At 41.1% G+C, this 62288-nt stretch overlaps 5 protein-coding genes and 1 non-coding gene across 7 annotated transcripts in view; 1 reads left to right on the forward strand and 5 right to left on the reverse strand.

Moving 5' to 3' along the window:
* The window catches only part of LOC129091306 (caskin-2-like), a 24763-nt gene extending 20248 nt beyond the window's left edge, over nucleotides 1-4515 (reverse strand). The window contains 3 exon segments of the mRNA XM_054598881.1: nucleotides 1291-1424; nucleotides 3806-3901; nucleotides 4370-4515. Coding sequence (XP_054454856.1) covers nucleotides 1291-1424; nucleotides 3806-3901; nucleotides 4370-4513 — 374 coding nt within the window. The 5' untranslated portion in view covers nucleotides 4514-4515.
* Nucleotides 4516-37043: 32528 nt separating this feature from the next.
* wdr45b (WD repeat domain 45B) lies at nucleotides 37044-45662 on the reverse strand. The gene is made up of 10 exons (XM_054598750.1): nucleotides 45246-45662; nucleotides 43862-43936; nucleotides 42494-42595; nucleotides 41711-41798; nucleotides 41439-41533; nucleotides 41038-41228; nucleotides 40852-40937; nucleotides 40478-40579; nucleotides 40232-40353; nucleotides 37044-39187 (listed from the first exon to the last, which is right to left on the reverse strand). The coding sequence occupies exons 1-10, from the start codon at nucleotides 45310-45312 to the stop codon at nucleotides 39081-39083; spliced, it is 1035 nt and encodes a 344-aa protein (XP_054454725.1). The 5' UTR covers nucleotides 45313-45662; the 3' UTR covers nucleotides 37044-39080.
* A 249-nt stretch (nucleotides 45663-45911) lies between these two features.
* trnar-ccu (transfer RNA arginine (anticodon CCU)) lies at nucleotides 45912-45984 on the forward strand. Its single transcript has one exon. It is a non-coding gene; the product is annotated as a tRNA-Arg (tRNA).
* Nucleotides 45985-48029: 2045 nt separating this feature from the next.
* Nucleotides 48030-53863, reverse strand: LOC129091443 (zinc finger protein 135-like). Its single transcript, XM_054599059.1, has 7 exons — nucleotides 53677-53863; nucleotides 52271-52473; nucleotides 51471-51572; nucleotides 51244-51336; nucleotides 51039-51149; nucleotides 50679-50802; nucleotides 48030-50468 (listed from the first exon to the last, which is right to left on the reverse strand). Exons 1-7 carry the CDS (start codon nucleotides 53693-53695, stop codon nucleotides 48409-48411), a joined length of 2712 nt encoding a protein of 903 aa, XP_054455034.1. The 5' UTR covers nucleotides 53696-53863; the 3' UTR covers nucleotides 48030-48408.
* Nucleotides 53864-54625: 762 nt separating this feature from the next.
* On the reverse strand, nucleotides 54626-59669 carry LOC129091457 (zinc finger protein 16-like). 2 transcript variants are annotated; one of them, XM_054599085.1, is made up of 7 exons: nucleotides 59430-59669; nucleotides 58245-58447; nucleotides 57871-57972; nucleotides 57686-57781; nucleotides 57275-57385; nucleotides 57036-57159; nucleotides 54626-56767 (listed from the first exon to the last, which is right to left on the reverse strand). In XM_054599085.1, exons 1-7 carry the CDS (start codon nucleotides 59449-59451, stop codon nucleotides 54813-54815), a joined length of 2613 nt encoding a protein of 870 aa, XP_054455060.1. In that variant the 5' UTR covers nucleotides 59452-59669; the 3' UTR covers nucleotides 54626-54812. The 2 variants fall into 2 exon arrangements, with proteins under 2 accessions (XP_054455060.1, XP_054455059.1); XM_054599084.1 differs by having other exon boundaries at nucleotides 59424-59669.
* A 2138-nt stretch (nucleotides 59670-61807) lies between these two features.
* kdelr2b (KDEL endoplasmic reticulum protein retention receptor 2b) overlaps nucleotides 61808-62288 on the reverse strand; it is a 6561-nt gene continuing 6080 nt past the window's right edge. Inside the window, exon 5 of the mRNA XM_054598765.1 lies at nucleotides 61808-62288. This exon is cut by the window's right edge and continues 784 nt beyond it. The gene's annotated coding sequence lies outside the window, so the exon portion shown is untranslated.

Raw genomic sequence — 62288 nt, forward strand, 5'->3', positions numbered from 1 at the left:
ATGTCTACTTTTCATTTTGCCAGTTCAGGAGAAGGAGAGAGGAGGATGAAGAGGGTATTGCAAAAGAGATCTGATAATCATTAGCAGCATGTCTGAGAGGCAGGGTGGAGTTACTTGGCTAAGCACATACATATTTACACAGATATGCTGGCATAAAAAAAAACCAGAGTTACTCTTGGGTAACTGGAAAGTGTGAACTTTTTGAATGTGGAGATTGCTACTGGTTTTGTTTTTTGAAACTACCTTAAGGGAAATGTTTAGCACCTGCAGCTGTGTATTAAGGCCCCGCACACATATGGTATTCTGTGAAGTATCAGTGGAGTGCAGTGGAGTGATAATGTCAATAATAATGGTAATAGCAGTGGTAGTAATTGTACCGGTAGTAACACAATCTGTACTGTAGGATAGTAGCACCAATAGCAGAAGTTGTAGTACTGGGTAATGGCAATTGTGTTAGTAGTAGTAAAAATAGTTGTTGTTGTAGTAGAACTAGTGGTTGTTATTGTGGCAGTTGGTGGTATTTTAGTTGCAACAGTGGATATTGTGGCACCAACAGTAATAGTGGTAGCATTAGCAGTAGCAGAGGTTGTTGCAATGATAATGATATTAGTAGTAGCAGCAGGTTGCATCCTCCAGTTATATTTATCTTAGAACTTCAACCCTCTCAAAGTGTTTTTTCAGTTCATGAAAGTTAAGTGTAACATTTTGTCTTATAAAAAAGTTATATTCAGCTACAGTTGTACTTGTTGTGCTCCACCCTTTTCATGCAATTTTTACATTGCAAAAAGACAAGATGGCGACGGACAAAATGCTACTGTGTAAAAAAGCTTACGGCTTCAAAACCATAGTCCAAAAACCAATGGGGTAAGGTCATGGTGACTACGTCGTGGTAGCAGTAAAAAACGTAACTCCAGTTGTAGTAGTAATAGTAGTAGTAGCAATAGTCGTAGAAATAATAGCCATAGCCTATTGTTCGCAATAGTAGTGATACTGTTACCAAAAGTTACAGTGGTAGAAGTGGCAGTAGCAGTAGCAGAGGTTGTAGCAGTAGCAGCAGTAGCAGTGGTAGCAGTAGTGGAGGCAATAGTTGAAGTGGTAGTAGTAGCAATAGTGTTAATAGAGTTAGCAACAGCAGTAGCAGCTGTATTGGCTGCAGAAGTAGCAGTAACAGAAGCAGTAGCTGTGATTGAAGCAGACAGAAGCTGCTGGGAAGATGAGAGGGCAGATAAGGACCATGTGCTAGAGTTCTATTACAGCACATTTCAACACTGCTTCTTGCTGTGATCTTACTTGATTATGTCTTTGTGTCCATTCCTGGCTGCCAGGTGGAGGGGAGTGGTGGATGGAGAGTCCATGTTGTCGTGCCCTCCATCCCCTTCCAACAGCGCCGCCACCATGTTACTGCTCAGCAGCAACTGAGCCACCTAAGGATAAATCAGGGACACCAAAATGAAGCTAAAGTGTTAGTTGTGAGAACAGAGGAGTGGCAGAATCAGGGCAAGAATTACAGCATAATAAGTACTTAAATATATATACAACGCCATGAGGTTCTGTGATTAAAAATATATGGACTGAAATAATATATATGGTGACTTACAGTATATATAGGGCAAAGCTAGTACAGAGAGGCTTATCCACTACTCAGCAGCTGTCTAAAGATACCATAGCCTCCACACACACACACACACACACACACACACACACACACACACACACACACACAATCACTCACAAAGTCTGTGTGTCACAAAACAGCCCAAAGCCTTCTATTCTTTCACAGCTAAACTGCAGACTCAGTCCTGACGAGAGAACATTTAACAGGCATAGGAAGTGTGTGTGTGTGTGTGTGTGTGTGTGTGTGTGTGTGTGTGTGTGTGTGTGTGTGTGTGTGTGTGTGTGTGTGTGTGTGTGTGTGTGTGTGTGTGTGTCTAATTCTGAATTACAGGGCCAGCTGTACATCTCATATCCTGGCTCATCCACTGATGTGATAGAGGAACAGTAAAACACACGTTAACGTTACAGTGTGCGCGCGTCCAAAAAGAGCCACTGAAGCCTATTTTCCTTTCGCTCATACAAGCTTAATTTAGCTCTGGTTCACTTCATCTAAGCCATGGTCCATGTTTGACATAGACCAAGAAGGGCCAAATAGGGTGTTTTCACATGCAAATAATTGGATTAGAATGACATGACATGAATAAGGCAAATCACTACATGGAGTCTCTCAGTGTCTCAATGAAAAGATCGGCAAAGAAAATAACCAAATGGCATACTGACATCCCCCACCAGCACCATGGCACTGATGCTTTTGCAGGTCATTTCACCTTATTACAGACATATGCATTGGTATCGGTGTATATGCCAGCCAATAAGTAACAAGGAATTTACCCTTTGCTAAGCCCTGCCTCCCGCTGCTACTCCGTCAAGCTGTCAGAGCTACCAAGGAGCCCACACTGTCACTAACTGCACTCACTGAAGAAATATTATCTCATTTTTTTGAAAAACAGAAGTGTCTATAATATGCGTTCGAAGGATGCCGCTAATGTCTGCTCGATAGGTTTAACTACAATTTCTAAATATTTTGTAAAAGCACAGATTGTCCATTACACAATATAGTTGCGTTATTGATTTCAAGGTATTTGGTTAAAATATTGTCCAAAACTTTAGATTGTGATCAAACATACGCAAATTCAATTACATCGTCATCATCCACAGTTGTATTATGTGTTTAAGGCTCATGAGAGAACTTGCTAAACTAAGATGGCGACAATGGTAGACATTATACCTGCTAAACATCAACATGTCATTGTGAGCAGGCTAGCATGCTGTGGTTAGCATTTAGCTCGAAGCTCAAAGTACAGCCTCACACAGACGTTAGCGTGGCTGTTGACTCGTAGTCTTGTTTTAACTCTCAAATATCGTTATTGGCCTCCAGTATAAGTCAGGCTTTAGTGATTTTGCTGCCTTTTTTGTTGTAAATTTGACTTATCCTAAGCGAGGCTCCTAGGAACGAGCATGTCGTATTCTGACAGATTGTAAAGCCCCTTCAGGCAAATTTATGAAATTGGGCCATAATAAATTAATACTATCTCACCATGCATTCTTTTATGAAAACCAGTTTATGAGTGTGAAATAGTGTATAGAGAAAAAATAAGAAGAATCATTTCCAGATGGACCAAACGTTCTTAACCATCCAGCTCTGCTCTCACCCATGTGTGCTGAATGATGAATCCCACTCCGATCATGAATTTGAAGCGTTTTTATCATTAGCATAGGTAACGCCACCAGAACACTATATAAGGGCAGGTGTTGTGTTGTGTGCAAATACTTTGCACATGCCCAAAAATCAGATAGATGACACCAAAAATAGACTGTAAGAAGAAGAACTTCAGAAGTAGTGAAATGAGGTACTGTTAAATAATCTTAAACTAAGTAAACATGTGATTTTCCACATTGTCGGTGCTGGTGTTAAAGGCAAAAGAAAAAGCAAAGAGCACCATGAAAGCCATTCAGAAGCTGAACACACGCAATATCATCCATAGTATGAATTGGAATCAATTGAGCAATAGTATTTCTTAAACACATACATTTTATATTCTAATTTACATTTTTATGTTTTACCTGTGAAACTCCTTAACTCGTCCTCCACCCTTCATATATAATATAGTTTTGTTTTGTTATTGTCTTTCAAATGTAGCACATTTGGACTACAATCTAAATTTTGTTGTGCAACCCTGTTGAACAATAACAAATAAAAAACATTGCAACCTTTTATCTGTTGCAATACTACACACAAATGTTCTCATACCTTCAGTCTCCCAAACTCGCAGGCCAGATCTAGAGGAGTCTTCTTCCCCTTGTTCATCAGGCAGGGATTAGACTGGTGCTGCAGCAACATCTCAGACTGAGAGAGAAAGGGAGAAAGGATAACGTAAGGGATCCCACCTTATGTATTATGCACATGCACTCACATGTCAGTCACCCCAACACATTCTTTGTGTGTGTCTATGTTAATGTTTTGTCTTTGAACAGGAGAGCGGACCATACGATAGCTCTGCTCCAGCCTCTGTTTAGGATCGTCAGTATTGTGTTTGATGGTGTACCAAAGAGGTCAGGCCTCCATATGGGATATATGACAGCTTGAGGTGAGTGTGTGTATCTATCATTTAAGACATTCCAGGCACATACAGATGAGGCTGGAGGAAAGGAATGTGTGCGTTCACTGCCTTTAGACTCTTGTGGAAAAACCTGTGTCATGGCATTAATGGTATTACTGGTATTGTTGGTGGACAATGCAGGCTGAGACACAAAGGGGGTGGATTTCAGGGGACTGGTAATGCCTTCCAGCTCATGTACAGGTGTGTGAACTCACCACCTCGTAGTGTCCATACTGAGCAGAGAGATGTAACGGCATCTGTCCGTCATTGGAAGTGGAGTTGACTGAAGCTCCGGCTCTCAGCAACAATAACACAGAGTCTGCTTTGCCCTGCCACGCTGCGTAGTGGAGGGGGCGCATGCCTACAGAAGGAAACATGGGTGAGGATGGAGCCCATGAGATGGGAAGGAAAAGGCTGTGAGATGTGTAGTAAATAAGTAATCAAAGTAATGTCATCAGGTGTTTGGGAAATTATCAATTTGCGTTATGGGAATCAAGGACTCTTTGGAGCCATATTAGGGATTTAATGCCTTTATCTTGGCCACTGCAGCAATTATATTTTCAACATTCTTTTAAAAATCTCTTGCAAGTCATCCAACTTTATAAAAGTGTAATACTAAAACACTGGAGTACCCCATTAAGGTGTAAGGCTGGCAATTGTATATTCACACATCCCGCAAACACAGAGCAACATTTGCATTGATTTGAAATCAGTCCAATGTTCACTCTTTAAAGTTGTGGGATCAGAAAACCAAAACAATGAGCTGGAAGACGCTAAAACACTCTGCAGAGCTGAGTGACACATTTCACATGACACATAGTCATCCACTGCTGATGCAAAAAAGTATTGATTAGTGCAACAAGTCACAATAATACAGTATGTATGTGGTATTGAGGCAAAATAAACTGGCGTTTCTTTTTGTGGGAATGACAATTCACCCATCTTGAAACATGTCTTCTCATGATCGAGAAAATCATATTTGAAGCCAATGAGAGTGTCTTATACTTACATTCTCTTTACTGGCCATCAGGGGCTAAAAAGAAGTCTGATTGAATGGAAGTCTATGAGAAAATGACTCTACTTCTGTATTGATCTATTACCTCAGTAAACATTGTAAACATGAGTTAATGGTCTTAATCTTTATTTCCAAGTCTTCTTCAATACTGCATGATGTTCATTTAGTAGATGGTACTTTTTTAGTTAAATAGGCAATAAAGCAGGCAATGCTTTAGGGCTTGGCTAAACTTGTGATTGAAAGGTTGCTACCACTGCGTCTCTATTACCTTGGCGGCAGTGGTCTTCCTTTAAAGGTAGGTGACCTATCCCCATTGTTAGTCCTGGAAACCCCTTCTCCTTTGTTTGTGTTCCAAATTATTTAACTTGACTGTTTGATTTGATCTTCTCTTTTCATCAAACTTCAGTTCCTCAGTCTCCACAACAGCTAACATAAAATATTTTGAGATTATGGTACCATTAGATTTAGATGCATATTTTATTAAAATATATGATAATGATCAAGTTTGTTAGCTTGACATTAAAAGCCTTGTTTATTTTTAAGTAGGTACGCTAGGACGTCACTGAAAAATGCAAATTAGAATAGGGTACAAGTCATTACAGGGGGATGAGCAACTATACATTGGGATGCGCCATGGTCCTTTTTACATGCCTTGATGTGCAATAATCCTGTAGAAAAGCAGCCATTTCCTAACAATCACTCGACAGATTGCTGAGACCTGACTGGCGTACCATGATTTCAAATGGCGCGGCATCACGTGTGTTCCACTTAGCATGCAACCCTGGATTCCCAAACTGACAAACTGGAAGGAAGCGCCAAGAGTAAAATTCAACCTTCACAACAGTGAAACAAAACTATAGCTGACCTCAGAGGCGTCACACACGGTTATGAGCAGTACGCCCCTCTGGTCTCAGCATCCGAGCTGCCACTCCTGCACATATTCTACTACATTTGTTCCGCTTGGAGTCTGAAGATATTTGCTGTAGCACTGCTGTCACTGCGTGGCAGACTAACTTCAAAGTGAATCATATTTATTCATATGGGTCAAACTCATTTTCAGCTGAGAGTGTCAGAAAGCTGTTGAGGAAGTTTCAGGCTCAATTTAACCCCAACTGACTTCCCCAAACGTGGACATTTTTTTCATAAGTTGTAGGTTTGTCTGGTGACATCGGTTCAGCTGGTAAAGCTGCTCGGCTATAGTGTTACCGTTGATGTCCTTGATATCCACCGTGGCCTGGGCATCCAGCAGCAGAGACAGCAGCTCCGTAGTGCCTGTCAGAGCGGCATGGTGCAGCGCCGAAAAGCTATGGGTGAGAGAGAAGAAAGAGGAGGGGGGATATGGGAGAGCAAGGGGGAGAAGAGACAAGGAGATGAGAAGGCTTATAAATCATACTGATGACTTTACAGCAGGTGAGCCCCTTTCAAAACTCCAGACTGAGATAATGTGTGTGTATGCTCTCATCAAAACTTCAGACCGGGATGAGGGGAAGTGTGTGTGTGTGTGTGTGTGTGTGTGTGTGTGTGTGTGTGTGTGTGTGTGTGTGTGTGTGTGTGTGTGTGTGTGTGTGTGTGTGTGTGTGTGTGTGATATCCCATTACGAACTGCAGCCTCAGATAAGAATTTATGTGTGTTTTATGAGTCTCTATCCCCATTCATCCATCAACACTTCAGACTGAGAAGACAAGTGTGTCTGTGTTTACTTGAACATCTTTTCTTTTGAGGATCAGCTTTAGTTTAAGTTTTAGACTTTCAGAGTGAGGACATTTTTGGAAAGTTAGGACATTTTTTCTAGTCCTCACATCTTCAAAGGCCTGTTTGAGGGTTCAGACTTGTTTAGAGGATAAGGATAGAATAAGGCTTAGGTAAGGATAGGGGTTTGCCATTTACTTTTGATGGGTAAGGTTAAGGTAATGGGAAAGGGAATGAATTAAGCTGAGTGTGAGTGTCCTCGCAAAAGATAGTAGTAAAGGGTGTTGGGTGTGCAGTATACATCTAAACAGCTATAAGCTAAGATAAGATGTGTGTTCACATATATATATCCCACATCAAAACTGTGTGTTTGTGTGTCTGACTGTGTATGTGTATGTGTGCGTGTGTGTGCGTGCATGAATGTGTTAGAGTTCATCATAGCTTCCGAGATGAAATGTGTGCATCTGTGTCCGGGTGTCTGTCAGGTCGCAGTATATTCCACAGAGGGAGAAATTAAAGGCAGAAATTCTACGCGACGAGTTGTGTTTTTGCTTCGGGCGACAAACACACAGTGAATGTTCCAGAGGAGGCATCGACATGCGAGCAGAGCCCGAGCTGCAGCACACTCTATATCAACTACAGAGCGGAGGGCTTCCTGGTGATGTAGCACAGCCTCAGGCAGTCAGAGTGGAAGCCCTGGGCTCTTGGACACCAGTGGTAATATACAGCCTGGATACATTTGGAAAGAGAATTTACTGTAGCTTTGGCAAAATATGTCAATAGATATGTTAAAAGAAAAGGTAAACTGTGACGAAAACAAATGCAGTATATGCACATTGAGTTTTTTACCAAATCACACAAGGCCAAACAAATAGGTAGTGACATGCTTATTGACCAATCATCTCTCTTGAAAAATGTAGGTATCATTTCTACTAAATTAGTAGGAAAAATGTGACGTGAAATAAGTTCAAAGGGTCATGTTACAGGGTTTTAAATAGGATTTTGTGAGATGGTGGGTGGACCTACAAAACCTACAAAGAATATGTAAATGACAACACGGCTATTGTCACTCCATTTTCTTCCCACAGAAATACTAACTCTAGAATTAAGTTCAAAATGCTGGTTGAATTTAAAGAAAATACTGATTGTCGTCTGATACCGACGCATCAAGGAACCCTTAGCGTCTGTATGAGACCCACCAGGATTTCAACTAACTCCTATGTTTAAAACCATCCACCTCATTATAAGACGGACAGAGTAACTGACATAGTATAAGAAGAGCGAGAAGGAGTGCTTAGAGATTGAAAAGGTCAAACAAACACAGGACTTTCAACCAGGAGATCGCTGTTTCCATACTTTTGTTAAATTACTTCAAGTACTTTTGTTGCCTAAACCTAACCAAGTAGTAATGTTGTTGAAGTAAACCTGACTTGAGAGTCTATCTTGAAAAGAGATTGTATGAATGTAATGAACAGAAACTGTGCGTTTCCTGTGAACATGGACATTTTAAAAGAAAAGACACTATTCATGTATAGACTGTAAACTGACAGCGGTCCCTGACTGCAAAACAGAGAGGGATACCTACCCAGAGCATTGTAGTTTAAAGCATAGCGCCACTGACCAAGCTGCAGTAGTCGACGAGTTTTTAGTTAGAATGTGTTCTTAATCAGTTAAGGCACTTTGTGATACTCTGTGAGGTATGACAAGCTAGATATTATGACGTTTAGACGTCATTCTGTGCTGATATGGAATCAGAGGGATCTCCAGACCGTGAGGAGGCTTATCTTATCAGCTGCATTGTTTAGTCCTTCATACCCCTCAGCCGCGCAGACACACACGCTTGTTTGTTTATCCACCCATCTGCTCCTCTACCAGGCCATACCAGGTCCATATCCGGAGTCACTTACAGCCCCTTTCTACAGAGACACACATAGTCTCAATCTCTCTCTGGTGGTGGTGTTGACTCAATGACAAGCGACTGTTTGCTAACCTTCCCCTTCCCTTTTCATCCCCTCTGCACTGATCTCATATATCACAGGTAACCCCTTTCTCTGTGCCCCTCACAAACACACACTCATGGATTGGACATGTTTCATTTCAACACCCCTATTGTGTATCACCTCCCACGCATGTAGATGCAGGGTCGAGGGCCTCGGTCAACCCACACATCGCTTGTAGGCCAACATATGAACACACACAGCGTCTTGCAGATGGGGATTCATTGCATGTCTGATGGTCTGCTTTGCTAGAGAGAAAAAAATAATAATCTGGATGGATAAGCACAAAGACTAAAACCTTTTTTGCCTTTTAAAAACGGCCCAATTTTAATACCACATTATTTTGTGTGGGTACAGGCTATGTTAAAATCTTCTAATCACCACAGCGCTGCCACCAGAAAGTGCTGTGACATCCTCCAAGGGACACACGCAATGAAGCAGATGAACGTCTGCACTTTGTCAGTTGTATGTTGTAGTGTAGTTTTGTGGGCTTACATTTATTTATTTTTAATCTGGGTAATGTGAAATTAAAAAAATGCAGTCCTTATTGACAAGCTTGGCCATTTAAAAATGGCGTTTTTTGCAGGATTTCCGATTTAGCCCTAGTGCCAATTCTCTCCGACCAATCAGGAGACTGCCTTGTCTTAAATTGGAATGTTGACCGAGGTGGTTCTCATAAAAGAACCAGGTGCCAGGTATTATCCACAACCTTTGCTAATGGAAAAGTAAAAACTTCCCACTCTTTTGAGCGTTCTTCTTTCCATCCGCGTTTTCCTTTCCATCTACCATGGCTTCAGTCCAAAACAAACCGAAACATGATACAGCGTCAGATTGCATTGTTGTCATTGTGCATGTGCATCTGTCAGAGAACATAGATAGGTCACTGGGACAAGCGACTCCAAGAAATGACGATGCTGACTTATCCCCTGCACATCAGGCTTTAGCCACTGTCTTGAGCATTATATGAGTTTGTAGCCATTCCCACACGGTCAACTAAAACTATCCTATTACTATTTACTAGTACAATTTATTTTTTAAAACGTTAACTATGCCCTTCTGGACGTTTTTTTAAATTGAACTGAATATTCAAACAGAATCAAGAATCAATCTTTTCTGTACTCAAACAGGTTTTGACAGATGAGTCGTCATATATTAAAAGGCACATTCTAGCTTCTAACTAAACCAACTCAATTACTGTAATTTTCTACGTTTCTAAGAATGAGATAATAACTATGACGGAACACGTGTGGGATGTGGTTGTGAGTCACACGATGGTGAAGAGTGAAGATAAACAGGAGGCACAGGCAGTTTGGGCTTTTTTTTTTTTTCTTTTCAATATGCACGTCAATCAAGACACAGTGGCTCCTCCATTGCATACTTCAGACTCACCTTCACGCTTATCTCACCCGCTGACTAACACACACACAAGCACGTACACACACGTCTCTTACCCATCTGAGTCCTGGTAGTTGATGTTGAGTCTCTTGGCGGAGCCCAGCAACTCTGGAACAACACAGAGGCAGAGGGAGGGAATGGAAAAAGAGCATTAGTGTTTGGTGAAATATTTGTTTTTTTCATCAGAGCTCTCCAGAAATCCCTCCATCCCTGCTGGACCCAGTGTGTGTTTTCATTGTTAATTTCTTTTGTTTTTTTCTCCTGCACTTCTTCCCCTCATCGCTCCGTTCCTTCAAACAACCTGACATTCCCGACATGATGGGGAATTTCCTTCAACTCCTGCCGCTTCACCCTTCCCCTCTCTCTCTCTCTCTCTCTGTCAGTGCATCCGACACCATCGCGGCAGCCAAATGATTCATAAACAAAGTGATTCTGCCTCGCGGAAATATAATTCCACCTCATTTACACTGCTATTTTATCAGCTCTATTGAACTGACAGCGACAAACATTAAACAAAAGCATGCCAGGATTAAATAATACATATTTTTCCTTTTTCAGCAGCAGCACACGGTCGCAAAAATAGAATGAATCAGTTAGCAAGACTGAACAAGTTTATTCTCTTTTTACACTCACCTTGGAACAGACAGACTGCTACTTGTCCCATGTCTTACTCATTCAGATCCTGTACTCCAAGAAAACATTCTCTAGTCTATCATATAGTCACTTCCATTAGTCCTGCTTTCCGCATGTGTTAACCAAAAACACAAAAAATGTGATAGAGATTCAAATTCAATATTTTCTATTATTCAAAAATACTTTTAGACTGTTCACAATGTCTCAAATTGAATACCAGTTGCCTAAACTAATTGACAAACTGGTCCCGGCAGTTACATAATGGAAATATGTTCCTTAGTATCCTAAATAGCCGCCTAGCTTGTCAATGCACGCATTTAGTATCAAATGTTTTTTATCTAAGGTAGAAAGTCTAAAAGTCTAACTTCTACTAACTCTTCTACATTCATAGTCCTCTTTTTTCATCATCTGGCACCCATCAAATCCGTCCATCATCCCAAAGCTCAGCTCAACCCTTCAAGCCTCATTCTTAAAAGATATCTAACTAGATTTCCAGATTTCAAATGTCATAGATCCATCTCCAGCCTCTAATGAGGGATGGAAACTGTTCTCACAGAGCTAAAACTCCCTGGACGTCCTACAGCAGAGATCTACTGCAAAGGCCCTACTGTCCACATAGACCCACACAGGAACCAGACTGCCAAGGCCTCTGAATACTGAGCCATTCATTGCACTCAATCTCCCTCACTGTTTTCTCCCACTTAGGTGTGGAAAATCACGTGTGTGCGTGTGTGTGTGTGTGTGTGTGGGACTGAGAGAGACAGGAAGAGAAAGAAAAGTAGAGTTAATCAGAGGTGAAGGTTTCAGACTGGTACCACTAGTAGAGATTAGTGCTGAAACTGCTGGTCAATAGATCAATTAGTTGATTGAAAAGAACATTAATCATCTACCTTTTGAATGGTTGAATTCGTTGTTTAAGACATTTATGTTATCACTTAGAAATGTCAAACATTCTCCGGTATCATTGGAAGCTGAATCTCTGATTGTGAAACAGAACAAGCGGTTAAAGGCTATGGGGAATAATAATGGACATATCGCAATACATTCTGACATTTATTATAGACTAAACAAATAAGTGAATGAATAAAAACAAAAGAAGATAACTTGAAAAAAAATGATTGTCAGCTGCAGCCCCATTTGTGATAAAGATGTACTCTAATTGAAACGGGCATTGTTAAGCAAAACACAGATAAGACATCGGTATGCTTTAACCAAAGTGCTTATCTGATGGTTGAACAGCGTCTCACACACCTTTCTGAAAGTGGAATTACAGGGGCATGTGTCCAACCACAAGCCTGTTATATTTGTTGCACGATATATTGTGCCATAATTGCGATGAACAATATTATTGTCATTTAGAGACAATTTTAGGCCACTGACATAATGATAATATAATAGCATGATAATGCAGGTACATCCTTTAAAAGAGCGATGGGCTTTCCATTGTTAAGAATATTTAGACATTGGATTTGGAATGTCAAAGATATTAAAATATTATTGATAAATAAAACATAAATAAAATGAAAGCGAACACAGTCTCAAACAATAAAAAAATGATGGACTCGGAAAAATAAAAAAAGTGCGAGGTCATGTCCATAAATCATAGAAGAGGTTGATAGCATAAAAGACTGCTCCTGATTATTGGTCCATCTGACTTCTTTTTAGTTGCTGTAATCCATATCTCGGATATTCACATGATAAAGCAATGTTGTTTATAATCCAGCGATATGATGGCCTAAACTATGAAAATGATCCTTTAAGTAGAAATGTATGAACAAAACTTTTTTTTTTTTTTAAATGGATACATTATCAAAATGGGATGCTTAACAGCAGAAGCTGTAGCAAAGAAAGAATAAATGTTCCATATAAAACAAAATAATAAAAGAGAATATGAAGTCATTTGTGAATACATAGCATATAAATGGGTTCCCTCTGGAGTGCTGATTAAGTATGCAATTCTTTCTTTCTGGTTTATTGATGTTATATTTCAGCTCAGAAAAGACGTAAAGTGAAAAATATTCTGATTGCCAGTGCAGTTGGGTTTTCTGTGCATAAAAAATAAAAGTGAAAACATCAATAATGGCACTATCCCCAAATATACAGACTTTCTGCATTATTCAAGGAACTTCAGGGCTCCCACTCTTTGCTACAGATCATTTTGCTGGACTTTTCCAGGACATTTTCAGCAAATATCTTGCTGGTATGACGGAGAGGGTGCCCTCCTCACACTAATATGTTCCTCTCTGTGGAAGTCTGATTTAAAAGAAGTGCCGTCTAGGTCAAGAGCTCGTCTATGAAATGACCATTTTAATGCTTACAAATTATGACAAATTGATTCAAAGTTTGACTGACCCTCATCAGTCTATCACATCATACTTTAGCCCCTTAAACGTTTTGGGCTCCCACTCATTGTCTGGACCTCGGTTTCCTATTTATTATAATCCAACTTTCTCATCAATACCCAACGAACGTTCAAAGCCATTACTCCTCGCCAGAGTTGAATCACAAATCTTAAACCTTTGCAGGCCAAACAAGCTAGCAAGAACGTCAGCTTTAGCAACTGAACCAAACATGCTAACCGATTTAACATTATTCAAACATTTAAAACAAACTGGAAAGAACGATATCAAACCTGCACATGTTAAATGTGTTTTCATGGTTGACTGTTTTCCTAAGGTTTTGCCGGGACCCGTGGGAACCCTGATACGGACTGTCTACCATTTCTTCCGGAGCTTAGTGGATAAATAAGGCATTCTCACCTCCATGGTTAGGAGATCATTTCACGCTGGAGCCTCCCATATAATTAATGCATACATTCACCAGGAGGTTTTTGGAGGGAATTCTCTAGCAAACGGTAAAATGAATGTGCACAAACGGGGGTACAGGCATTGCTTTGTGTTCGATGTAATCATTCTGCAGCAGTCCGGGGAAGTTTACATGCAGGCCTATTGTGGAGCTGTTGCTGCTAAAGACTCATAAAAACCAGAGCCTGAAGGCACAAAAAGGGCACATTGATAATGAGACAGATAGAGGGGTTGGGCGTTGGGCCGCTTGCCAAAACGGGGTCTAAACTGTCCCGGCGCTGTGGAAAGAACAGGGCCTTTCAGGAGTTCTAGTTACAACACGAGCCGGCATTCCTCACATAGCACACCCACCATGCTATCCTACTCACTCGCCTCTCTGACAATGTATCTACAACACTGTCAGCTCCCTTTTCTCCCTCCTGCTTTCCATCCCCCTCCCTCCTCCCCCCTTCACATAACAGTAGTAGGGGACTCCTTCTGACAACAGGATCAATTAAAGCACCAGCGTGTTGACTCTCCGTGGTGTGTGTGTGTGTGTGTGTGTGTGTGTGTGTGTGTGTGTGTGTGTGTGTGTGTGTGTGTGTGTGTGTGTGTGTGTGTGTGTGTGTGTGTGAGCCCCTCACACCGAGGAGTTGGTGCAGACAGATGTGGAGTAAATCTCAAGCGTTGTGTTTTCTTTCAGAGACAGGGTCATTACAGACTCTCCTCCCTGCTGAAAGCTGATGTCCACAGGGGGGAGAGTTGCCAGTGTGGAAGCCCTCTATTGTTTTCTATGGTTATAATAAAACAAAGAAAAGAAAACCACGTGATGCATAAGCAACGGTCTGAACTACTGTGGCCACCCTCAACCCTGAAACTGCTCTCGGACCAGCTGAAACATCCAGGACAGAAGTAAAGGGATCCTGGTGCTTTGATGTGGAGAATGTAGTTCACTGAGGAGTGAAGGGAACGCTGAAAAGAGGAGGGGAATATACAGAGAAGGAGGAGGGAAAGGTAAAAGAAAAGGTAGAGCAGGTTGTCTTCAAATTGGAAGATCGTCGGTTCGATCCCCTGCTTCTTCATTCCACGTCGACAGCTTGTGCCGTCAACAACTTGTGCCATCAGTGCATCAATGTGTGTGAATGGGTGAAAGACATGTTGGTGTTAAAGCGCTTTGAGTGGACAGAAGGCTAGAAAGGCGCTATTCAAACACAAGTCCATTTACCATTCAGGTGAGACGAGGGGAATGTGATTTTGGAAGTCGGGTGTGTAAACAAACAGTCGCTGCACGATCAGACGAGTGTAGAGCCTAACCTCTTCAGAGTTAAAGAATACAGAGGAGGAGGAGGAGGAGGAGGAGGAGGAGAAGCTGGAAAATGTAAATAAAAAATAAAAGACAACAAAAAAAAAGCTGGCCCGCTTGTGTTCGTCTCCTTCAGCGTGACTGCAGCTGGCAGAGGCGTCTGTTGCTTTGGTTTAAGATGGCTGCGAAACTCATTTTAAAAAATGTCTTTGATCACAGTCCATGCATGTTAAAAAAAAAAACTGGAAGGAAAATGCATAGAAATCAGGGGGGTAAAATAACATTGCATTTCTCTCCTAAGGCACGTTACATAATTTCACATGTTGGCAGGAAATTAAATATGAAAATGAAATGAATGAAATTCAAGGATTTCCATCTATTAATTTTGGGTTCAGGCGAAACAATATCAGCCCAATAATGGCCACGACAAATGTAGGTCGTCGGGGACAAAAATTAGCGGGCACGCAACAATGGCTCATTTTATCCAGCGTTTATCAGAGGAGCACAGCTGACACGTCCAGCTGGGAGGTTGCAAACGTCCAAGCACAAAAAGGACGGGATGTCGAAATGTTTTGTTTTGTTTTGCTTGTTCTACGACAAATAGTTCCAGCAGGTTTTTACTTTCATTCATGCAGCCCACCCATCAGCTGGAACAGTGCAGTTGATCACGTTACAACTCCGTTCCGACCGAACACGTACGTTACACAACTCGTGAAAGACGGTAAGCTTCGGATAGATCGGCCTTCAACATGTAGCCTACCATTTCTCTCGGCCAAGTCAAGGCAGCATTTTTGACTTTACGATCACGTAATAAGATCGGATATACTTTAGATAAGTAAAATATTGCATACATCTTTCTGACATTTGCCCTTTTATTTTAATATCTGAAATGCCTTTTTTTTTAACAGCATATTTTTGCCACATTTTTCTGTCACGTCGTCTGGGAAATACAATTCATTCAAAAAAATTAAATAAAAAAAGACTATGGAAGCCTCAAGGTGAACTTCTTTATTTCAATGTTTTAGAAAATGACAGGAAAACCTTTCCACTGCTGTTTTGACAACAAAAAGAGTGAAAAAAAACAAAAAAACATTGCAAATAACAGCGGTTTCTTCTAGGTTTGGCTTTTTGGCATTGTGTTAAAGTTTTCCCCTCTATATTTGGAAAATATTCCTTGGAGGTATACCACAGGGAATTCAACCCTACTTGCACCCACACCGGCTTCTCATTAACAAACACATAAAAAGGACACTTGCTTCAGGAGTTGTGGGTTGGGAAGAACCCCCCCCCCCACACACACACACACACACACACACACCGCGGTGAATAGAAGGCGGTCGGCATACAAACGGTGCAACCACATTGGCCCGGGGCGAGAGCAAAATACAGGGGGAGCGAGTAGAGGGGGTAATTTAGGGTCATCATCTGTCTCTGGCGATAAATTGTTTGTGGTCAGGTAAGGACCTCATCAAGGGAACCACTTATCTGAGGAACACATCCATTTGACTGCAGTGATTACTGTGAGGGTAAACACAGTCCCTCAAACCAAACCACAGAGGCCAAGCGGGGACCTGGCTTCACTCCAGCTGTCCCACACAGTTCCTAATAAGGCTCCAAAAAACATGAATAGGAATGTTTTCTGCGTGCAACGCACTGTTGTCGTTGTTTATTGCAACCAGGGTTTATAGTAACACATTTTAATTGGATTTAAATTTAGGACAAAAGAAAAAGAAATGAGGGTTCATAATCCATGAAGGTGTCTGCAACCTTAAATTAACTGTAAAATCCCAGCTGACCGTGTCTACAGTTTGGCTGCAGCGGTGCCAGGCATCCTTGGCAGGTGGCGAGGTCCTGACTAAATCCCTATGGGAGTGTGCCTGTGTGTGAGGAGTGTAAAAAAACAAACTGGGTGTTAAAGCTAGGGTGGGTCATTTCTTTACTGTAATATTTGGCAAAACTGTCCTAATAGCCAGTCAGCTATATGTAGGTGAAGTGCTCTGAGAATATCTGCTCATAACTTTGCTCTCCCCTGCCTCTGTGGGCCGCACCCAAAAATTGCCACCGCTCATGTACACTTTGACCAATCAGAGCGAGGCTCCGATTCTCCGTTCTTATTGGCTGTGGGACTGTCCGGTCACCTTGGCAACGACGTTGGTGCGTCCCTGCGTGTTTCGTCTTCCTATCAATGTAACTGAATTCACATGAACGCGCATAACTGACGTTCGGTGGGAGGAGCTACAGCAGGTAGCGTGGCAGGGAGAGGCCAGAGAGCACGCGACGGAATCTCAACGGCTGTTTTCGCCCACCCTAGCTTTAAGTCTCGCTGAGTGGGAGCCATCATCCAGCTCTCTGCGGTGAGGAGGAGAGAGAGAGAGAAAGAGATTGCCTCTGTCAGCTTGAGCTGCTGCTGCTGCTGCTACGGCTTTCCCCCCAAAAAATGAGAAAACTCCAGTTTCAAAAATAACTCCAGCAAAGTGGTGAGACTTTCAGCAGAGAATGTGATACCGTGGTTATCTGGTGATGTGGCGATGTTTAAAAAGGTTGCATGCAAGAATTGAGTAAATGACGAGAAAGATTTACCTTTTTAAACCCTGGTTGGGCCTGAGCCTAATTGCCACGATAGCTTCAATTGATTTTGTCTTTTTTATGGCAAAGTCATCACAGTTGAAAGCTTGAAAATATCAATGCTTGAAATCAGGGGTTATTTGCAGCAACGCCGTGTTTTAAACAGTATTTCAGCAATTTAGCATTCCACTCCTATAACACTGTCAGAATCATAATAGTTTACAAAAAAAGATCAAAATCCAAGCAGCAGAACCAAAGATATCATCTTTTTTTATTTCAACCATTCTTCTTCCTTGTCAAAACCTGTCGCCAACATTACCCACAATGCAACAATTTTCATTTTCTTAACTTGCAGTCTTCAGACCGAACCCACACTGACTAAAGTGACATCACTAGAGGACATTTCGCAGATTTCGCACAGTGGAGCCACAAGAGGCTTCATACAACTTACATATGAAACTTACATATGAAACTTACATATATACACATACATATATACATATATACACATGTGTATATATATATATATATACACATATATATATATATATATATATATATATATATATATACATACATATATATATATACACATATATACACACATATATATATTTATACATATATACATATATCTATATACATATATATAGATGTATGTATACTATACTATACCATACATAGTGATTAGTTGACTCATATTGAAATTGTGATAATGATAATGATATGATTTGAGTTTTGCAGATCTGTACTAAACAAAGACGTTTTCTTAAGTCAGAAGAAAATTATATGTAAGCAGTATGCAAAAAAAATAAACCATTCTAAATTTACAGTAATATGGCCATATTACGGTCTAAAAATGTTTTTATTAATTGTGCAGCCCTGCTACCTGCATCACTTTAAAAAGTGATGCAGGTAGATCTGATATGATTTCAAAACTCTTTCCAAAGTTGTCTGTGAAGTCATGGGAAGTTAATTATGTCCTCGGTCAAGTCGGGGTTGAATTTGGACCTCATCAAAATGCCGCTGTCCGTCAAAGATGCTTAGAGGAGACATGTGATTGTCAGGTGTAATCACCTGTAATCCTTGTATGTCATAGACCCGCAGCCTGATATGTGATGAATGTTAATGTTGATGAGGTGAACTGAGGCGCGCACAGGCGTCAGAGACAAACAAGCCCTGAAGCAACATCAGCATCAGCCTTGAGTGAGGGGCAGCCCGGTGTGGTTCTCCAACAGCACTAACAGCTACTGTTTCACCACCGGTTCTACAGACAATGAGTATGTGTGGTGCATAAACTGTGAATGGAAACAGCTTGTTAGCATGCTTGTATTCATGTGTGTGTGTGTGTGTGTGTGTGTGGCGTAGGCAGTGCACATGTACTGTTAATGCAGCTGGAGTTTACTGGCAGAGTTTCCCAACACCACAAAGGTAAAGAAGGACAGCAAACAGTGCCCACCACACACCCAGGGGTGCACCAACGCACCACATTTGTAAAGTGACACAACTCTTCATCATTTTTGTTCCGATGCAGCGTCGTTTGCTAAGAGGAACAAACTGGGAACTGGGTCTTGAGAAAAAACCCTCACATCAAAACAGCTGCGGGCTGTATTATCCAATAAATTTGCTCCATTGTTAAAAAATGTAGAGAGTAATCTCCAGTGGTGCCTCTGGCAACTGGGTCAGATGCATTCAATATTCGCTGACAGTGAGCCAGTGTGGAAATGAAACAGATCATCTGTAGCGCTGTGCTGCATTGTGTGTATTGCTACATCTGTATACCTTCCACCTAAACAACAGGAGATTAGAGCACACCTGCAGGTTTCGTATTACGTAACGTGTCTCAACCCTGCACCTTGGGGACAAAACACTTTACATACTATTCAAATCATCTGTTGTTTACTCTGCTTACAGTACCTAGCTCACTGCAGAGCGCCTTGTTGATCTCATGCTCTGGGTTGGACCAGTTCATCACTTTAAAACATTGGCCAAGAGGAAAACTAATTTGTTGGTTATTAATATTCATCATACATGTGAGGTCGAGCGGTACGATGATATCAACTGTACAGTGAAGCATTGTAAATTTGCTGGCCATCATCACGGCAATATTGGATTTTAGCATGATTTTGATCTTGAAATTTGAAAAAAAAAGTCCAATGGAATTCAAGCAAAACATACTGTAAAATCTACCTTTATTGATCGCCTTGCTGCCCTGGTGTTTTGATAATTGAAACAACCAAAGGCCAAGTGGCCATGTCCTTAAAATGATGAGATTCTTATCCGACATTAGGTCTTTAAGGGTCTGTACATTAAAGGAATACTACAGCCACAATCACACAAATGAAAAGAATACAAAATAAAGTCACACTCAAGTTGGACTAGAATGTGAAGACTTGACCTGGTTCTAGTCGAGTCCTGAGGGTTTCATCCAAACCCTGCCTTGTTTCCATTTTAAAATAGTAAGAATTCAGTAGCAAAGCCTTGAGGCCGTTAGTGATTACGCTGCTGAGGTCGAAAAAACAACAATAAAATCTATTTCACAAAGGCTAATTTGCTCAGTGACCCCCTCCAGCTAGTTAGTTAACTGTTGTGATTATTGGACTTGTTCCGAACACCAGCATGAGGTCACGAACTCCTACATGGATGGAAAAGTCATTACATTTCTCATTTAGCCTAAGAGGCAATGATCAATTCGCTGGAAATGTGGACATTTGGGTAAATGAGACGCCAAAACATGCTACTTTAAAGTTTGTTTAGGACAAGGGCAAGGGCGAGAGCTAAAGATAATACACAAGGTCTGATCGAAAACTTTCACAACAATAGCTTGACAAACTTTTACTGATACGACATAGAACCCACCGAATGATGCCACCATTTCTCCATAACCTCTAAAACCTAAGGCCAAGTTGAGCCGCAACAGTTAATCAATAAGTCGATAAACAGAAAAGGAATCGGCAACTATTCTGATAATCGATTTATTGGTTAGGTTATATTACTGGCAGAAATGCCATACATTTGCTGATTCGGCTGCTGAAATATGATAATTTGCTGCTTTTTCAGGCCACATTTGATAGAAAATAAGCTATCTTTAGCTTTTGGACCTTTGGTTGGACAAAACAAGACATTTGATGATGTCGGTTTGGCTTACGTCTTCAGGAATTTGTTTAAACTGGGCAGGTTTTAATTGTTCTTTCATGTCAGCTACTATTGGCCATGTTTCATGCTCTACAGAGAAGGAGACAAGCATTCACACGTTAAGGGAAAATCCGACGCCAACAGCAAAACAGCTGATCAGTCATGTGAGTTAAATGTTTGCTATTTATTCCCCAAAGGGGTTTCCACATCACATTTAACGCATCAAACCCTTTTTGTGAATTAGCCTGCTAATACTATTATTGCCATAATAACAATTTTGGACAATACCACCCACAGAATAAACAGCACCAGAGAATATACGCGAGAGCAATCATAATAATGCAAAGAGAAAAAATTGTTTTGATAACAACTTATTTATAACTTATATCACTAGTTAAAGGTGAGACAGTTTTGATCCCTTGACTGTTTTCGACTTGTATGTTTCTTTAAAACCTGCTTTGGTTTGCGGGGAAGCCAGATGATGAAAACAAATTGCAAAAAAAGGTTGCACTGAGAACTTGAAAACATCGGTGAAGCAATCTCTGATTCATCTGAGACACTATTATCCAGACACTCATTACAATCTCATTCTTATGTGGTGTTCTAAGGCACAGTAGCATATTAAACAACTACAAAGCAAGGAAGATACGAACAGCCACCTCAGACGGTGATTACTATTTGCCTCCAATTCGGGGACGGGAAAGAATCAAATCTGTGCGATAACGTGGAAGATCAAAGCCACAACCGCAACCTCTCCTGCTGATTCTCATTACCGCTGCCAGATACTGATGCAGCCCAATTCCCATTCGGGAGAGACGTTCGTCACCCATACACACACAGTATGCACAATCATGTATATACACACACCCAATGAGACCTCCTTGTCAGACAATCACATTTTCCTTGTCTGTACAAGCACAAAAGCAAATCTACGAACTCAGAACACTCAGCCAAAAGGTATGCTTTTTTTTTCTTCCTCATCTCTTTTTTACAGATTTAAATCCAAACAGAGTTGCAGGGCGTGTAGAGGCAGAGTAAAAAAAACAGTGACACCATGCCTTGCACTCTGAATGCTACATTCATGCACCTGCCTAAATGACAGCCTGTTTTTTTAGTAACAGGAGGAAAGAAGCTCGGTGAGGATGAGCAGCAGACTCAAGAATGTGCAGCCTGGAGCTAGTAATAAAAGGCTAGTTATGCTAGATTAAATGACGCTGTCTGCTGCAACCACACACACACACACACACTACCACACCACTTAATTCCTTTGGTAAATTCCTAAGCAATCCTAGACAAGCTACCCCATCTGTCAAGGGAGGAAAGGGCTCAGGATTAATGTGTGTGTCTGTGTGTGTGTGTGTGTGTGTGTGTGTGTGTGTGTGTGTGTGTGTGTGTGTGTGTGTGTGTGTGTGTGTGTGTGTGTGTGTGTGTGCGCATATCTGATACAGTGCAAGAGTAGGTGAACTCAAAAGCAGTACACACACTGCTTGGCGGCTATCCAAATGTCTGGCTAATCAAGTAGAAGAGTGATTAGCCCAGTTAGCCGGTTGGCTAATGGGCTAACTACAACACCCTGCTGCTGCGGACACGAAACAAGACTCTAAATTAGGTAAGACAATGGTTGGAACGTAAATAGAAAACCATCAACTATTCATGTGTTTGTGCTTATGCCGTATCCATTGAGACAACACACAGGGTTTAAGACACAAAATCACACACACAAATACACATTTGCCCAAATACACCTCTTCCTGTATACTCTTAAGTCTAACAGACTTCTAATCTGACACTAGTCCAGATGGGTCGTCCCTAATTCAATGTACAGGGATGAAGGAAGCAAGAGGCCAAGATAATGGAGGGGAGGTGGGGGGAGTTGTTGAAGAAAAGGCAGTTCCTGACCTGCAAAAAGAAAAACCTCAACCAAATTTCTTAGGTTAAAAAGTTCTAAAAAGTTCAACACTGTAGATAATATGCTAGTATGTTCTAGTTTGTTCAGAGAGCGCAGGTTTTGGAGCAAATGTCTGTGCAAGTAAAATGGGACCAGACTGCTGAGCACAAATGTTCCCCTTAAACAAAAATAAATGATTAGATAAATTAGATAAATGTTTATTTGTGAACTTTAGAGGTGCTGCCGGGCAGGCTTCGGCAGGCTAGCGGTTTCCCCATTGTTATTTTGGTTAAGCTAGGCTAACTATATGATGACTCCAGCTCCACACGTAATGCATACACATTAGGGTTGATATTGATCTTCTTATTTCATTTTTAGAGAGAAGCTGAATAAAATGTATTCCCCAAAAAGTTCCACTAGTCCTTTTAGAGTTACGATGGATGATGGTCTGCAATAACAGTTTATATTTCTGGCCACTTGAGGGCAGAAGAAACAAGTTGTGAACATACTATTTACCTTTTATATTTGTATAGAGAACGTAAAAAAAACCTCCAGTAGTTACGGAGCAGTGCCTGTCTACTGTTTGGTGTCTAGCAATAGTGAACGCTGGCTTTTTTAGAGCTCTTTTGCCAAAAACAGTTCCATTGTTATTATTATAAAAAGATATCCATTATAGCTGCTTTAAAGACATTAAATATAATCTTTACTTTCTTAACAAGATGTAACTCCTGTTCAAACAGGTTGTCTTAAAGGTCATAACACAGTCAGAGAAGATTACCTAATGAAGATATTGCATTGTTAAAACCTTCAATCACAGTAGAATATTATTACCTGTAATTGTAATTTAATCATGACTTCACTTAAATAAAAAAAAAAAAAAAACGAACAACAAAGCACTGAAGTACTACAGGTAAGTGTGGTCAGAAATATATGAAGAATAGATATATGAATCTCACTGAACTCCAGTCAGTTAAAGTTACACAAACTAAAGTACAGAAATATCAAAATATTTATATCAAAAACGATAATCACAATTATTTTGATCAATATTGAGATCACAATTACTTATCACGATTATTCATATATTTTAGGGACAAAATATTTTATTGCACTTTTACATTTAAGTAAACAGAGCCCTACTTTCACTTCCTTATTGCGCTACATTCCTGCTAGTGTACAAATCTTTGGATCAAAATAAGACTTAAAATAAAGGTTCTTCTTCACCTGAATTCTGTGCATTTTGGTTTTGAAACACAGTCTATTATACTACTACTCTGACCTTTAGCCACAAAAGTGCCATTGGACAACAGGGATATTTCTACAAAACCAGGATGTTAATAGAGAGATTCCTACAGTGAACAGGAATAAGTTTGCTGAACAAACTTGGAAAGTATAACTTATTGTAGAAAGGCCATTAATGATTAATCAATTGAAAACACTACCAGTGTGGATTGTGAATTTCTGCTTTTGAAGTATGAAAAGAATTCTTGAGCAAGTTCCCAATATGATCCCCAATTTAAAGCAATGAGTTTCACTGGTGTTGGAGCTAATCTGAAGATTTCAGATCGCTCTTCTTTAGAGGAAAATCCCGCTGTCTCATTACAAAAAGGTTTCATAATGAATCTTAGCAAAGTTAATGTTCACATGGCAAAACATTACTTTACCCCAACGATTACCCTGATACTCGATTGGCAGAAAAAATTGTTTGGTCAACTGTTAAAGTAGTTTTTCAAGCACAAACGTCAAACATTCTCTGGGTCCAGCTTCTCAAATGTGAGGAACTACACATTTTCTCGGTTTTATGTGACTGTAAATTGAATATCTTTGGGTCAGACGAAACAAGAAATATGAATGTTGGATGGTTGGTCCAGCACTTTGCTCCAAGGAAGATGGATCCTACTGAATTTGGTAATCTCCTGCCATCATCAGGTCAACATTTCAGATCAATAATTTGGTTGACCAAATATCTGCAAAACTAACAACATTACCGTCAGCCCCTCCTGAGTGATATATGAAGGTTCAATGCTGTTCACTCGCTCTAGGAAGGCCATAGGGGTTCCAATTTGATATTGCATACTGATGATGGAAAATAATGGCTGTAATAAAAAAAAAAAACTAAAACTGGCAAAGGGATCACAACAGCCTTAAAGCGGTGGGGGCTTCCCCGTTTCCTTCACCTCCCTACTTCTGGTACACTCGCTCCAGCCACCCCCTCTTCGAGCTCCGCCTTCATATTAATCTCAACTACCCACCTATAAATATTTGAGCTTGCGTCTTGCCAATTGCCACGCTATCACACTGGCAAAATCTGTACTCAAAACCACTTCTGTGGGAATGCCCCGGTAGCTCAGCTCGTAGAGTTGGCACCCAATGTAGATATAGTCCTTAGCAGTGACCCGGATTGTTAAATCTTTTGTAGTTAATAATCTTTCTTCTAAATTTCTGTTGTAGTTCCCACTACAGTGGGACACAAATGGCATTTTGCCAAAAGGTGAAAACAGCCCCAGCGTCGTCACGGTTGGTAACCAAATCTAATTAGTACAATGCCTTACATAATTCATATTTATAGTCCTCCAAACTCTGTTTTACTTAGTTGATGTGAGAGTTTGCAATCCATTGTGCCTGAGATGGCCGCTCGTGTTGGTTGTTCAGCATCCAACACATCATTATGACAAATAATTCACTTGCATTCACCAATGACTCAGCCGATATTGTAACAGTGATGTGATGATGATGTGCTAATCACAACTGTTTTATGAATCGGTCAGCAGAATTTAGCATGGCTTTAGGCCGTTACCTGTGTGTTTGCTGAAAAAAAGTGCCAGGTCTTGTGAAGGTCTGAGTCATCAATCTATTATGTGCGGATCAAATAGCAGACACAATAGATGTTCAAATATGATCTTTCTCCTTTTGTCTTGGCTGTTTGTCCATCTGTCCGTTGAGAATACCTAAAGGCCTCGTATTTACCAAGACACAGGAGAGGGTTGGGCTGTGCGTCTAGATGAAAGCAAGCATGTGTTGCAACAAAGGACATTGTAATCATAAAGGCCTTTGAAGAACCTCTAGACTCTCATGGTCCCCCTTCAGGGAGGGGCGAGTGACACCCACTTCAGTCCACTCCTAGTCCTGAGTTTGAGAGAGGAGTAAACTTTGGGCTAGATGACTTTACATGTCAAGCTGTCACTCTAAACGTAACAAAATGAAAGGAGCCGGACTGAGACTGCAGTCTTCTGTGCAGGAGCTCTTTCCGTCTACAATGGGCCCACCTGATTTGTCAGCTTGCAACAGCTAAGCAAAAAAAAAGGGAGGCTGTGGTAAGTCCACTTAAATTGTCTGAGCACCCAACGTGATGTCAGCAGATGGCTGATCGGAGAAGAAACCTCCTATCTCAGCTCCCTGTCCATCAGCCAGCCTCAGCGTCACTGCTAAGCCTCTTGGGACACCGCCAAGCTTTACCGTTAGGTGGGGGGGAAGCGACAGTGGTCTTGATTTGGTCTGAGGGGGGCCCAGGTTGTCGGACTTGTCAAAAAACCCTGGATTTAAACAAATGATCTGTGTTTTACCAATTTGTGGTAGTAACTAAGGAGCCCCAGGAACTAAACTCAGGAACTTAAAGGCCCTTTTGAACAACCCGTTTGCACAACCACTTTGTTTGTATAAATTATCATTTTTAAGGTAGTTTACCGATAATGGATAAATATCAATGGCCTGGTATGACAAATTCCAGGAGCACCAGTTAAAAGCTTCCTCTTATTTCGTCCAACCGTCAAAAATGCAAAGACATTTACATTTCTACAATAGTAAATATTGAAAATCAGCAAAGCTATCATAACTTTTTATTCAGTTTTAAGACACATTTTGATGATACATTTTCTAGATCTTTGTCATTTTTAAATATATATAATTATTTGTATAAAGGATGTTAGGCATCGGATGTCTGGATCTTAAGTGATTGGCAAAAAAAGCAGGGGCCAGCGGCCGCTCGGCTCGCAGCCCCTCCGTTTTGTTTTGGAGAGGAGAAGACCACTGAGGACAATTTGGCTCCCACTACAGGTAGCTTCAGAACTAGTGCTTTGCTTAGTTGCAATTTTATTGCTGCACAAATGTGATTTTTGAATGGACGTTAGAGGAGTCATGCAGGGGGCTGGGAGGGAGGCTTGATCTTAAGATAAATTAGTTTTGTGAAAAGTTCATGTCAGGCACTGCAGTGCAGATTTGTGTGAAACTATTTACCAACAAACAGTACTATTACTTTAACACTTGAGTGTAAATCAGCAGATATTACCTCCTCTGAGACCCAACTGATGTACTCTCCCATCAGGTTAATTGATTACATAACATACTGCAATAAATGGAATTATCTTATCTGAGTATTACATTTACCCCAAATAAGAAGGAATCATACAGATTTAAAAAAAAAATGGTATATATACTTATCTTTCCCAGACAATAGACTTTCTGATATTCCTTAAAAAATGTTTTTTACTCAGAAATATATTGTTTCTAATCACATGACCATGACAGCATCTGTTACTATAGTATTCAACAGGTGATTGGACTTTGCCCCTGTTTGGTGGTGAGTAAACGATGGGTTATCATATAGGAAAATGAACATGGTAAGAGAAAAGCAGAACTACCAAGTGTGCACCTACTACACTGTTGTGATGAAAATTGGGGATTAGCTACCAACATAGTGTGTTGGTGCATGAGTGAATGTGTGTATGCGTGTCAAGAGTAAATGATGGGACCCCTCCGTCCCAGTAAATTGACAGGAACAGGAAGCAGCTTGCAGCACAAACTAAACACGTATTGGATGTTCACCATTTCCTCTGCTACGAATAAACACAGTATATCCATTTGCCCCGATGTTGTTGTACTATAAATGGAGTCCTGTTGTGTAATCCTAGACCCAGTGTGTCAGTGTTGTATTATGTCACTTTCTCACTTTGGAACGACCCGCAACATGAGCACAAAAACAGAGTCAGGCCCCTTCGGCTAAGTCCCTTACACCCTGCCGGACCAGCTGACCAGCTTGGTCCCTCCCTGACCCCCGAGTCCCCCCCATGCCACTCCCTCCAGCTATAGAGTTCAATCCATGTGCAGGTGCCTTCCTCTTCCATCTGCACCGAGCCCAGGGCCAAAAGCTTAGCCTGGAGGTTTGGGAATGTCCAGCGTGTCAGCCTGACACCACCATAACAGCTTAAAAAGCACCTGACCTCTCCTGAGGCTTTGCACTTGTGTGTAAGTTGTGTTTGTTTTCAGAATGTCACTCAAACTCACAAGGAGGTAAAAAACTAAACAATTGTGAATATAATAATGAGCATTGTGTCATTTGTGTTCCTAACATATCAAATCCCAAATATACTATATACCACTTGGGACTGTAATGGTCATTCTACCTAACTTTCCAATTGTGTTAAAACAAATAACATACTGAACATTTTGCTGTTCTTAGAGTCTTACCAATAGTCGTCATAAAGTGTTACATTTGTCCTGTTGGTGGCACATCACTAAAGAAACTAGAATTAATACAATTAAAAGGATTTGTCCCGAAGGAAGCATGAAAGTCTTCAGAAAACCTCCAATTAGACTTTAAAATATTTATATAATCTATAAAATAAAAATATATTGTTCTCAAAGTTTATATTTTGTTCAGAGAGTTGTGCAATAGGAGTGCTCAATGGGTTTATCCTCAGTGGAGAATTAATGTGTTCAGTATATTTCATAATTTTGAAATTTGATTGTTGGGTTAAATGAAAGTCATGGGAGCACCAAAAGCATCATAATGTTCCATGATATTAATGGTCCAAAGAAAATCAATTGTCAAGATAACACTGTTGCTCCTAGGCCATAGTGCAAAACAAAAACAGGGTCAAATTTATTTTTGTGAGTGTTTCAATCCAAACTGAAATATCTCATCAGCTAATGGATGGATGAACTTTTGTTCAGACATTCATGTTCCCCAGAGAGTGAAAATAATGACTTTTGTGACTTTCCGTTTAGCACCACCAGCAGGTCAAACACCTGAAGAAATTGTGACGTCACTTTTCTCATCAGCCTCAGAATTACCCTTTTTTTTTACATTAGTAAGTGTAAAAATAATTTGTATTCTATTGTGATTTTGAGTTTATGAGAAACCATTCAAGGGTCAGAGTTCATACGAACAAGTTAGTAAAATAAATAGCCGTACATACAACCCTATTTTTGGAAGTGGCTGGCATTAAAAACCTTTCAAAGCAGGTCACTACCTACCGACCAATCAATCAGCCCTTATTGACAAGGCCAATCTGTAAATGTGAGACAGGGGAGGTCACCTGCAGAGCCCTCACTGCCAGCTGCAGCATCTGCCGTGCTGCTGTCGGACACTGCAGGCTGGGACTGAAGTGACAAATGACTACACCACTGACGGAGTTCTGCGAGGGTCCTCGAGGATCAGCGGCGTTGAAAGCAGTGTGTGCGAGCGTGTGTGGGAGTCGGTATGATGGAGGGAGATTAAGAGGTACACATGCAAATAGCATCTCCTGTCCATTTGCACAACAATTCAACAACAATTCAACACTTTCTAGCACAGATTTCGCCAACATCTTTGTCTAATGCTGTTGGTGAGCAGGTGCAAAATAAAGTTGGAGCCATAAAGGCATTAAGTATACAACTTGCTGTGTTTGCCTGGTGAAGGTCCAACTTTTATTCAGCTCAAGGAAGTCACCCGAGCAAGTAAACTGTGGTCTTATTTGATAAACACCTTGCTTCATTTTGCACCGTTACACATATTTGTCTATGGTGTACAAAAATGACTTAATTGTAATGAATAAAGAATTAAGGCATAAATACATTTTGGGATTATTCTGGTAATTTTCTTGGGAAAATTAAGCCTTTTCTAGCGAGTGTTTATTATTAATTTTTGTTTCGCTTTTATTTCTCTATTTGTTCTTTCATTGGATTAAAATATGTGTTTTGTATATATTTAAACATTTAGCTGTATATTTAATTACTTTATTTTATCTACAGCTGGGTATTTGCATGACAACCGAGCTGCTCTTCCAAAACAGATGGGAGTGCCTTGCTCAAGGGCACCTCGATGGTAGCTTATAAAACAGCTGAGAACATTTCTCATCCACTTTCCCCCCCCGCCGCATTTTCCCAGCCAGTTGGGCTGCCATTGGTTTTCAGCAAAGAGAAGCACACAGCGGTACAAAAGCAGATAATATTACTTTTAAATATTCTCTGCCAAGCAGCGCTCGCTGTCTGTGTAGTGTGTAAAGTGTGTAACAGGCTTTTTCCTGACAGCCACAGCTTTGTTCCCAGAGCTTGTCACTGAGCAGCCAGCCATACTGATGAAAGCACAGAACAGATAACGCCACAAAGAGAGACTTCAACTTCACAGACCGCTTGGCCTTAACTTTTCCCCCAAGGCTTGGATAAGGCAGAACCCTGTCGCTTGCAACAATGTTAATGTAGAGAGCTCACTTGGCGCCCGACTTGGAATCTACGCCGATAAGGACATCTGCAAGCGGACGAAAAAACGCTGTAACCCACACAACAAGACACACGAGCCGCAGGGGTCTGCGTTTAGGAGATTAGCTTGTGTTGTGCCGCGGTTTGATTCCACTTAGTTCCAAATTGACCCTGACCTGACTGCTGGAGGGGAGGGTTGCGTGTCGACAGCTGAACCCGATCTTGTGGTTTTTTAAAAGAAAATGCCCTTGGTTAAGAAGTGCCATCCCCTACGGCGATAGCTCTGGCTCTGCTATCTACGTTCTGTTTCATCGTGGAAACAACTACACTCCCAGAGCACAGAACAAACACAAAATCACACAAAGCCATGCATCCCCTTGCCCTCTGCACGATCCATACTCACTGGTTTTGTTGCACTTGACTTTGGAGAGAAGTTTGTGAGCCAGCAGAAGATCTCCAGTCTTCACTGCCACCAGCAGATCCTGTTCTTTCCCCATAATTACAGGCCTAACCACAGACACACAGACTGCTCGCAGTTGACAGCCAAGGTTGCTTTTTTTTTTTTTTTTGTATTTTCAAACATTCGTCAGTGAGTTAGCAGGTAGGTGCTGAATCCCGGCCATGAGGCGACGATGGTGAATGGACAGGCTTAGCGGACGTCTAGAGTGAAGGAGCCTCAGGTGAACTGGTCCAGGAGATATTTTTTTCTCTCATCGTTGGAGTTTAGGTCCATTATCTCTGATTGGTGCCGGCTGTTTGATGGTGGTCTTGGATCTGGAGTCACAGCAGGGACTAGTGGAGATTTAGTTGCCTTTGGGAATGAGTGTATGTTCATAGTCCGTCTCTGTCAACCTGGAGGCAGCAGCCGTCCAACCAGCCATTACACCGTTAAAGGGAATTCTAGAAAAAGAGAGAGAAATCACTTTAAGTCTATGATAATGTAAAAGATGCATTCCATGAAAAGAGTAGACACTTCGTCCCTGTTTACACCTGGCATCAACATGTGTCTTAAGTAATCTGATTCGACTGATCAGCTCATATTTCCTTGCTCTATATGCATGTAAACAAGTACAGCATTTCTGTTTAAAAATACCAAATGTGTTGTTGTTGTTTTTAACCAGTGGGAAGCAGCAATGCACTTCATGTGACTAGTCTGCTGGACATAAAAAGAAATCAAAACAAAATCGGCCAAAGATGTTTGATGCACACGTAAATTATTTTGATGGGAGTTTTTTCAGATGTCGTGTACACAGCCAGGTACGTTCTAAAACACGAAAACATTTTCCACTTACAATGATTTAAAAAAAGCAGCAAAAAAAATGAAAGTCCTCACATTTGACAAAACTGGAACCAGCATTTTTAGTTAAATGACAAACAATTAATTGATTCATTTCCTGTAAATCGGCTTAATCGTTGCAGCGCTGCTTGTGCCAGCTTCCCCATTCAACAGCAAAAGTGCCAAGGTAAAGTGTGATGCCTTAGGCGGCTGTGGCTTAGTGGAGAGCAGGGTCGTCCTCCAATCAGAGGATCGGCGGTTCGATCCCTGGCTCCGGCAGTCCATGTCGATGTGTCCTTGGGCAAGACACTTAACCCTGAGTTGCTCCCGAAGGCTGTGCCATCGGTGTATGAATGGGTGTGAATGATTAGAGAGACCCTGATGGGCAGGTGGCACCTTGCATGGTAGCTCCTGTCATCAGTGTGTGAAAGGGTGAATGATTAGTAATGTAAAAGCGCTTTGAGTGGTCGGAAGACTAGAAAAGCGCTATACAAGTACAGTCCATTTACCATTTACCATTTAATAGCAATCAACAAAACAGTTTTTGATAGATGAATGCTATCAGGATTAGGCAGAAAAAAAAGAAAAGGATTAGACTGGAGTTTATCAGTTACTCTTCCCGTGCAGGAATAAGGTCACCCTCCATCAACAACATTCCCTGAACTTTAAGGAAGCCTTATTTTGGACAAAATCTCGTCTAGTGTTTTGCCAGCTTATGTTTTTTTGGAAAAACCTTCTGTAATTTTTCTTCCGTCGAAGAAAGGTGAGGAAAATCTGACCGCTGCTTTAAAAAAAAATAACAATTTTGAAATTTCAATCACTTGGGACAACAAGTGAAGAAGCAACAGTGAGAAGACACACAGTAAACAAGAACATTGTATTGAAGTGTAAAAAACAATTCCCCAGTTTCTACGATGAGGCAACATCAGACAGGCTTTGTCAGTGAGCCACACAGCCTCCAATTACAACATTAGAGTCCATTATGTGTGCAAGACCACAATTAGGAGTAGGAATTGGTTCTGAAGTATTTTTTTAATCTCCTTCACATCCCAACAGTAAATGATATCTTTCAGCAGCGGGCTCTGTCCTAGCTGTGTCTGGTGAACATTTTGCAAGTCAAAAACACAAGTGGACAATCTCGTCTTCCTGCCTATTTAGGGGTTGTTCAGAGAACTGTTCAGTTATTCCTCCGGACTACCAGGTGATCGTGCAGCAGTGTAGCCCAACAGCAGATGGCAATGCATGTCTTTGCACTGACACATGATCTAAAACTAGCCAGGCACCTTGCCAGGCAGTAAACGACTGCATAGCCCCTCGCTACCACGAGCCAGGATGTAAACAAGGAGTCCAAAATGGGCTTGTTAGCCTGAATGTCAATGCACAAAGCAGTAGTTAAACGGGGTTTCTGTGAAAGTGGTGACTTTTCCATGGAATCCTGATTGACAGATGTCACACGTGTAAGAAAAGCCCATGATAAATGCCACAGTCACACGTTGTGTTTCATAATAATAATCAATTAAGGGAAAAAATATTTAATAAGGAATCTCATTTATTGTCATTGACATTTTACTTCTTAAAGAAGGCATTTTAAGGTATACATTATTGGGTAAAAAAACTCCATAGTATTTCTTGGATCACAAATTTCAGACCAAATCCCATTCTTAACTCTGACAATTTGAATCCCATCCCCTCTTGCCAGCAAACGTACACATCAGTTATGACACGTTTAAAGACCTGTAAGAAACCATTACTGTTGGTCGTAAATTCGGCATACATCAAATCCACAACTCTGTGATAACACCTCAGTAACAACTCATGGTTACGAACTGGTTCATCAAATCTTCCACCAAAAAAAAAAAAAAAAAAGTGTGTAACAGTTGCTAAAAGTTGCAATATTCTTAAATAAGGTTCAGTTTGGTGTATTGCTTGTATGCCGAATTTACTATAAAACTCGAACGGTTCGTTAGAAGTTATCAAACATTAAAGTTACATTTCGACAGGGAGCTTAGAAGTAAAATAAGTAGTTTCCCCCTTATCAATTGGTAATAACTATGGATCACCAGTGAAATCCAGCCGGTCTCTCCCATCTCGTCTGTGGGACACATCCATCGTACATTCAGCCTCGTCTCAACTATCAAGGTGTTCCGACTCCCGGCGGCCACGCAAAGTCCAAAAACACAAAGTATTTCCATCTATAATACGGGTTATTTGTTTCAATTGAGGTCGGATCAGTCAGTTTTTTTTCCAGAATAAATACATTTGTAAAGAGAGGAGTGTTCTCACCTGTTGTAGACAGAGAACCGCAGGTGGTGGCGGTCAACACACGGATCCACTGTGGAGTCACTGAGGGGAGAGCGATGCACAGCACGACGGAGCAGCTGCGTCAAGTGAACGGCACCGTGTGTACCACTTCCGACAGGGACTTTCAAAGTAAAGAATATATTTATTCTAGTTGTCCAGTTGAATTATCTGTCTTTCTACTGGTTTGGAAATGCCCCAACGGGTGTTCAAAAGTTTTGTGTATTTTGCCTTAAATTGTTGAAACTCCTGTGCAGCCAGCAAGGATAAGAAGATAAGATAAGATAAGATAAGATAAGATAAGATAATCCTTTATTAGTCCCGCAGCGGGGAAATTTGCAGACTTACAACAGCGCAGAGTAAAGTGCACACAAGAGACATAGCAGAAGACAAGCTAAGAATAAAAAAAAAAATAATAATAATAAAATAAAAAATGATAAATAAAAACAAGTATTATAAATAAGCAATAAAAAAAAACAGTAGAAAAAACAACAATAACTGAAATACTATATTTACAGACAGAGAAAAAACTATTTCAACTACTTTTAACTTTTTTAACCATTATTGCACAGTGCAATGTGCAATGTATTGCACAGGTTTCTATTGTCATGTTATTATGTTATTATAACATGACAATAGGCCAAATTGCACGACTTCTGCTATTTCAGTATATTACCTTAACTCCAACTAACTTGACACAGTTTGTGACTGTTACATCTATACAGTTTGGTTGAGCCCAGAAGTTTTCATTATTACAGACCCTCCAATATTCACACAGTCCTTTTTAGCAGTAACTAAAAGGTACATTTTGTTATTAAACTGAATGTAACTGTCTGGCGGGTTACAGCAGGGACAATGACACCTGCTAATGTTTCATAAAGTATTTTAGCTTCTAGCCAACAATATATGGTAATTAAACTGTTGCTGTTTCCCTGCATCAGCCCATAGATGTATGAAAAAGAAGCCCCATCAAGGACCCCTGGAGATACTGAGGCAGACCCCGGGCGTAGTGTGGTTGTGTTGGGGCGCCATCTGCTGGTCAAACACTGGTATTGACATTGTGAAATAAAATAGCAAATACACTGAACATCCGGGAAAAGAATGATCCAAACTCAGAGTGCAGTTTTTCAAAACGGTTCTTTTGGGATTAGAATCATACAGATTTTCTAATCTTCTTTCTTATGATCCAGGCTCAGAGGGATTTAGCTAATTCTGACTCTTTTCTTGTCAAGATCATACTCGTATCATAATATGAAGACTTTTAGTCTATAAATAGACCTCTATCTCAACATGTTGTCAAGCAAAAACACAGAAATGAATAAAGATTAAAAAGAGTACGATAATGTGGTGTGTACATTTTATACATCCATCTCCGTGAGTATGACGTTAAACTCAACCCCTTATTATATCTTCTCAGTCGTTATGAGACTTCTCTTGTTGGCTCATTTAATGATATGCATGATTACTAATTTTAAAATATACTTCAAATGTACCAGTTTTAAACTTCTGCTCTCTGGTGTGATAAAAAAAAAAACCTGGTTTGTTTGGCCTCAAAGTGTAACGCCTGGGTTAAAAAAATCTCTAACATTCACATTCAACTCTCTTATATTTTTTTGTTTTGACAGTCTCCTTAAAAATCCAGTTTTTCAATATATAAGATTTCACAACACAACAACAGCTTCTGTTCTTTTCGCATACAATTCCCATCAGTGAGCTTTGGAATTCAAGTTTTATTGATTTTGCCAGTACAGCTATAGTGTTTTGCAATGGCCTTATTTTTTTGGTTTGTCTTATATTTCATTTCCATGTGATTTCTTTGGGTAGTGTAAAAACCACTGGTAAGCAAAGAGTGTCAAGCCGACATAGTAAGGTGCATTCAGGCTCAGCTGAAGCAGCATGTATTGAAGGTAACCACTGAGGAGCAGCAGTGCAGTGACAGGATCCCAAAACACACATCAAGACAAGCTCAGATGTAAAACAAGTTTTAATTCCTCTTCTAAAATAAGTAACTATCACCTATGGCTGTCTCCATACTGTATGATGCTCTTGACTCTGAGCAGATGACAGAACCAATCTCATACCGGCCCCAGCACACATTCCCAATGGAGGATCCCCACTTTATTACTGTAGTCATACCATATCTGCCATAATGTTACGTTTAATTTTTACTTTGTGTATCCAGTTAATTGCATGTCTGAAATCAGATGTCCATTAAAGTCAAATTGAAATTTTCCTCACTTTTTTGTAAAATGAAATATTTAAGCAGCTACAATATTAGAAGTTACAGTCTTTTTTTACATGAACAATGCATCAATTGATTATGAAAATAATATGGTGATGTAAAGGGTCCGCTCGTAGTGATGGGCCGAACGAGAATAATCCCCTGAACCTGCAGCTCCCCTATACCTTTTTCAGGTTTTTTGCTCTCCGGCTCACAAGTATTCAGTGAAAAAGCAACAGATGGAGGCTGGTTGGTGAACTTAGTGGAGCATTTAGCAGCTAAAGAGCCAGATATTTCCCTCAGGAGTTGGAGGAGACCAGAAGTGGAGCTAAAAAAAGGAGAGTGAATGCTTGACTTCCCATTAATGAGGTCAACACAAACACAACATCAAATTAATGCTAATATTGCTCCAAATATAACTCACTGTATTTTTCAAACCTTGGGAAAAGTGTCAACCTTGGGCCTTGCCTGCATGTTAAAAGGTTCACTGGCCACATGCTCCTAAAATTGGAGGTCAGCTTTTTACCTACCGGGTAAATACAATCTAGATTTGGAGTATAAATAGAAAATGTATAAATAGCCGACAGCAGGGCAAGAATAAGCTAAATTTGACCACACTGCCGAAACTAGTCAACGTTAGTGATTGTTTGTGCCACTTAACTAAACTAAAAACGTGGCTTCCTTTTTAAAAAAGGGGCAAATATTTCCAGCGAAACTAATTATACATGTACACGCTGAGCTGGAGTTACATCCAGGTAACTCATTAACTCACAGTGGGAGAAGTGCTAAACAAATACTATCAGCTTGCTAACCTGTTGGAAACAGCTGCGATATGCAATTACTTTAAAGTCCAACTAAAATCACAGTCGTATTTTTTGTTGTTGAAATGAATGTCCCTGTTTTTTTTAAATGAATGATTTTTTTTTTTTTTTTAGAAAAAGGAAAAAAAGACCCATCTTAAAACCCCCAAAATTTAAAATATACATTTCAAATTTCATTTCCTTTTGGTTTCTGATTTTACTTCTCAAATGAGAACAATTGGTTTTGTAGAGCTGATATGTTGCTGTCGCAGTCAAAAAAAAAAAAGCTATTTAAGATTAGTTGGACTTTAGGACCCTCTAAATGTGTTTATGGGGCCCTTTGAGTACGATACTGAATGACAACAGAGAGGCTACACTTGTCTTCCACAGTATAACAGGCACAAGACCGACCATAAAGTTTAACTGTAAAAGCAGATGTTACATTTTATTCACAAATTTAAATGCATGTTTTACAATCATTCCGAGTGCGTCAGACACAAGTTGGCTTTTTTAGTTTGTGCAGCATCATCACTGTGGTCTGAAACCGCCTAGTGCTGCGTTTGTTCAACAGAGCGACGCCTGCAGTTATACAATCTGATGCAGAAAGCAACACAAATAAAAATGTGTTTTTGCACCAAATCACCAACAATGCTGTCAATCAACGTGACAAATGAAAAAAAAAAAGAGAGGAATATTTCATTATACATTAACACAGTTCCATTGTGGTGGATCCACACTGAACAGATCTCCTGTTTATGGCCACAGGCTTCAACAAAGCACTTCAGAGTCCCTGATTAGCATTGGTTGATTTTATCAATGCCGTTAGGGGGCGTAGTGAAGCAGTTTAAGGAGATATACACTGACACAAGTTGGGACAAGTGTCGTCAGGATTTAAACAATTAGAAAGGTACAATATCGCTGTGACTGGAGAGCCACACTGGCCAACAAGTATATGAAGCAACCAATCACCAATCAGGAGACTTCTGATTTAATAATGTATCAACATTAAACATGAAGTTCAAAAACATTCAGATTTTCACAGTTGGATCAGTGCTTTTGAATGTCAGCCAATAGATAGAGTTTGAAGATTTAGGATGGAAACCGTTTATGTGATAACACTTTCACAATCTATTAAAGAAATAGTCCAACATTTTGGGAAATGAGCTCATTCGTGTTCTTGCAGAGAGTTGCATGGGAAGATTAATATCAATCTATGGTCTGCAGGAATACATTAAAGCTAGTGGGTTATCTTAGCATACAAACTGGAAACCTGGGTTAGCCTGGCTCTGGCCATTTAACACGCATCTCTTATTTATTTGTACAAAAAAAAAAAGAAATTGGTTGTCACTGCTCCCAGCCAACCAAAAAATAAAATAAAACTGCCATATAATCTGTGTATTACTACAACTTTACATTTCAGGATTTACCAAACAAGATATATTGTGCCAATAAGTAAGCTTAAGAGGTGCTTACAGACAGACAGGGTCAGACTAGCCGCTTCCACTCTTTATGCTAAGCTAACACAACCAACTTCACATTTAGCGTACAGAACTGTATCAATCCTCTCATCTAACTCTCAGCAAGAAAGTAAATGATAACATGCCAATAAGTTAAACTATTTCTTTAAGCTTTGTCGTTTAGGTAAAAACAAACAATCAACTTTCACAAGCTCTTAACAAAAAAGCAATTAGGGAAAACATATTGCACAATGTATGAAAAGAAAAAAAGGACGAGGGAAACAAAAATACATGTTAATTTTTTTCTGCTACTATTCGGTACAGTTCTATTGAATTAGAAGTTCAGTCGGGCGCGTTGTGTTTATACAGTGAATCTAAGAAAATCTAGCAATACTAAGGTGACGCTTCACAATGCAGGATCAGAGACCGGTTTCCTCATTCTGAATCTGCTTTGTGAACACCTAATGTGGTACATTGGTATATACACAAACACACATATGTATATATGACAACAATAATATGTGCACACATACAGATTCTCTACAGTCTCGAGGCACTCCCTATAGTTCGGTTAGGTGGTGTTAGTCGACAAAAATCTCAATATTTTCAATCCGTCTAACTATCAGAATCATCTATGTGATTAAAAATAACCATCCTCTGTAAATTCCTCGGAAGACGTCTTAAAAAGCGGCATGTTCATTCAAAAAAATAAGTTTCCCTCTTTTCTCTAGTGTTTGGTTTGGGAGTCAACCCCAGTCCCCCTGTTCAGAGACAAATCCCCAGGAGTCTGTGAGAGACAAAAGTCTGCGTCCCTGTTAGTGCTTCCATCCGCTCATCTTTGCTGTGACGGTTTCTCCCTCTTTGTCCTCCCGTCATCTGATGCTCTTTTACAGAGTCTGTCAAGATAAGGAGAAGTGCAGCGTGGGACCTCTCCTCCAAAATAATTGGGGAAAAAAGTAAAAAAAAAAAGAAACAAAAAAAAACAGGCTGTGACAAGTCTCCAGATGGGTCAAAGGTCATATTTTGTCATCGGTCATCTCCAGGAACTGGGCGTACACATCCCTGGCACACTCCCCTTTCTGGTTGAACAGGAACTTGTAGTAGCTGCCGTCAGCACAAATGGCTGCAGAGTGGAGGAAGAGAGAAAGGAGAGTGGAATCACTCAAGTCAGCAAACACAGGCCAGACACAGAAACAATGGTCTCATTTTATTGTTATGAAGCAGCACTTGCTGCACAGATGGATAACAGTTAAATAAGATCAGTCGTGTTTTTGGGTGGATATGAACAGTGTTGATGTTGGCACATAGGCTGTGTTGTTCACATTGATGGCTGTTTTCCACTGGTTGGAGAAACATTTGACTAGTCAGAGCTTAGTCTGCTGGGCTAAGAAGCTACTTATCTTTACCCACAAAAATGTTGACAAGCATGAGTGAGTTTACCACAGCTGTACCGGCTGTTGCAAGTCAAACATGTTTTTTTTGATCAGAGCGATAAACATTCAATTATCTGCTCCTTGAAACAGCTACCAGAGCTTTTGTGACGAGCGAAAAAAGACATTGTGAAGGACCCGTCACTCGCTACTGGCTGTTTAGGGCCCAAAAAAAAAAAAAAAAAAAAAAAAAAAAGAGTCAATATGTCAAATTGGCTAATAATGTCACTTCGTCTCCGTGTTTTCTCATCTGAATATGTTGATCTACTCGAAGGTTTGTTTGCAACCTGCAGGATTGCATTTCTTGCTCCATCTCGCTTCTTTTTAGGGATGTCACCGTGATCCCAGTTCTCACAGCTCTATGGTGAGAACAATATTATATTTACTGTTAGAACTGACAATATATTTCATGACCTGCATCGACCCTGTTTAAGTTGACCACCAAACGCCATGAGTCACTCTCTGACTGATCACTAAAAGTTGAGTTATGTTGTGCTACTCGCAGGACATAACTCTGCGTGGTGCAGAGGGCCATACTGCACAATTGCTGCTTTTAGGGTTCAAGATCAAGATTAAAACATAAAAAAATTTGCAACACCGGGGCCTCATTTGACCACAACTGGCATGAACAACCAGTTGTTCACAGGGACTTTCCGCACCGCGCTGACTGCAACAAGTGCTACACAGGTTTGAGAGTGTTGTATTCTGAAAAGCTGCGAACTCCAAATTGAACTCACCGATGACAGCATTGGGCTCCGTCCCAAAGGCGCACACACAGGGCGAGCCCGAGGGGACCTGGAACTTGGAGAAGCTCCACTTGGAGCTGAAGTATTTGGGAAGAAAGCTGGCTGACGCCAAACTGCAGAGAGAGAGAAGGACACACAATCAATCAGGACACAGGGTAACAAGACTAAGACTCATTATCATGAAGAAGACAGATCTGACTTAGATCACTTAATAGAAAAACTTGAGTTGACACTAACCTCGACTGTTTGTTCCTTTTTGGGTCCTCTGCAGCAAAGATGTGCACTGTGCCGTGGTCACTGGACACGCAGATGAGGGATGCGTCCTGGTTGAAATTAATGCTGAAAAAGAAAGGGCAGATGGACTTTCATGAGCTCCGTCATGTACCAATAACCCATTCAGAGCATACCAATTTGGTAAACAACAACAAAAAATGTCATGAATTTAATCATGCAGAGTAAGTAGCATTGCTACGGTGTATAACTTAACAATTCAAGGGGTCAATCGATTAAGGTTTAACTAGGGCACTGTTTTTGTTGTTAAGCAGAAGAGGTGGATGCAATTGCAAAGCTGTTAGGTAAAGATGTGAACAGTGTTACTGCACGATGCTCACCAATAAATGTTAGCTGCCTGAGAGCCTCGTCTTAGCTCCTGTATGAGCTGACCCGCGGATGTGTCGAAAATTCTAATGAGAGTCCCCTGTGGAAACACAACACGGATTAGTCATGAGGCAGAGACAATAGAAAAGAAAGTCACACCGACTGTAAAACTATTCCGTTCCCTCGCGGGCCTTGCTCACTTTCTCTGACGCAGTAGCTATTCTCGTGCCCTGCAGATTGAGAGCGATGCAGCACAGCGCCCCCTCGTGGGCGGGGATATCGACCGGGGGCTTCTCTGTGTTGGCCAGGTCCACTATCTGCACATGGCCAGAATGAGTCCCGGGGAATGCCAACAGGGAGTTGTTGCTGTTGGGACACAGCACGCACAGACCTGAGGAGAACAAGGGGAAGGGAGGGTGGTTATCTAATGGTATGGGTATCACTTTCGGGGAACTGGTATTGAAACTGGCCTCATAATCGTTTGATCAATGCCGGTTTTAAAGATGCTACATCATGCAGCGCGTACGTTTGCTGAACCGGCTAAAGAGTCTGCGTGGTTCAAGAGGGTAAGTGCGTGTATAGAGCAGAACAGTAGACTGACCTTTGGGGTTATAGCACGTCTCAAAGACATGCAGCTGATGGGGGTTGTGGGTAAAGGTGAAGACTTTAATCATCGAGTCCAGGACCACCACAATCCTGAAAACAAAGGAGAAACAACACACTGTGAGGCAGTTTGAGCCATATTGGTAAGAGTTTTGGATGCCTGCTGACACAGAAGATAAACACCAAGGAACCTCCCACCCACCTACTCATGCATTATTACACAACACTTTTTTTGCAACTGTCAAAAATTATGAAATAATTTTTTTTTACCTGTCACGCCGAAGCTTCACTGCTTTGACTTCTGTTGAGAACTCAATCTCAATAACTGTCTTCTTCTTCAGATCATCCCAGATCATCACTAGAGTAACAAAAGAAACATATATTACTAAAATATCCCTAAATTGGTACTGGGCATATTTAATTGATCAGTATCATACTGAACAAAGTATGATACTTACCAACTAAATCAGTAAGAGTGTATGACCTATAAATATGTGTCATTGTATCACATTGTGTCAGCACTTGCTGGAAGCGTAGAACAATAAATACTAATGATATAATTAAATTAATGAAGCCTGGACCTGGATAGGAAGCAGGAAATAGATGGATGGATTACCCAATGAAAGTTATTAATTTACTCAAAACCTCTAAACACAGAAACCGGTGTTTAGAGGTGCCGGTGTGGGTGTACAGAGCCTCGAAGTTCATTTAAGGCATTGCTAATTATCTGCTGCCCGCTATGAGCTTTAAAGCTACTGTAGCTAGCAGTAATGACAGTGTTTGCTACAGGTGTGATGGTGCATGAATCCTGCGGCACAATCTACTGTCCCAACAATCTCATATTAAGCCTGTAGGTGCGTGATGTCTCCTGCCAGCTAGTAATCACATACCATTTTTTTTTTTAACTAAACATCACTTCCCACTGGAGGAAAGAGACACTTTAGAACTTTACACGATCTGCAGATACCCTGGAACAAATGACCAGTATAGACACTACTGATGGTTGATTAAAAAAATAAAAAAACATTGCTAACTTCTGTAGACAAAACATACCTTTGTTGGTTGGGTACTTTGGCTTCTTTCCTCCTCCCACTAGTGCTAAATAGTTACACCTAAACAGCATCTCCACGTGACCGACCCCGCCCTCCAGGAACTCTGAAAATCAGCGTCATTGGTAGTGAACATTAATAACAACAAGCCATTACAGTAAGAAAAAAAAGCCAGCCCACTGTTGTTTATCACCACTGCTTACTCAACTCTGATGGCTATGCCCCCCACCCCCCCTACAAACAACAGACCGCAGTGACAAAAATAAAAATAAAAATCCTCTCCCTTCCTGCATGTACCAGCACACCATAACATCAGCAGGAAATAGAGCTGCTACAAGCTGTAAAGACTGACGCAAGAACTGGATAAGCACAGTAAAAAAAAGTCCATGGTCAGTTCAATGATTTGAGTTAGAACAGTAACCGTCCAGCAGGTCATGTGCTGATTCACATCTTCCTGTGTGTGTGTGTGTGGTGGGGGGGGGGGGGGGGGGGTTCCTCTTATATCCCGACATGTTTAAGAAGTTTCAATTCTGTCCCAATGCTTGGTTTCTGTGTGCAGCAGAATTATATTATAGCTCCGTCTGACATGGATCAGACAGCTTTTTGCTGAAGTTTGCTGCATCTTTGGGGGTTTTTTCTTGGAAAACCACTGAATACGTGGCAAGGTTAGCTTGACATAAACCCTGAACTCTACACTGCCTAATAGTTAAAAGTACATTTTAAATGAATTAAAACTAGTAACCCAAAATCTCAAGTGCCTGTCTGGCCTGCTGTTTTCTGTTAAGATCATGGTAACTATGGTTGGTAATGTCATATAGCTCCAGGTATCCAGCAAAAGTACCCACAATAAGAAAAAGAACGCGCAAAGTTTATCGACAGAAAATTATTCAGCAACTATTGTGATAAGTGATTCATCTTTTAAGCATTTTTTTATTGGTAAAAACTGAACCAATTGTTGAGGGCTACTTACAGTGTGTACTCATGAAACTGGAGTTTTATCCAGGTCATTTCTATTGATTTAGGCAATTCTGCCTGTCAGTTAAGAATTAAGTGAAACAACATCCTAAATTGCTTGCAATCAATGTAATCACAAAAGCATGTTTATGATTTACTAATATTGCTTGCCCCTGGTCATGAACCATCAGCCGCATTGTTTAACTAGTCTTCCATGTATGGAAGTGTGATCCCAGAAAATCTGCAGAGTCACACAATTCCATTTGTGTACCTTTTATAACAATAACAATGCTTTAAGCATCAATATGTTGCAACTTGGCAGACTGCTCAATTAACTTAAAAACGAGGGACCACCAGCGGAAAAAAAAAAAAATACTTTCAACCAATTTTTAACATTAATGTCCACAAAGCTTGTTACCTTGTTTCTCCTTCTCCTTGAGAGGATCTGTGTTGTACACACGGAAGCCGTTCTCCATTCCACAGGCAAAGCATCCTGGGGAGACATGCAGAGGTGACAGCTATCAGAAGTCTATCACAGACTAAAGATTCCATCGTTTAACACAGGGGTGGGCAATTATTTTTCCCAGGGGGCCAAATGAGCAACTGAAAATATTTTGGAGGGCCGGGCCAAAATGCCGAACTCAATTATGCATAATATACATTTTATTTCTATATAAAAAGCAGTAAATGGCATTGTTTTGACCGCTGGTAAGAGTGTATGTTATTATTTGGCAATTAAAAGGTGAGGTTAGCTTTCAAAAATATCATTTATTCAAATAGAATTTCCAAAATGATAAACAAAATGTGAAACATTTGACTCATTTTCAGTCACATTAATAACAAAGGGCATTTTGAGTTTCATATACTATTGAAACAAGGATTAAACTTTAACAGGTGTCATGAGAATAGCACTACAGCATTAAAGAGCAGCCTTCACAGATACACAGCTGACACACCCTTTGGAAATGATTGGCCTCTCATGGAATTCTTGTAAAACTGGCACACCGTATGTTGACATGTGACGTCAGGGATGTTGAGAGACCCTGCTAACGACCTTATGAGGTCCCTGGTCACATCAACGTGACAAACAACAGCGCTACGTTAGTTTGAAACCGACCAGGAATTAAATGTATTTTAAGTTAAACCAATTCAAGACGAATTCTTTAAATCTACGCCCTGTGGAAATGTGTGTGGGTGGGAGAAAATAAAATTGACTTGAAATTGTAAATAATATTTACTTCTGAAAACTGGCAATTTAAGAACATACTGTGACAGACATGATATTAGCTCAATAACGCGCTAATACCTGTCAAACTTAGCCTAGCATGCTTTCATCTAGCTAGCTAACGGTACCGTTAGCACCTAGCTAACGTAAGGAGCAGCAGCGCTGGTGTTAGTTTCACCTGTTTACACCAGTGACTGCCTATACACTGTTATCTGAGTACCCGAACTGTGACGCTAATGTCTAACTTGATAACCATTGTCATGTTGCTCCAATAGCATGTGGCTAACGTTTGGCTGAAACACAAAAGCTAACGTTAGCTTTAGCTAACGTAGTCGAGCAGCTAAAGCTAACGTTAGCTTAACATTTGGTGCTTCCAGGTACTGTTGCCGTTTCCTGGAGTGACTGCCACACAGCTGCATTATCGACTAGACTACTACAAGCATTAAAACATAAAGCTAATGTTGTATAAGGTTATTCATGCTCTGGGAAGACATCGGTTTAGCAACGTTAGCTTAGCATCAACGACGCTGCCAACTTCCATTTGGAAAAACACACAAACGACAGCGCCACCTCTTACCATTATCCTGGTTGAATCCAGCATAAAGGAGCCCATTCCCGTGAGGATTGGTCGGTAATAAATTCATTATTTGAACAGAACAACCGAAAGCCAAATAACGTGAATCCTACAGCTGATGGCCGAAGAGCTAACCGGCTAGTCTACCATTCCTCCTCCGGAGTGAGCAGCAGAGGGACGGACAGCACTGCGGCTGACTCCTGCCTGGAGAGGCTGTCAGCGGCCAGCCGAGGGAGTTAACGTGGTGCTATTTCAGCAGGTATTTCACGCTGAAATAACATCTTTATTAATGTGTTTAACAAATAGTGAAGGTAACTATATCAATGCTTTTAAGACAAGCAAGGATCAAATAAGGTTTTTTTTTATCAGCGAACTTCAGCCGTCGTTATCGATGATTCGTTCAACGTTTCCTGTGATAGTTTGGCGTCATGGTCAATACAGAGTTGGTCTGGTAAGTGAAACGCAACGGGTGCTGTACCGAGATGCATGAGAAGTTGGATTTGCCGGCGTTTTTTTTAAAAGAAAATGAGCTTTTGGTGCTTAGTGACGTGGCACATCAGTGTGAGTCACGCGAACATACTAACAAGTCAGTATTAGTATTCCAAATATTTATACGTCTCTTATAATGTAATGTATTTTATTAGACAGTGCGTCCATCAGTGCTATGCAGCCCCAGTGGCCTAATGGATAAGGCACTGGCCTCCTAAGCCAGGGATTGTGGGTTCGAGTCCCATCTGGGGTGAATATTTTTTGGCAATGTTTCAGTATATTGACGTACGTTTAATTTATTCATACATTGATTTAGCAAACTCTGTCCAGCACAATTAATGTATCCGGATTATGAAGGTATTGGCAGCATTTAACGAAATCAGTAGCAATCAATTGAATGTTTGGGCTGATAATACAGTATAGTTTGTGATAATTGATGATGATTGCTGTATATATATATATATATATATATATATATATATATATATATATATATATATATATATATATGTGTGTATATATGCAGGAGCGCAGTACTTATATACATTTATATATTTCTTCAAAATATACCGGGTTTTTTTTCTATTTTTAATCTTTCGAAACACCTTTTATCTTTAATTTATAAAAGGCGTTTCGAAATGTTAAGTTGAATGGATCGACTGTACTCTGATTTGTTGAAATAAAAAGTAATTTACATAGCTTGTCTTACATATTATACTAGTGTAGCATTTATGAAGTTTTGCAGTATTTATTGGGCTTTTTCAATGAAAACTGCATCAGAGCATTTCGACCTGTAGCAGGAAAAGCACAGGAGTTGCCGATAACATTAGCGATGGCTTTATACTACTGAAGTGTCCCAGTTAGCCATGGACAATACCAAGGCCATTCAACTGAAGGAGCTCAATGGAAAATGAGCAAATCACAATTTTATTATTTACACCTGTGCGTTTCTTACTGTGTTTACTCTGACTTGCATGTCAAAATGTGTTAAATAGGGGAAAAGGCCTAAGGCTGTAATAAGGAAGATTGCAGGAAGTTGCAGATCTTCCACTGTTCCAGATAATAGCCCAATAATTAAGGGCCATCTAGTGGTTGACAATTGTGGATGTTATTTAGTAACCAAAGTTTAAGCAACAACTTTCATACGCATTCATTAAAAATATATTGTATTGTATAAGATAATTAATAAACTACATGTGACTCCTGAAATACGTAGTAAATATGATGAATCGTTGTTCTGCAGCATGCCGGAAGTATGAAAAACAAATCGGAACATATTTTCATCTAATGTGGTCATGTCCATTGATCACAATATTTTGGTCCTCTGTTCTGGCAGAGATTGAGATGAATGAATTGGCTTTAAAATGGTAATGGATCCAAAACTGTGTATTTTTGTTTTGAGTTCCATATCCGGTCAAAAGGCAAAATTGCTAAATATGCTTTATACAGCACGCCTTTCAATCCTACATGTTTGGTTGGATGACCATCCACCTACGTTGTCAATGTGGTATGATAAATTATATCAATTCTTCCCTATGAAAGGTTAGCAAATGTATTACAAGGAAGCTTAGATGAGTGTGTAAACGAGTGGTCCCTCCTTAGTACGTATTTATATATGTATTGGAGTAGATTGTGCTTCGTTAGCTCAGTAAGCATTCTTTGTAATTGTAAGTTGCTCCACAATATGTAATATGTTTTATTTATTTCAGTTATTTATTGATTTTGTTTTTCTTTCTGTCTTTGTCAAGGATATACATCTTTATGCTGGATCAACATTCCTAAAAAATAAAATGTACATGAGGTAGAGCGCTTGTCCCGTAACCACAAGGTTGGTGGTTCAAACCCCTCTACCGGCAACATGCCGAGTGTCCTTGACCACCTAACCCCAAGTTGCTCCCCGGGCGCTTCATTGCAGCCCACTGCTCCTCCGGGATGGGTTAAATGCAGAGAAATAATTTCCCCATTGTGGGACTAATAAAGGATTGATTATTATTATTATTGTATGAGTACGTGTAGGATTACCTTATTTGTTATGCTTTGTTGTTAAAAAAAGAAAGAAAAAGTGGGAAAAAATATATATATATATATATTGTCATATTATTAAGACCAAATCCAATTATATTTCATGTTAAACAGTATCCATTTAGTTTTTAGCGTATACTGTAGAAATGTGTTTTGAATGCTCCATCCCTGCATCAAATCAAGCCTGAATTTCTGTCAGCTAGAAACACTGTGCAAGCAACTCAATGGCCTAAAATCATATGAATAACATCACCACTGAGCAAATCAAATGCCACTTGGAATCAAATGTTCAATTTATTCAAGAAAAGAAGTCAATTCCCAAAGGAATCAAAGATTATATCGTTTATACATACAAATCTTATGTAGAACTACAGCAAACATTTCTGTAAAAAATACAAAGTTACATTTTTTTTATAATGCACTATACAATTACACAGTTCCCAACAATACACGCTGTGACAGCAACGTGGCTGACATTTTAAGGAAAACGTCCTTCAATGGGAACACCTTCTTTTCTTTGTCAACATCCACTCGGCTGAAGTGTCCGTGAGCAAGGTCAAATCCTAAACAGTTCCTCAAAATCTGGCCTACATCTGATGCCGACCTCTGACCGGTCCGTCAAACAGGACATCCCTATGCGAAATAGTAACATTAACTACGCATGAACAAGTCTCCTGTGTCGTTTTAAACCATGCAAGCTGGAGAATCCCTTGCTGCAGATGGTACAAACATACGGTCTCTCTCCTGTGTGGGTGCGCATGTGCAAGGTCAGAAAGCAGGACTGGACGAAACCTTTTTCACAGATGTTGCACTTGAAAGGCCGCTCCCCCGTGTGGTACCTCCTGTGTATCTTTAATTCCGCAGCGGATCTGAAGGACTTGTCGCAGTCGTCGCACTTGAACGGCCTCTCGCCCGTGTGGATCAAAGTGTGCCTCACCAGAGCGTCCTTGCCGAAGAACCCCTTCCCGCAGAACTCGCACGGGAAACGTAGCCCCTTGTGGTGGAAGTTGTCGTGTTTCAGGAGGCACCGTCTGGACGTAAAGGTCTTCCCGCACTGGGCGCAGGTGAAGGTCGGCACGGGTTTCTCCGACACGGGCTCCCCGGTGTGGTGCACGCGCTCCACGTGCCGCGTCAGCGTTACGCCGTGCCGGAATTTCTTGCCGCATTCCCAGCAGAGGAACGGATACGCTTTGGTGTGTTTTTTCTGGTGCTCGACGAGGTCCGAGTACGAGCGGAACCTCTTGCTGCAGTGAGGGCACTGAAACGGTTGGTAGCCCGTGTGCTTCCACTCGTGTCGGATGAAACGTTTTAAACTGGCGAAGGTCGTCAGACAGTGGCTGCAGGTGAAAGGCTCGGTGGGATTGTGGACGTCGATGTAGTGCTTGTGAAGGGCCTTGAACACCGGGAAGTTCTCCTCACACCGGTTACACTGAAACGGCGTGTGCGATTCTTTGTGCATGGCCAACGCCTCGGGGTCGCGCACCAGCTTCATGCACACCTCGCAGTAGAGCGGGTTGTGCGTTTGCTTGTGGGACTCCAGCGTTGATTTGTACTTGAACGCCTTGTCGCATTCGTCGCACCTGAAACAGTGCTTCACGTCCTCCGGCTGCTCCGGGTCCACCTGCTGCTCGTTGTAGCAGATGTTTCTCATGTGGAACCTGAAAGTCTGTTTGCACTTGAACTCAACGCTGCAGTGGGGACAGTAGAACGGACCTTCTAGCATGCTTTTGTTGCCGTCGGGGCTCTTTTCTTCCATTTCTTTGGAAGACCCCTCTGCGGAGTTCTCACCGTCGGGGTCCTGGTCCATGTTGGGCTGCCCCTCATCGATTGCCTCGCCAGGAATCCCACTGGATGATTGCTCACCCTCGTCTGCTGCAGTCTCTTGTTCCTTTGCTTTCCTACCAGGCTTTGCTTTTGTCTGATTCGGACATTTGTGCTGCTGCAAGCAACGCAGGCTCTTGTAAAACCTTTTACACGAGGGGCAAGAAAAGGGCAGCTCCTCCGTGTGTCGATTCATGTGGCGCTCCAAGAACTTGGCCCGGGTCACCACCTTGCCGCACACTTTGCACGTTCTTTCATCCAAGTCGTTGCTTTGGGCTGAGCCCCGCGATCCAGCAGACTTTTTGGGGCTACTGTTGGCAGCATTACTGCCCTGCGTCTTTCCCGATTTCCTCCACTGCGACAGGTACCGCTTCATCTTGAGTCCACGGTTTTTTCGTACCGGTCTTTCCCAAGTGGCCTCGTAATCCGGGTCTTCCTGCTTGCCCTTCGCTCCGCCTTGCACTTTGAAGTCTTCGTCATCGGGCCGTTTCTTTTTCCTCCCGCGTCTGTTCGGCTTCTTCTCCGCGCCGTCGAGCACCGTCACCTGGCCGTCCTCCCCGATCATCAGCGTGCCCGACTGGTCGTAGTTATGGTCGTCCGCCATTTCGCTCTCGCTGGCCTCGGTGCCTTCGACAGGATCCGTGACCACCACCGTGTCCATTTCTGCTTTCACCCCGCTGTCCAGACCAAACCACTGGGTCTGAGCGCCCTCTCCGGAGTTCCCAGTTCCCTCCGCGTACACTTCTTTGTTCTCGGATTCCACTTCCATCTCCGTGCACACCGTATACATGAGTCCGCTCACTGTATCCGTTTCTGTTTGCTCATTGATCACGACTCTTTCCACAGGAGGGAGACACAGGGCCGACAAGATGCCACTGTCGACAATGTAAGATTCTGAAAAGGGGAGATTAAAGTCATTGAGTTTATTGTATTTGTCATTTTAACAGATCAGAAGAAGCAGTATGTACAGTATAATTTATACAAATTTTGCTACTGACTAATTAAGAAATAATTAGTTTGAGGTATGTTTCTCTGCAATAGTGTTTTGTTTCGGGAACAAAAAGCATTTTAGCGAGTATCTAGGATAAAACCCAAGAAGCTCACCAATGTCCTCTAACTGGCCGACGTCTTTCTGAGTGTCCAGCAAGGCTTTGAGCTCCTGAGGTTGAGCGAAAGTCTCCATGCATTCGTTCAGAACAGAGGAGGCGTCGCTGAGCAGAGATGCAATCTGGCAAAAACAAAATGAAAACAAATATGAGGCAACAGTACTGCAATTTCCAAATGTTAGGACAGATTCCTTCTTTTATACACATATGGAATATTTAAAAAAATAAATAAACACCAGATCTAATTTAACTGCCTCTCCGTGAGGCAAAACGCCCGTTTAGTGTTGGAATATCAAGCACAGAAATGGACAATACGCTGTGTGCGATATCCTATTTTTGAATTGATATTAAAGTCTACCTGTTGGAGGGTTTGGTTCGGAAGAAGCTTTTCAAGTCTGGACAGAAACAGCCACATCAGGGTCTGGATTGCTTTGTCATAGGTGGGGCCAAAGTCCCCTGGGAAAACATCCTGGAACACAGAGGAATTCATAAATGTCAAAAAATCCTGACTTTTCAAATACTGGACAAACGGGAGTACTTCATAAAACTTCAGCAAAAATTACCTGGAAGAAGTTTCTTCTTTCCTCAGGATCTCTCAGCAGATTTTGGATAAGGCCCATGAACTGTGAGTCAGATACGTCTTGTTCTGCATCTGTCTGCAAAGAAGAAAAATGGTTTGAAGTGGCAGAAAACACCACCACAATAAAAGCAAGCCCTTCAGGACTACAGATCATTACTGCCAGATCTCGAGAGACTAACTCTAGATATTCGATTACAGGTTTAGACTCACCTCCACATTCCACAGAGATCTGAGGTTCTGCATTCGGTCCAGATGTGGCTGAATAATATGGGGATCAGCAGTCTCCTCAGAGCGACACAGCTCCAGGATCAGCTACAATCAGAGGACAGCAGCAATATAATGAACAAGTGATTCTGATGGGGGGGGGGAAATGCAGTCCAGGTCCAAAATAACAACCATTTCTCAGATTGATGAACATGCCGGACTGACTGGAAACGTTTCGCGTGCAATATCAGAGTGCTTTAATTATATACAGTCCGGGTGCAATGTCATTCTAAAAAATAAGGTAAAAAAAAGTGGATCTGCAACAACCTCCCGATTGACATCTTGAGACACAGACTTGTTTCTGAAATACAGGGACCAGACTTCTAGCGTGTCATACAAGAAAGCAGAGGCTGCGAGACGCTTTGAGTGAGAGGCGACTGATACAGTCCCAACAAAGTCATTATAAGACAGAGGGAGAATAGGATTGTAAAGGTGTTTCTACTGTTTTAATTGAAAAGAAAAATGTGAGAATGTGAGAAGAGATTGTGTTTTGTTTGTGCAACAGATTAAATATACGGAATTGAACGATAATGAACGCCGTTTAATGACCCACAAAAATTAAGTGCGATCAATAAAAAACTTCCAGGTTCCAAAGTTCCGTCCGTTAATCCATCACATAAAAATAGCATTATTCAGCTTTAGTAAAACATGTACAGAAAACCACAAATGTTCTGCCTGGAGACCTAAGAACCACACCGATCTTATAGGCAATGTCAATGAAATCTTTTTAAAAAAACGCTCTTTACCCGTGCTCTGAGACCCAAAATGAGTTCAGCCCGCTGCCTCGTGGTGAGCAGTTGAGGAACCATCTCTGTGACCATGTGTACAAACTCCTCAAGCAGCCCATAATCCAACACAATTTTCTGCTCCACCGTCTGCCAGATGGCTGCGGAAACCAGCCGGATGGGTGGGATTAGGAGACGCAGCGCGGAGAGGGGAAGGGAGGGACCTGAAAAAGGGAGAACGTTTTATATCAAAAGTGTATATAGCACCACCGTCACGCTATATCAACACTTATTATGTATTTTGAGAATATACTACTATATACAAGATAGCATGACTTCCCCATGCTATTTCTGGACATATATGTTGCTGCTTATATGCTTCAAATGACAATTTTCAATGCTTCAATAGAGCACTGGCAAAAAAAACTCCCTTAATCTCCATTTTCTTGGGTAAAGTTTCAGAGAGGACACGTCAGAACCTTGGAAATAAAAGCTAAACTATCTACAACTGAAATACACCACGTCAGCAAAGGGAGACAATCAAGTTGTTGTTTAAGTGAATCAGCACCATTCCCAGCCTTCTGGGTTTTCTAAAAGGCCTCTCTGAAAGAACTGATGGTTAATGTTCACTCAGAGTTACTTAACAACACCAAAGGCACACACACACACACACACACACACACATGGTAGAACGAATCCAAATCCAGAAGTCACACCTTAACTGCATTTGCAAAAAAGGTTAGCTTCAATGTTCAGAAGCCTCATCAGTGTATCCAGAGTTTAGAGTAAGAGATCCGGACACACAGCTGTGAAGCTAGCAGCGAGCATCCTGGGCTCTTTATCGGCCCGTCTCATCCCTGGTCTGACGGAAACCCCGTGGTCTCGGGTAATGTGTAGGTTAAGATAAGGACTACCGTGTTCTGGGGGAAATCAACAAAACCAATGTGCCATCTCATGAAGCGGATGTGGCTACTTTCATTTCCGTGATTCTAACGTATGTTTACTTTATATAGCGGGACGTGATATACATCATAACCAGTGGCGCTCACACAGCGCAAATATATACTTACTATTACCCTGCCTGGTCATGTATTTGTGTAGGGTCTGTCGCAGTTCATCTGACACCAACAGAGACACTGAGGCTCAACGCTGAGTGTAGCTAGCGTTAGCTCCGTTAGCACATCTAACCTTATATTCCGGCGATAGCACAAAACTGCCACTTAATGTGCGTTACGTCATACGGTGAGCACCTGTGTGTCAGTCAGAAGTCAATTTAAAGGAGTCATTTACGGAGTTATCTAAAATAAAGCATGTTAAACCCTAACAAAGTTAGCAAAGCCATTCCCGCGCGCGGGCTGCGTTGCGGCCTAGCCAAACAAATATGTATGTAATATGTATGTAACATGTATGTGGCAGCTCACACTCACCAGAAATATCTCCGTCCATCCTGTGTGTTCACTGCAGTTACATTACAGTTGTAGAAAATAATGTCCGTAGCTCAACCGAGGCCAAACCAATTATTTTCACGGCAGTGATGTTCAGGAGACCGAAGTCACACAGGCGATCTTTGTGCGTCAACGAATGCCTTGCGCTCCGTCCGGAACAACAATCCGACGAGAAACAGCGGGGTTTGATGAGTTCCGCATGTTCCCTTTTGTTCCACCCTGTGTCATATAATAATAATAATACTATCTAATGTATCTGCTTTATTCACATAAAAAGGACATTTTAATTTACTCCAACACTTGCTAAGAGTTTCAATTCAATTCAGTTTATTTTGTATAGTCCAGAATCACAAATTACAAATTTGCCTCAGAGGGCTTTACAATCTGTACACATGCGACATCCTCTGTCCTTCCCTCACATCGGCACAGGAAAAACTCCCCTAAAAAACCCCTTTAACAGGGAGAAAAAAGGAGTTTGATATGAGTTTGATTTCATTACTTAATTTATTGATTGTTCATACATAAAGAGACGCGGTGTTTACATGTTCCAAGGCCTGATCACCCAATGCTTATCAGCTCTCACCAGGCCATGCACGACTTATCCAGATAAAATGACTAACATGACTAACACCAAGTGCAAATCATATTTAACAAAAACATTAAACAATCATTGTTATTTATATATATATATATAAATAACACGATGGCAATATTTTAGAAAAGTGAATGCAGACAGTTCCAGTTGAAGTACCCACTCCACCCTTGGACTTTTTATATTTGATTGGTATTTTCTTTTTATCTGGTATTGACACAGATTACCAGATAAAAACACTTTTATGCCCAAGTGAAAGGAAATTAAACAGGTAGAAATTAACTACAAAATACAGACTCAATTTTTGTCAAACAATACAAATTACAGTCAACATGATTGAATGTTGTTCAGATTTTTTATTTTTTCAGTTTCAAATATATATATATATATGGTTTGTCTCAAGTTTATTTGATAAGGCTTCTGGTTTGTCTAAATACAAACCAGTTTCAAAACTTAAATTGTTCGAACAATGAATTCTCTACTTGTGATTCGCTGCTGTTTAACGGAGCATTCCCACCATGCAGGGTCAATGCATTACAAATGTATGTACAAGCTTTTTGTGTCTTTGCATGCTGTAGCGCTTGGGGAAAGCCTTGCCACAGAAATGACAAACAAAAGGCTTCTCTCCCGAGTGTATTTTAGCGTGCGCGTTGAGATAACACAATTTTATAAAGCCCTTTCCACAGACATCACATTTATACGGTCTCTCCGTGGTGTGGTGTATAAGGACGTGTCTCTTCACTTCAGGAGCTGACCTGAAGCACTTGTCACACTCAGGCATGGTGCATTTGAAAGGCCTCTCTCCCGTATGAATTAATTTATGTCTCGCGATAGTTGACGCAGAGATCATCTTTCCACAGTCCGGGCACGGGTGACGGAACAACTCTCGCAAGTGTTTGGTCCTCTGGTGTTTCTTCAGGGCCCCTTTCTCCTTGAAGGACTTCTCGCACTCGGAGCAGGAATACTTCTTCTTGTTTCGAGACTCGCTGTGGATGAAATTCAAGTGCCGCAGCAGGTTGGAGCTCTGGGAGAACGTTTTGCCACACTCAGCGCACAGGTAGGGCCTCTCTTTGGTGTGGACCCTCTCATGGGAGGTGAGATCTGCGTCGCTTTTGAATCTTAAATGGCACAGGGAGCACTGGAACGGCAGGTGACCCGTGTGCTTCCACTCGTGCGCGATCAAAGTGCGCAGCTTGGATACAACTTTTGGACAATAGTTGCATTTAAACGGCCTCCTGATTTCGTGGATGTTCTCGCAGTGCTTGAGCAATGGCTTGAAGAGAGTGAAGGTATCCTCACAGCGGTTACACTGAAACAGGGTGTGAGAGGCCTTGTGCCTCGCCGACGTCGCCGCGTCCCGCAACACCTTCCTACACACCTCGCAGTAGAGCTCATTGTGGGTCCGTTTGTGCCTTTCCAGTGAAACTTTGTACCTGAATGCCTCGTCGCACTCGTCGCATTTGAAAAGATTCTTGGCTTCGTCCGACTTTACCGGATCCACCTGCTGCTGACAGTGCTCGAAACAGGTCCTGTTCAAGTGCAGCCTCAACGACGAGAAGAGCTTAAACCTGCTGTCGCACCGGGGGCAGGCGTAATCACCGGTGGGGAAGTGGGTTCTCATGTGGGTTCTCAGGCTTGTGCTCACGGGCTCACTGCAGATGAAACACTGGACTTTACGAGTCTTTTTGGGAGTGCCGGCTTTGATGTCGGAGTTACCCGGCTTTCTGCTGGGAGCTGATACCTTTTTAGGACCCGTGAAGGAAGGGTCCTCGTTTGAATCACCTTCAGCAGAACTACCGACAGAAAAGGGAGACTCATCACCTGAGTAGTTAGACCACGAATCAGCCATACTAAGATCACTACCTGCAGAGTTTTGGCAAAAGTCCTCATCAGAGTAGTAAGACCATGAGTCGTCACTGGAATCGTTGATGGGAGCCATATATGAGGAGGCGACTTTGCTGCTGCTGCTGCTCGACTCCTTGTTGTCAGAGATGTGTGAAAGAGCCCTATTGGAGGGTTTTGTTTTCCTGGAAGCCGATTTGTAAGCTTCACAAAGACCTCTTTTCTCTTCTAAAATAATATTTTTCATTCTTAGGCCTCTGTTGGGTCTTGCAGGGCGAGTCCGCAGCGGCAGCGTCATGTCCAGTCTTTTTAGCTGAACACGGCATTGTTTCAGAAGCCGAGGAGCCGTCTCTACTTGATGTCCAACGAATCCTGCATTTTTTTCATGTCTTGTAATATCTCCCAGATGCGCCCCTGTTCCATTTTCCCCATGAGTCATATTGGTCTCATCAACATTTATCCCACTCGTCCGATCTTCTGCAGTTGTGTCATGAGACAATGTTAAAGATCCCTTCTCTGAATCAGATGTACACGATAGCATATCATCCAAGATGTTGGCTTGTGGTTTGTCCGTCTCAGTTCTTTCTTCAATGGCGAGTTTGAGAGCTGAAATAATGCAGGTGCCATCTAAGGAACCATCTGAAAAGAGAAAAAAATGAATATGAATGCCTGAATATGTCACATTTGACTCTGAAAAGCTGTGATTGGCATTTTGTTCACTATTCCTTGAGATCCAATAGATGATTAATCGCAAAATTTAATCGGCAGATTAATTGATAACGAAATGAATCAAGCTGCTAATACAAGTCGAGGGGTGATGTTCTTTCTTGGTGAGGAAAAGACAAAATTAGAATGACAAATAAAGCCAAGAGTTATTAGAAATGAATTAGTAACTGTAGAGGCTTGCCATTGTGATCCAGTTGGCTGAGGTCTTTTTGATACTGCAGCAGAGTTTTGAGCTCCTCATGTCGAGACACAGAGTCCATACATTCCTCAAGAACCGACGACACCTCACCAAACATGGAGGAAACCTGAAGAAAATGAAAAGGAAAGGAAGAAAAAAGGCGTTAAAAAAACAAGCAAACAAACAAAAACAAAATTTCAAGAGCCATCAAATGTTTCCAACACAAGATCATGATGATGTACCTGTTGGAACGTTTGAAGAGGTAGAAACTGTTCCAGTCTGGACAGAAACAACCACATCAGGGTGTGAAGTGCATCGTCATATGTGGGACCAAACTCTTCAGGGAAAACTTTCTGAAAGACATGACGTGTTATATTTAAGAAAACACTTGAAAACTACAATGACAGAGAAAAGACAAAGACACAAGATACAAGAGAAGTCAACGTAGAGACACACAGTATACATTCATTCACTATACATAAAGAGGTTCAATAGATATACAGTGTTGTCATGCATTAACAATAATGCACACTCAGATCAAGGCCCGCTCCAACAATTCTGTTGGTTTCAAATAGAGTGAATCTGGAGGGCATGACAGCTCCTACTTTTTTTTAATAAACAGAACATATTCAAGGTGTAACAGAAACACCGACCTGAAAGAAGTGTTCCCTTTCGTCACCATTTTTCAGCAAGTTCTTCACAAGATCCACAAATTTGAGGTGTGGCGTTTTCATATTTGCAGCACCGGCCTGCATAAAATGACATTGGCATTAAAAAAAGGGAATGAGCCGATAACATTGTCAGTGTGTGGCTATTTGAAACATTTCTTTAAACTCACCTCCATCACCCATGCGTCGATGAGCGTTTGCATTCTGTCAAGATGTGGCTGAACGAGCCCAAAGTCGGCAGTAGCTTCGAACTGACATAACTCCAGGATCAGCTAAACCCACAAAGCAACAGTGTGTAAACAACCACAGTGACAGAAAACACTTCCTCCAAACTTCCTTTTTGAAAAGCTTAATTTAGCAGTTTGATGCAACAGCATTCACATTCTGGTAATTACAGTCGCTATGTATAGAATTTTAAAGTGTTCTCAAAATTCCCCAATTGTAGTTCCAAAAAAGACACTGTGATACGAACAAACCCTAATTCACAGCAGTTACTATAGTAATAATTATGAATGGTTAATAAGTGACTCCTGCTCCTCCTCACCCGTGCTCTGAGGCCCAGGATAAGTTGGCCCCTCTGGCATGGGGTGAGTAGCTCTGGAACAATGTCCGTAACCATGGAAACAAACTCCTCGAGCATCCCATAATCGGCCACGACTTTCTGTTGGACGGTCTGCCAGATTGCTGCCGAGACCAGTCGGATTGGTGGGACCAGGAGTCGCAGGGCGCAGAGGGGAAGGGGGGTACCTGAATGTAAACAACAGTGGGTTATCTCAACACAAGGGACGTCTTGATGTACTATTACTTCATCTTACCTTTTACCCTTTACCTTTTTGTTTTGGGTTTTACTTTAGCTCAAAAATGTTATGGACACCGGATCAGCTGCAGCATTAATGGACACACAATCAGCCCAAAGGACACCAGATGCCCACAGTGTGTTCATTTTGAATTCTGGGGGTAACTTACTTCAAGACTGCTAGAATTAGGAGGGTATATGGTCTTTCCATAAAATCTGCGACTGCCAATCGGCTTGCTCTTCCCTCATTACGAAGTCACGACAGTTTGCTGTCCTGTCTCTACAATGGTGGGACAAACACCCAAACTCTACAGATCTACAGGTTCTGTTCCAGCAGGAAGAAAACCTCATTCAAAATCCTATTGACATTTGTAACAATGCTTAAAAAACAAAAATCATTTATAACTGCCACTTTTTCAGTAATATGTTCAACCGTCACTTTATCTTTAAAGTTGAAGCACTGAAAGAAGTTGTTCTTTCAGTGCTTCAACTTTAAAGATAATAGCATTCCCTTTCATGTTTTTAGCTTGAGCTATTATTCTTACAGCAACAGTTCAAAAGCTAAACGTACATTTCCTTTGCTGTAATCATTTTAAATAATATGGTTTGAGACTTCCTCAAAACCTTTTATGTAACAGGAATAATAAGGACTTCATGGTCTGCTCAGGTGGACAACACTCCACTGTATATTTACATAAATAAAATAGTGCTTCGCAGATATATCAATGATCTGAATCTCGTATATCTTTCCTTCACGGCTTCCGTTAGCTAGAAGGAATTACTTCATATGGATATCTGCTCGTCAACGCAGTTAACTTTAAGTCATTCCATTAGTTAGGTTAGCTAACTTAAGCTTACATTAGCTATAAGTTAGCTAAACTTCAGTGTTTCCAACGGTAGTACATTACATGGTGAATAGTTCCTCACAATTACCCTTTGGGATATTATCTCCCATCCCGTTTATCCAACGCACTCGGATATGGGGTGTTCTGTTTGATAGAAAATGTTACATTTACTGGAGAAGTCCTCTTCCTTTCCCTCTCACTCTGGTCGAGGAAGCTGTAACACAGATATTGTCCGACGGAGATTTGGCTCCGGGTTGCCAGATGTCGACGGTTCCGACATCAAGTCACGTAAACCGGACAGTCCACGAGTAGGACGAGAGGGAGGAGGTGGTGTCGATGAAAAAGGGAGACAGGATACAGCTAGAGAAAATGATATGGAAGATGAGGATGGAGGACAAAATGACAATATGTCACATTTATATCATAAATAATCTGAGATATGCATTGCGAAGTGACAGCTAATCATTTTTTCGTGCTGCCAAATTATGTAGATACGTAAGGATTATTATGATTTTTTTTCTTTTACTGAATTAAAGCTAGGGTGGGTAATTTCTTTACTGTAATATTTGGCAAAACTGTCCTAATAGCCAGTCAGCTATATGTAGGTGAAGTGCTCTGAGAATATCTGCTCATAACTTTGCTCTCCCCTGCCTCTGTGGGCCGCACCCAAAAATTGCCACCGCTCATGTACACTTTGACCAATCAGAGCGAGGCTCCGATTCTCCGTTCTTATTGGCTGTGGGACTGTTCACCTTTTGGTGCGTCCCTTGTTTCGTCTTCCTATCAATGTAACTGAATTCAATGAACGAAACTGACGTTCGGTGGGAAACTCGTGGCACCAGAGAGCACGCGACGGAATCTCAACGGCTGTTTTCGCCCACCCTAGCTTTAAAGAATCTTAGAAACTCACTTTTTCAGAGGAATTTCATCTTGAACTGCATATCGCTTGCCTCCATACGGCTCTCAACATGGCCACACCTGAGCTCGAAGCTAACCGTGCTAACAGTGTGAATGGTACAAACTACAGTAAACATTCTAACAGAGCTGGCAGCTTTACTTGAGGGTGAAGGGTTGTTGTTGTTGTTGTTGTTGTTGTTGTTGTTATGCTCCCACAACTACGCCTTCGTGTATTCTAGAATAGGTAAACTGACTGTGTGAACGAGATAAATGCTCGATAAATCACAACTTTGTGTTTTTCTAAAATATACACATATTTAAAAGTTTATAAATGAGACCAAATAAACACATTTAGACAGGCTTTACATGCAAACTCAATCTTTTCATTTCCTTTCATCAGTTAAACGAACAGAATATTAGACTCATTATAAGTAGGTCTACAATTATCAAAACAATAGGAACACTCAAGCTCCCTTCTGTGGCTCAAAGTTGAAAGAGCTTATTTCCAACCCTAATAACATCAGTGACTGATTTACATATATATATACAGCGGGTAAAATAAGTATTGAACACGTCACCATTTTTCTCAGTAAATATATTTCTAAAGGTGCTATTGACAATGACATTTTCACCAGATGTCGGTAACAACTCGAGTAATCCACACATACAAAGAAAACCAAACAAATAAGTTCAGAAATGAAGTTTTGTGTAATAAAATGGAATGACACAGGGAAAAAGTATTGAACACATCAAGAAAGGGAGGTGCAAAAAGGCATGGAAAGCCAAGACACCAGCTGAGATCTATCAGTAATTAGAAAGCAATCTAATTACTGATAGGTGTCTCATTACCAAGGTGTCACACAAGAAACCTCTCATGATGGGTAAAAGCAAAGAGCTCTCTCAAGACCTTCACAACCTTATTGTTGCAAAACATACTGATGGCATTGGTTACAGAAGGATTTCTAAACTTCTGAATGTTCCAGTGAGCACTGTTGGGGCCATAATCCGGAAGTAGAAAGAACATCATTTCACCATAAACCGGCCACGACCAGGTGCTCCTCGCAAGATTTCTGACAAGAGGAGTGAAAAGAATCATCAGAACAGTTGTCCGAGAGCCAAGGACCACTTGTGGAGAGCTTCAGAAAGACCTGAACTTAGCAGGTACAATTGTTTCAAAGAAAACAATAAGTAATGCACTCAACCGCCGTGGCCTGTATGCTTGGTGCTTAAACACAGTCAAAATGATGGACAAGGTTTATTTTTTCTCATGTTGAATTTTTAATGTGAAGATGTCTGCCATATTATCTGCCCAAAGAATTGTTTTTGTTGCTGTTGTTTACTTTCCTTATGATGCAAATCCCCAAAAATGCAGTACAGGAATGTAGTAGTCTTTTTTGTTCGTTGTGCATCCCTGTGTTGCATAATGACAATAATGATCCTTGAATCTCTTTCTTTTTTTTTTTTTTTTTTTTAATTCTTCATCAACAGTCCGGCAATGTTACAGGCTGCAATGCTAAATCAGTGGAGTGCTCTTTTAACATCATTGTAACCAAAGCGATGACACAAATGTTTCCCATAAAGTCTTTATTTGTGGTGGCAACATCATGCAAAAGCTTTGGTAAGAAATTAAAAGGAAACTTGGAATGATGGGTGAAAACTAAAATAGAAGCAGATATGTCTCGAGAACTATTTCAGTGTGACAGCGTTCGTGGGGTTGTGCTCATCTCTGACAGGGAGATCTCATTCTACTGTTAAAATAACGCACAACTACGGACTCTGTTGATTGGAAACCGGAAAGAAGATAAAAACATAAATACATCTGCACCTAAAAGAAAAATTAAAGGCTTTTCTGTTGTGATACTTCACATACAACACATTACCAGTGAATACACCCTCTCTCAGACATTTACAGGAGACATCTGAAATGAATGGGTGGGGCAAAGATGTATACTTACAGGTAATATATAGTGCCCTCAATGGGTAAAAAATTGGATCTTGAAATGAAAAAAAAGCAGCAATTTACAATGATGCGTGTCCTTTGCAACCCTTT

This window comes from Anoplopoma fimbria, chromosome 5 (assembly GCF_027596085.1).
Source record: "Anoplopoma fimbria isolate UVic2021 breed Golden Eagle Sablefish chromosome 5, Afim_UVic_2022, whole genome shotgun sequence".
Taxonomy (NCBI): Eukaryota; Metazoa; Chordata; class Actinopteri; order Perciformes; family Anoplopomatidae; genus Anoplopoma; species Anoplopoma fimbria.

Bases quoted from the DNA above. Each gene is read 5' to 3' on its own strand.
- LOC129091443 (XM_054599059.1), bottom strand. The intron at 51,150-51,243 runs GTAATTTTTGCT...TCTGTGTTCCAG, and splicing joins AAAGAAGAAACTTCTTCCAG to GATGTTTTCCCAGGGGACTT. The intron at 50,469-50,678 runs GTGAGCTTCTTG...TCCCCTTTTCAG, and splicing joins CGGCCAGTTAGAGGACATTG to AATCTTACATTGTCGACAGT.
- LOC129091457 (XM_054599084.1), bottom strand. From the start codon at position 59,451: ATGGGAGATAATATCCCAAAGGGTAATT. The intron at 57,973-58,244 runs GTGAGGAGGAGC...TTGTGGGTTTAG, and splicing joins TCCTGGGCCTCAGAGCACGG to CTGATCCTGGAGTTATGTCA. The intron at 56,768-57,035 runs GCAAGCCTCTAC...TTCTCTTTTCAG, and splicing joins CAGCCAACTGGATCACAATG to ATGGTTCCTTAGATGGCACC.
- wdr45b (XM_054598750.1), bottom strand. From the start codon at position 45,312: ATGAATTTATTACCGACCAATCCTCACGGGAATGGGCTCCTTTATGCT. The intron at 41,229-41,438 runs GTCAGTCTACTG...TGTTCTCCTCAG, and splicing joins GACGTGCTATAACCCCAAAG to GTCTGTGCGTGCTGTGTCCC. The intron at 39,188-40,231 runs GTGAGTTCAATT...TCCACTCTGCAG, and splicing joins GGAGCCCAATGCTGTCATCG to CCATTTGTGCTGACGGCAGC.